Below are 64,759 nucleotides of genomic sequence, written 5' to 3' on the forward strand. Positions count from 1 at the left end.
GGTGGTCACTGCAGAGAATGCAGGTTAATTAAGATACCAGCAAGAAAAAAGTTCCTGCTTTCAAAAATCTCCACTTTGTCAATTCTTAAATCTAAAAATGTAAAAATGTTTTGGGCCCTGCTGATGTCAAAGTGGACACTTCATACAAATGAACACCAGGTGTGATTGAAATCAGGTTTCAAAAAATGGAGTCTGTGTGAGTTTAAAAAAAATGTTTTTAAATACGGAACAATGGAATGGTAAAATATTAGGCTCGTAATTCGGATGAATTCATTTTTTATTTTTGCTCATTTTACGAGGTCTAAAGACAATAACTCAAGAAAATTGTTCTCAATGAAAACTGATCTGTCGGTCCAGACTGGTCCCTGGGGCCCAAAGGAATTCTGGGAAAGACAACTAGACGGAAAAGCAGAAATAGAAGAACGTATTTTAAGAAGTAAAATAAGGAAAGAAAGAAGTGACGCTACAGTATTTGCACCAAACGTCTCCCATAAAACCTACTGACACACAAAGCCACGGCTGAGGCCGACAAACAAATGAAATAAGGCCTCAGTGACGCATTGTGCTCGCTGACATACCGGAGCTGAGCCGTAAGTCCATCAGCTGTAAAACGCTCCTTTTATTACAGAGCGGCTTGTTTTCCATGCGAGGCCACTGCTGACGTCGGAGCACTTTGAGAGCGACCCGCCCGCATTCCTGAGATGACGAGGGCTCCAGACCTGGAACCCCACCGACCCCCCCTACGAACCCCCCTACAACCCACCTACGAAACCCCCCTACGAACCCCCCTACAAACCTCCCCTACGAACCCCCCACCGACCCCCCCTACGAACCCCCCTACAAACCTCCCCTACGAACCCCCCTACGAACCCCCCTACGAACCCCCCTACGAACCCCCCCTACGAAACCCCCCTACGAACCCCCCTACGAAACCCCCCTACCAACCCCCCTACCAACCCCCCCTACCAACCCCCCTACCAACCCCACACCGACCCCCCCTACGAACCCCCCCACGAACCCCCCTACGAACCCCCCCTACGAAACCCCCCTACGAAACCCCCCTACGAACCCCCCTACCAACCCCCCCTACCAACCCCCCTACGAACCCCACACCGACCCCCCTTACGACCCCCCCTACGAACCCCCCTACGAACCCCCCCTACCAACCCCCCTACGAACCCCCCTACGAACCCCACACCGACCCCCCCTACAACCCCTCCTATGAACCCCCCTACGAACCCCCCTACCAACCCCCCTCCTCCCCTGCACTCACCAGCCTGGACAACAAGCAGAGCTCCGCGCAGACCGTCTCATTAATGCAGCAACTTCTTAGTGAAAGTTATTTTTCACTCCTGGCTGCCAGAGAATGAGCCAGTAGAGCATTTAATGTGAGTTCAGACTGACCTGTTCTGTGTGAGGGACATTTATCTGCTAACCCACCAACCGGCATCCTTCATTGAGCCCGAACAGTGAATTATACATATTGATCTATTGTGTTCATGGCTGCAGTTCTGTTTAACATTGTTTCATCGCTCCTTCATCAGACGTATTTACGTCTTACCGTCCATGTTTGTCCTTTGGGAAAAAGGACCGTTGTTTATATTTTTGTCAAGTTGCCAAATTATGGATGAAGAGCTGGTGATCGGTGACATGATGGTTCAGTTAGATCCTATTCTTTGCACGTTGACGTTGGCGTTGAAGCGCTTCTGATCCACGACCCCCCCGTTAGGAACGTGAACTTCACTGGTGCCCACTACAGGGGGTCTGTCCCTCATCGGGGGGGTTCTGGTCTCCAGTAATTGGCCACATGTGCCGCTGGCTTCACCACTGGACCCCTGGAAAATGTCACAGGTGTTGCGAAGCGTTTTACTGTCACTGCCGTCGGCGTCGGCTTCTCCGGGACTTCCCAGAAACCCGGTGGAAAGAGGTTCACCGCGACGGAATGGAAAATAAAGAACAAAGAACGAAGAAAGCTCCTTTCTGGTTGGCTGTTTGTGTGATAAACGGTCGACCTGGTCGAGGCCGCCACAAGAAGCGGATGAAACCATGACGCCACCCGGAGGATTTCATTGGGTGAAGGACGTGAAGACATTGTTGGAGGTCAGCTCCAGGTGTGAGGCTGAGATGGTTTCCATGGCAACAGCGTGAAGGATCCCGAGCCCGACTCTGACAGCTGGGACCTCGTCCCGGTGTTGCTGCAAGAATAACACATTCTTGGAAATGACTTTGCATAGCTCAGTGGTGAGTCATTAATTACCCCCCCCCCCCCCCCCCCCCAACAGGTTCCACTCCAGTGAAATAGCCCATGAGGGATTTTAATGTGTCTGTGGAAGCTTGTCCTGATGCCATCTACAGCAGCTTGAATAAAGTCACACAGCCAAGTTATTCCCTCCACACAGGGGGAGAGAATATTATAAAATGACAAAGAAAAGGGGAAGCGAACACGCGTTTGAGCAAAAAGTTGTTTCTAAATAATTCTGCACGTTGCTTCTGTTTATAAGAAGCCTTCATCTGCTCATATTTAAAGGATGGCGAGTTAGCTGTTAGCAGGTATTTAGCGGACACAACTACAAGCTCACCAAAGAACGTGCAACGAGTGTTTTTGTCGGATCAAACTTGTGTTTACCTGTAATCTGTGTTTCCACATGAGGTGAAAGTATTTTACCTCCCTGACGCCCGCGGCTTTTCCTCTTTAGTCCACGTAACTTAACAAATACATGACTAAATACGCTAAACAGAAATGCTCACACCTGTAGACACACGCTGGCTGCCTTTTGTTTTACGTGAAAAGAGATTTATTGGGAATGTTTTTGGTGTTCCAACAATGTCTCAAAATATAATTTAGCCGCACAGTTATGAAACGATCCCATGTTATCGACATGGTTTCATGAAAAGGGTCACAGATACTTTTTTTTCTTTTTCTCAATAAAACTACCAGACAATTCTTGTGAAATATATATTACTTTTATTTTCCTGGACCTCTAAAACTCTTTTAAATGAAACAATCTGAGAGGAAATATCCCGATTTGGCTCAACTGCTCAAAGCTGCACGAGGAGAGGAAACAAAGAACAAATATCAGCGCGCATCATTATTGTTGTATTAATGTGCCAAAGGACTAAAAACACAGTCTTTCACCCGAATGTGGTGTTTGCAGAGATTAAAAGAGCACGACATTAATCCCACGATGAGTGGAAGTCGACGGGCTCCCGGTCCGGTTCATAGTAGCATTGTTTCGGTGGTACTGAGCATGCGGAGAAGGGTCGCGTTATCCTGCACGGCTCGTTTTATAGTTTTGCTGTTTTCAAACCTGGAACCCATTTTCTGTGTTTTCTGGACGCGTCTTTCACCACAAACCGTTCCAAGCGCACGTTTTCTTCAAGAATTCAAGGAAACACGCAGAGAGACTAAATGTTATCAGGCGGCCTTCAGACCTCCAAGGAATTCATGCCGCGAATAAAACCTAGAAGTTTGGTAGATTATCTCACTGAACAGCGATTTAAAATCTAAAAACCGCGCAGCAGGATTTTTGGGGCGAGGCTTCATAATCACCAGCGTGCTTCCGTCTGTTGGGGGGGAGATTTGGGGTTTTTGGTACAACGGGGTCCTTTTTTTTTTGGACTCTCTGGGTTTTTGAACCGTGAGCCAGAAAACCTCTCAATCGACTGGAGACGAAAACAAAGCCTGAAGGAGAGTTAGAACATCACGTTCATCAGCTCATCAAATGCAAGACCAGAGCGGATTCCTCCTCCGTGCTCCATAAATATCAATTAGTTCTACTTTTGTGTGCAGAATTGTCTTATAAAAAGTCTCACACGTTCTTTGTGTTTCAATTGAGACCGAACTGTGAGAGACGGCATGAAGTCACCACACACATCTGTAGAGTGCTCCTCCAGGATGCCAGGAACAAGGAACTAAGGAACTAAGGAACTAAAAGCAGCGCAAAGGGCTTCAAAGAGCCGGCTTCCATCTGTGTCTCTAAGGGGAACTTCGGTCCGGTCAAGCACTGAGTAGCTTTGGCCTTCTGTCCTCCTGACCTCCCCGCGGCCTTAGTGAGGGTCGAGACGTGCAGCCCAAACAGTGTGTCCCCCCCACCGACGGGTCGGGTGACGCCCCGCTGAGCGCTGGCGCTTCAGCCGGCGAGGGCGAAGGAGCAGGCGGGCGGACGGCCGGCCCGTCACCTGCCGAGGAGCGACCGTATAAGGCAGCGGCGGGGAGGAACGTGCCGGGGGGAAAGCGGGCAGAGACCCTCTACGAGGCGACTCGGGCCCCCCTCAAAAAAAGAGAAAGAAAGCTTTTGTTTTTGAAGCGTACAGTTCGATGGACTTTACAACGACCAGCCAAGCGCCTCTTAATAAATCAAGCTTACGTAAGCACCTCAGAGTGCTGTTGGACGGCCTCGTAAACCATGCCTTTTGCTCTGGAGAAGCAAGAACATTGCTGCACGCTTCCAGGAGGTATCTGACATTTAAAACGCTGGAATTGCCAAACAGCTGGATGACAAAGGGGACGCGGCGGCTTAAATCACCTCCCAGCAGCCCCAGCTGTCACTGCGCTCCGGGAGAGTCACCAAACTTCTGTTTTTCAGGCTACTTCGAGGCCAAAAGTTCGGCGTTACACTAGAAAATATTTCTAGCTGAAATGGAAAAGCGCACCCAATCCAACCTAAGACGTCATAGATTTCCCTTATTATGTCCACATTAAATGCGGAGAGAGAGAGAGATAGAGAGAGAGGCAGGGCATCGTCTTAGCAAAGAGGAAGTGACTCAATAAGTGTCTCCTGCTTTATGGTCTGTTTGTCTCTAAATGGACCATCAGTCACTAAATGAACATCATGATGTGGTGAAGAAGACTTGAAACTAGAGACTGAGACCATAAACTCATGTTTACAACGTTTACTGAGGGAATAAATCAAGAGAGAAGTAGAGTCATTTCCTCATAGACGTCTATGGGAGCAGAGGAGTCGCCCCCTGCTGGTCACTACAGAGAAGTAGAGTCATTTCCTCATAGACGTCTATGGGAGCAGAGGAGTCGCCCCCTGCTGGTCACTACAGAGAAGTAGAGTCATTTCCTCATAGACGTCTATGGGAGCAGAGGAGTCGCCCCCTGCTGGTCACTACAGAGAAGTAGAGTCATTTCCTCATAGACGTCTATGGGAGCAGAGGAGTCGCCCCCTGCTGGTCACTACAGAGAAGTAGAGTCATTTCCTCATAGACGTCTATGGGAGCAGAGGAGTCGCCCCCTGCTGGTCACTACACAGAAGTAGAGTAATTTCCTCATAGACGTCTATGGGAGCAGAGGAGTCGCCCCCTGCTGGTCACTACAGAGAAGTAGAGTCATTTCCTCATAGACGTCTATGGGAGCAGAGGAGTCGCCCCCTGCTGGTCACTACAGAGAAGTAGAGTCATTTCCTCATAGACGTCTATGGGAGCAGAGGAGTCGCCCCCTGCTGGTCACTACACAGAATGCAGCTTTATCACATTTGACTTCACGTTTTACAACTGGAGGTTCACCTGGTTACCAGTAGCTCTGCATTATGCGACATTGCATCTTTTTTTCCAAATCACACCCAATGAATAATAGGTTGTTTTATCATTCCAAGAACCTAAAGGTGACACAGTGGAGACGTGCCAAAGTTGCGGCCCCTTGGACTCAAGCTCCTGTCTAACTCAGAAGTTGTATTCCGTTGGCAAATCTGGGCACTTAAAAAAAAGTAAAAGTTTGAAATGGAAAAACAGTGGTAAGTAAGAAAGAGCTGCAGGGAACCCAGAACAGGCTGTTTAATCACAGGAGACCGCCGCAATCATCCAATGACACAAATCTTCTGCTGAGACTAAACACTGCGACTAACTGCTCCCGTCTGCAAGAACGACTTACGTCAAAACACACAAACACACGAAAGCCTTTTTCCGGTCCAGATCCAGAGAGCCACACAGAGACCCAACGGGTCAACTACTGCGATGAAGCGCTGCGTGTTGAGTAAAACCCGGGAGTCTCGGGGGAAGGAAGCCGGCCGGGCCCCAGAGCGTAACCGGGCCAACGGGTCGGCGCCGGCGCCACCGTGCCGCTCTGCAAAGACGTGTATCCAAGTCTGATTTTGTTATGATGGCCTGCTGACATTTCGGAAAGAAGGCTGTGTTTCCTTGCCTCGGAGCAGACAGGTGGCAGAAGCAGCAAATCTGAACTGTTTTCCATGTTGGGGTAAATAAATGTTTCTACCACTTACCCTCGCTCATCGGTGAGTGAAAGCTTCTTAGAAGCTGTCCTGTCTTTCGCTGCACGCAGAGAGTAGAAGTCACGTTGTCGGCCACAAGCTCCTGTTTGGAACAAAGAGCAGTTTAGTTTGCGTGAGCGGAGATGAAGCAAAAGGACTGTGATGAATGTAGATTGTGCAGGCAAAGAAATCAGTCAACGTCTACAAACAGTACAGTCATGCCACAAGTAGCCCAGCAAAGACGTCTGTGAAAGGACCAGGATAGAAGTCGATGAGAAAATGACCTCTCTCTACCACTATTTGACCAGAGGTCCGAAGCAAACCCTCACAGAATGGGACCTCACAGATTCCTGTCCTGCCAATGATCGCAAATCCTGATGTTCTGATCGCCAATAATAAAAAAGCGAGATCATTTAAAGGAATACTGGGCTACAGCAGAGCTGACACGCTGTTTGACTGATCGGTGGTGCCGTATAAAAGCTTCACAGTAATGACCTAATTGCAGACAAAAAACAACGGAGAAATTATGTAAAATGGCACAAAGGAAAATGTCTGGAACATCATGATCAGACCGCAAGAGCACGAGGGGCTCTGCAGGGAAAGCATGACCTTATTTTCTAATTAGGTGCCTCATCCTCTGAGGGTTGTGGGGTCTTTTATGCCAACATGACATTGTATGCACAGAGCATTAAAGCGAGAGCTTTGTTGTGGCAGATGTGTAAGATCAGGAGAGAAATAGACATTTTCTCATAGACGTCTATGGGAGCAGAGGAGTTGCCCCCTGGTGGTCACCTGAGAAAATGCAGCTTTAACACATGGCGCTTTGACTCTTCCGATCCCGGAGGTTTCCCTCTGCTTGTTTCTGCTGTTGTCCTGACGTATGGACAACCCAGTGACATCACAGCGAGGCGTCAAAAACGCCACGGGCTCTCTCCGGACCCGGGGGAATCCACACTGGAAGGAAGGCTGGATGTTCCACATCTGGCTGAGACACCCGAGAGCAGATCGCTGTCCGAGCCGTAGTGGAAAGAACCGAAAGAAACTGACATAATACGGGTAAATCAGAGCTACCGGTGGACAGACATGAGCCGGGGGGGTGGGGGGGGGTTCAATCCTCTGCAGACTCCTGTCAATGCCAGAACAAAATCCATCCACCTTTTCTTTCAAATAATTACTTTTTGCATTACTGCGAGACCTCTTCCCTTCACGCAGCCTTTTTCAGTGTCTCAACTCGTGGTTTTTGCTGTGAATACAAAAGGTCTAATAAATCTGGCAAAGACGAGATTTGTGGAATATTCCGTTGAATCCAAACCCTCCATTGATTGGGAATGTATGACACTTGTGTTAGTCATGCAGTGAGTTTTATTTTTCCTGGCAGGGACGGCCGCCGCAACACTATCTCTCTCCCTCTCTCTCTCCCTCTCTCCCTCTCTCTCTCGCTGTCTCTCTCTCTCTGCTGTCTAGTTTATCCGTTAACCCCCCCCCAGGGGCCTAAGGCGCCCGACAGATAAGCCTGGAGTGTAAACAAGTCGTGAACGCATCGGCAAACACGTTTTTTGGGGCTGTGCAGTAAAAGTTTACAAGGGACCAAATGAGGGGGTTGTGATGGAGGCGGATGAATGGTGAGTTCCATCAGCCAATAATTCAAATTCAAACGCCTGTTTTTTCTCCACAGATAAAACCCTTTTTTATTATCCCTCATAATTAACGACTAGCTCGCAGCTGTTCTCTGAGATGTCTTCTCTCAACAACGAGGAACACTGAGAACACGGAGAGGAACTGGGAATGTATTATTTACAATATCTAATGCAAAAATGTGGTTCTGTTAATTCAAAAACAGTTCATTTCATCTCCGTAAAGATCCGTCTCCACCAAAGATTTGCGGTAATACAAAAAGAGGTCAGATTGTCAGATGGTGGGGATGAGTCCGCCTACAGGTGGAGTCTGAACATCTGGTGTCGTCACCAGATGTTCAGAACAACCTGGAGCTCAACGCTCTGAAGACAGTGGAGATGGTTGTGAATTTCAGGAGGTCCCACCCTCCCCCATCACCCCGTGTGACTCCCCCGTCACCATTGTGGACTGCTTCCGTTTCCTGGGCTCCATCATGACCCAGGACCTCAAGTGGGAGCTGAACATCAGCTCCATCACCAAGAAGGCTCAGCAGAGGTTGTTCTTCCTGAGGCAGCTGAAGAAATCCAACCTGCCAAAGACGATGATGGTCCACTTCTACACGGCCATCATGGAGTCCATCCTCTGCTCCTCCATCACCGTCTGGTACGCTGCAGCCACAGCCAAGGACAAGGGCAGGCTGCAGCGTGTCATCCGCTCTGCAGAGAGGCTGATCGGCTGCAATCTGCCGTCCCTGCAGGACCTGTTCGCTTCCAGCTCTCTGAAGGGGGCTAAAAAGATGGTAGCCGACCCCTCTCACCCCGGACAAAACCTGTTTGTGCCCCTTCCATCTGGCAGGAGGCTGAGGTCCATCAGGACCCCATCAGAACTTTAACTTTTAGTCCTTTATTTTTAAACTAACCCATAGCATTATATTTTGTTTTGATTCCTCGTGCACTGTTATCTTGCCGTCCATTGTCGTACTGTCTGCTGTTACGCACCAACCGCCAAGTCAGATTCCTTGTATGTCTGACATATTATGAGAGCAAAACACTCCACTAGATCTCCACTCTTTGCTGTCCTGCTCCTAAATGGTGGAAGGAGGTCTCTGAAGACATCAGGACCACAGAGAGCCTTCAGATCTTCAGACTAAAGACACACCTCTTCACACTCTACCTCCACTAAAAACATTAAACGAATTGTAGCACTTAAATTGGACTTATAATGGTTCTTATCTACAGCAAGTTGTAAATTGGCTTATTTGATGAAATTGCACTTTCTTGTTTCTTGTTCTTGTTTGTTTCCTTCTGGTTGAAATGTTCTTATTGTAAGTCGTTTTGGACAAAAGCGTCAGATAAATGAGATGCGATGTAATGTATGTTTTTATAGTAAGAGGCCATTTAGAGGCCTTGTATGGCTACTTAACAGTGTTGCTAGCGTTCTCAATATCTCGAGGTAACTTCAAATTAAGAACTACAGACAGGTTTTCAGACTGATTCAACATCGGTATTTCTTTTTTTATTATTTACATTTCATATAAAACAACAAAAGAATTTTAACAACAGGACTGCAAAGCCAGAACACCAGCGAGGATTCATAAACCACGAGCTCCAGAATATCCGGTTTGAAAACACTCAGCACAGACGAGCTGCTCCCGATGCGACGCGCTGCCAAACTACACACTTTAAATACAGTATCAGACACAAAATACACCATCTGTCTCAAAGCAGGTTGTAATCGAGTAGCCTACGGCATAAAGAATACGCAACATAGTATGAGTGTATCTACCGTGTATATATATATATATATATATACACACACACACACACAGCAGACAGTCATAAAGCCCCCCTCCCTTTATACCTCCACAATAAACTGGTCTTTTCACATTTAACAAGAATATTCAACGATGCCATGAAACAGCAACGGTCATACAAAAGTCACCAAAAAAAAAAATATATATATATATATATATATATGCCATTATGAAGAGCTACCACGTGTTTTATCTTGTATTTTCCTTTTCTTTTAAATGAAACCAGAAGGACCGGAAAACATATACAACATTGAGTGTACATTGAAAAGGCATGTCCTGTATAGTTAGTCAAGATATTAATGAAAACATTGCACGTTGAAAAAAGAAAACAGAAGAAGGGATTAACAGGTAGGGAAGGACATGCTGAACTACGCTGGATGAAGAGCCGTCAACAGGTAAGACATGCTCTCCTTTAGGCTCCTCCCCCTATTGGATGCTCCTTCAGTCACATTAAAAACTACATCATACATTCCTTTTTATATATATATATATATATATATATATATATATATGAAATTCACCATTGCAAAGAAGAAATTAAGTCTTTTAAAAACGACACTGTTCCGTTTTATTGCACAACCGTCAGTTCACAAAAATATTTTGGGCACTTTTCGCGTTTTTTCTTTTCAACAAACAGCAGCATTTCATTGTAAAAAAGTTCGTCGGACTGCGGACATAAAAAACAAGAACAACGACACAATGAAAACCGACGACGTAGGAATGCAGAATAGAAAAATTGAATTTGTTATTGATATTGTGCAGCTAGTCGAGTCGATAGGTCCGTTCACTAAGGCGAGCCTCTGAAATGCACAGACGGTTTGGGCCCCCCGAAGCGCTCGGGACCACTTCACGGTGATTATCCCTCTCTTATCTTTACTGATTGCCAAAAACGTACTGATAATATTAATAATTGGGGCACAACTTGAGAAAGTCACGCAAATGGACAAAGTTGTTAAGACAGCGCTCGCGGGGGGAGGCATCACACAGCGATATCCAACTTTACAATCAGCCCCGTGTGTGAGGTCTTACATCCTGCTGTGATGATGCTGTTTGGACTACTTTTTTTTTCGGGGGGGGTGACAGGAAGTAAACGATAAACAACTCGCCCCAGTGAGTCAGTAGCATTCAGCTCGCGGGTCATTACCACGCCGCCATTATCATCTCAGAAATACAGGTACGACAAACACAACCATGTTGACAATACCCCCCCCCCAAAAAAAAAACATTGAAAAAGATGAAATGAGTGCTTCTAAAGCTGTGCTCATTTAGCTCTTTTCTGCACAACATAATATATTCATCATTCAGAATGATTCGACTCACAGTATTTTATTCATTCACTCGTTAGCGTTAGCACGCGCCGCCCTAACAGCCTGTAAACTGGCCATCACGGATAGCAATCACAATCTGTTTGCATCACTTCCTGCCCCCCCCCCCACTAAAAAGGCTGTAAAAGCATTGATGAAATTTCAATATTCAAAAGACCCCAGAAAATGACATTTAGGAAGCGAAGCTACATTGTCGTGTCTTAGGAACACATTTGGGGACAAATGTGCAGTTGTGAGAAAATACCTTGTTTCTCCAAAATGGGATTGTTTACATTACGGTCTTTTACTGTTGTTGGCTTGGTTTTATTTTGAAAGTCAAAACGTTTTGGAGACGCGTTTTACAGCGAGGTTTGTTAAAAAGTGTAGAAAAGGCGGGAGAATGATATACGCACAAACACCTTTTACGGGAATACTCTGTCAATATAATTTCAAGTTGTAATACTTTTTTAAATGAAATGTTCTGCGTTCATATAGTTATATTTAAAAAAAAGAAAGAAATGCACATACACACACCTGACAGGTCAAACCGTCACAACACTCAACACACACGGCATTCAAAGGGCAAAACGACAGCACAAGCTACTGCAGTATAGAGAGCGTTGACATTGAACAGGTTGCTTAAAGCGACGGCACTGAAGGAACAACACAGGCTCCGCCCACACCCACCAGCGCCTCACAACCACCCAAACTACCGCGGAGGTTCATTTGTGGTTCCTTTTTTTCTTCTTCCTTTAGCTCCGTTTGCCAAAAAGACTCGGCCGGTAAAAAGTGGAGAGACTCTTCCTCTTCGTCTTCCTCTCTCCTTTACTCTCAGGCACTTTCCAAAAGTAGGGGCGAGGCTCTCGATCAGGAAAAGACAGAAAGGCCTTCAGCTCGTGCTGCATTCACGTCATGTGGGGAATAAAAGACACCAGGCAGGTTTCCTTGGGAAACGCCTTGAGGGGGGAAACATTTCCAAAAGGTGACTCAATAAGTGCGTCTGGAGAAGCTTCTTCTTCATCGTCTTCACGGTGGAAGCTCGGCCCGCTGCTCCTCCTCCTCCTCTTCCTCCTCCTCCTCCTCCTCCTCAAACACCTCCGGGGAGCTGCCCCCCACGCCGTCAGCCGCCTTGGTCTCCTCCGTCTTGAGGGAGGCGGGTGGGAGGTTCAGGGGCTCTGGCGAGAGGAAGCCGGGGGAGCTCTCGCAGTTCTGCGTGGAGGAGGAGACCTGGGAGATGACGGGCATGTGGACTGAGCAGGAGGTGGAGGAGGCGGCGGCGGCGCTGGTGGTGGAGGAGGCGGTGGTGTTGCCCGAGTAGACGGGGTGATGCTCGGGGTCTTCTAGCTCGTACTGGACCCCCAGCGCCTCCTCCTCCTCCTGCACCTGGCTCAGGTAGTCGGGCACGAGGAAATCACTGAAGGAGACGGAGACAAGAGGAGGAGGTCAACGTCCTGGCGGCCGCTACGTCACACTTCTTACTTTTACATTTTTATATATTTATGACTAGTATTATCCTATCATATACACCAACACCTTCCTAATCACTTTTGAGTCCCGCCCACCTGACACCTCGAGGCAATTAAGTGGAAAAGTCTGAGGAAATAATAAGAAACTGCTCCTGAGGGCTGACCTGATGGCAAAAACAAGCAAACCCCCCCACGGAATATCAATTAACTATTGGCCAGACACAATAAGTCTCGATACAACGTATCGTCTGGACAGAGACAGGCTAAGTCTCTATACCTAATGCTAAGCTAACCAGCGCCCCCGATGATGACAGCGAAATACAGGTACACTCCATCTCTGCATCATCTCAGAAACAATTCTACACAAAGTAAAAGTCAGAAAAACCATCCAATGAAGCTCAGGTATTCATCTGTATCCAGGTGAGATGTGAGTAAAGGATGCGGTGGTGTGTGAGGCGGTGCAGGGGGGGGGATGGGGGGTGGGGAGGGGAAAAGGGGGGGTCAGCGCCCTCGGACTCCTCACCTGCTCTGGAAGTAGTTTGCTAGCTCGGACGCCTCATGGTTCAGACTCCTCAGGTGTACAATTAAATTGCCAGAGTTGGTGAACATGGCCCCGCACGTTTTGCACTCGTAAATCCGCGGCTTGCGGATTATGTGTCGGGAGACCCTCATGTGGTGCTTATATTCGCCGAAGGACGTGAATGTGGCGCTACAAATCTGGCACCGGAAACAGCGTTTACCTTCGTGCTTCAGCCGATGCATCTTTAGGGAGTAGGCCCGTGTGAACTTTTTCCCACAGCGGTCACACTGGAAAGGCTTAATGCCTGCAGGGGGGGGGGGGGGGGGGGAGAAAAAGACAGGGAGTTCAAGTGTTACCACGGCAACTCTTACGAATTTGGTATTCATCACAAATGAATAGTTTTCTCAACATCTGAGAAGGTTCGTGGGACCAGAGGGGGGATGGACGCTGATGGGACCAGAGGGGCTCTGGACGCTGGTGGGACCAGAGGGGGGATGGACGCTGATGGGACCAGAGGGGGGATGGACGCTGATGGGACCAGAGGGGGGATGGACGCTGGTGGGACCAGAGGGGCTCTGGACGCTGGTGGGACCAGAGGGGGGATGGACGCTGATGGGACCAGAGGGGGGATGGACGCTGATGGGACCAGAGGGGGGATGGACGCTGATGGGACCAGAGGGGGGATGGACGCTGGTGGGACCAGAGGGGCTGGACTGGACCAGATGCACAATCTTTTCCTCATGGTGAGTGATTAATGTGAGGACGTTGGCTATTTTCATCTGATTAGAGAATTATTTTTATTGCTGCTGTTCATATTTATTCTTTTCTCCAAAGTCCACGTACCGGAGTGAATGAGCATGTGCTGCTTCAGGTTCTGAATGCGCGTGAATCGGACTCCGCAGGTAGGACACTGGAAGGGCCGGTCGGGCCCGTTGGTGCCGGGCCGGGCTGAGGGGTTGATGTAGAGGTGGTACGGGTACTGAATACCTTCTAACCTGTAACACAGAGGTCAAAGGTGACGTTCAGAAGGAACCTTGTAACGGCACATTTGAAATCTTTCGCATTTGACTGGACCACCAAAACATGGGCAGGCTGGAAGTGAAGGACAATCGAGCCCCGTTTCTGACCTGTCAATCAGTGTGTAGCCCCGCCCCCCCATCTGATGACAGAACCTCACCGGATGTCTGGTGTCCCACAGTAGATGTTCAGTAAGAATGACCTTCCACATCGACACACTGGATGTATGAAGTGCACGTGGTTTTTCATTGAGTGAACAGGAAGTGACCATATATGGACGTGAGGAGGACGTAGCAACGGCCTATACGTTTCTGACCTGTCAATCAGTGCGTAGCCCCGCCCTAAAGCGTCCCCTGCTTTATGGTCTATTTGTCTCTAAATCGCCCCCTGCTGGTCACTACAGAGAAGTAGAGTCATTTCCTCATAGACGTCTATGGGAGCAGAGGAGTCGCCCCCTGCTGGTCACTACAGAGAAGTAGAGTCATTTCCTCATAGACGTCTATGGGAGCAGAGGAGTCGCCCCCTGCTGGTCACTACAGAGAAGTAGAGTCATTTCCTCATAGACGTCTATGGGAGCAGAGGAGTCGCCCCCTGCTGGTCACTACAGAGAAGTAGAGTCATTTCCTCATAGACGTCTATGGGAGCAGAGGAGTCGCCCCCTGCTGGTCACTACAGAGAAGTAGAGTCATTTCCTCATAGACGTCTATGGGAGCAGAGGAGTCGCCCCCTGCTGGTCACTACAGAGAAGTAGAGTCATTTCCTCATAGACGTCTATGGGAGCAGAGGAGTCGCCCCCCCGGCTTTGAACTCCGGGTCACAACAAAGCGCCGTACCTCTCGTCATCCTCGCCGTGTCCTCCGGGGTTGGAGGTGCTCTGCAGGGAAGGAAGGCCCTCCGACACGCCCTCGTCCATGGACCCTGGGAGGGAGACGGTACTCGTTACATGTGCGAATATCTGGAGGTCTTTGATCCCACTTTCGGGGATCGATGGCGCGACATTCCAGCTCCCCGTCTGCTTCTCGTCGCTTGCACGACAGAATTGTTTAAAAAAAAGCTCTGACAACGTTTACATGCACCAAATATTCCACTTTTTATGAAAAGGCCAATAAGTCTACAAAGCTGTTTCCTCCCCAAATGGAAACAAAGTCGGACGTTCACACTGTGGGTATCTGTATACAGTATATATACACATACAGTAAATGTATACTGTTTCTAGAAAACATTTTCATAGAGATGAGCTTTTATGATAAAATAAAAAAGGGCACTGAGCTTCTGTATCGACAACACTTTCCAACAATGGTGGCAGATACAGAAAGATAAAGATCCTGTGATGTCCTGAGAGGTTTGGTCCTCAATGGGAGCTACATTCCAGAACTACAACTCCCAAAGCCGGCAAGGCAGTGCCCAGCTGAAGGCAGTGATGCTGATTGACGTGTTTGCAGAGCAGAAAAGGAGCTAGAATTAGTCAGTAGCGACTTTTTTTTAACGCGATTTACGTTTACGTTTTTGTCTTTATTTTGGGCACCCACCCCTCACCTCACAATGTGGACTCATTAGTGACCCGGTGATGTCATACGCATGTGGACTGATGTGATCTTCGTCTTCGGGAGGCAACACAAACAACCTCAACCTGGGACGAAAAACGCGCTGCTCGCTGCACCGGAGAACCCTCGCTTGCTGAGCTACGATTGGACCAGCCACAGGGGCGGGGCTAAGTGGTCGAAGCTTAAGGAGGGTTACAGCGACCTCACCTATAGAGGAGGACTGAGGACTGATGAGCAGCTCCTCCTGGACCTGCTCGCTGCCCGGCACCGTCTGCTGGTCGCTCAGCGAGCTCTGCGAGGCGCTGACCGGCTGCGACGACGCCTCCTGCACCTCCTCGTCGCTGAGCCGCTCCACCTTCACCCTCACGTCCTCCTCCCCCACCGCCGCCGCCGCCGCCGCCACCTTGGAGCTCTCGCACGTCAGGAAGTCGCTGAGCCGCCGGCCCGCCGCCGCCGCCTCGCCGGCCCCCGCGGCGCCCTGCTCCAGGCAGCGGGGGCTCTCGGGGAGCTTCGGCTTGTCCGAGTGGAACCTCCGGTCGATGCCGAAGGGGAAGGTCCAGGGGAAGGCCAGGGAGGACTCCACGGGCGGGGCCGCGCCGTCCGAGAAGGAGGGGGACGGGTTGGGGATCTGAGGGGAGGTGGTGACCATCTGCGCCGTGCATTTGAGCGGGCTCTCGGGGGACGCCATGGTGGCGAAACTTTTGCGTTTCCGCCGCGACTCGCGGCAGGTGGGGACGTTCCTCTCCATCACGCTGCAGTCGGAGGACACGGGGGACACACTGCCGTCCAGCGGCGTCAGGGCGCAGTGCGACGAGGCGCCCTCCGCCGCCGCCTCCTGCGGCTTGTCCGCTGCCATGCTGTTGATGTTATTGTTGTTGGCCCTGCTGCCGCCGCCGCCGCCCGGGCCCCACAGGATGCTGGACTTCATGAACTCAGAACACGTGCTGGCCACGGCGAACATCTGCATGTAGCTGGCGGCCGCCAGCACGTCGATGATGTTCTCCGTGCTGATGGAGAGGGTGGAGGTGTAGGCGTACTCCAGCAGGGGGGCGAAGCCGCTGACGGTGACGTGGTGAAGATCCAGCACGAACTTGTCCTCCTCCTCGGGCCGGCCCACCAGCTTGGAGCGGAAGAACTCGCTGCAGCAGGCCAGCACCACTTTGTGGGCCAGGAAGAGCTTGTCCTGGACCCGGATGGTGACGTCGCACAGGTGGCCCTGGCTGCGCAGCGCGTTGAGCTTCTCCAGCATCTCCTGGCTGTGGGAGGGGGAGCTGTGGGTGAAGGTTTTAACCCCCATGGTGGAAGCGGGTTGGGGCCTCGTACAGGAAATGCCTCCTGCAGAGAAAAAAAAACTTTTCAGTTTACAAAAAATAAGACTGCATGAGTTGTCAAATTATTTAAATGAGCATCATCTGTATTGAAGAAGACTTGGAACTAGAGACTGAGACCATAAACTCATGTTTACTGGGGGAATAAACCAAGAGAGAAGAAGAGTCATTTTCTCATAGACGTCTATGGGAGCAGAGGAGACGCCCCCTGCTGGTCACTACAGAGAAGTAGAGTCATTTCCTCATAGACGTCTATGGGAGCAGAGGAGTCGCCCCCTGCTGGTCACTACAGAGGAGTAATTTCCTCATAGACGTCTATGGGAGCAGAGGAGTCGCCCCCTGCTGGTCACTACAGAGAAGTAGAGTCATTTCCTCATAGACGTCTATGGGAGCAGAGGAGTCGCCCCCTGCTGGTCACTACAGAGAAGTAGAGTAATTTCCTCATAGACGTCTATGGGAGCAGAGGAGTCGCCCCCTGCTGGTCACTACAGAGAAGTAGAGTCATTTCCTCATAGACGTCTATGGGAGCAGAGGAGTCGCCCCCTGCTGGTCACTACAGAGAAGTAGAGTCATTTCCTCATAGACGTCTATGGGAGCAGAGGAGTCGCCCCCTGCTGGTCACTACAGAGAAGTAGAGTCATTTCCTCATAGACGTCTATGGGAGCAGAGGAGTCGCCCCCTGCTGGTCACTGCACAGAATGCAGCTTTAACACGTGACTGAAGCGTTGACTGAACTTTAAGGAACTGGAAGTTGTCTGCTTTAGTTTCACAGTAAAACAGAATGCTTTAGGGCGGGGCTACATGCAGATGGACAGGGAGCACGGAGGACAAAATGTTATGTAACAACAATCAAAGCAGATGCGCAGCGATGCGAGCCAGACATGCGTGGAGGCCAGCGCACTACAGGGCGCTCAGCAGCTGTCTGCGAGACATGTGGATCCTCAGGCATGAGATTTTCCATCAGACAAAAGCTCTGGTGAGGGGGGCTCTCGCAGGGAGACAGCGCACCCCCCCCCCACACTACTACTCCTGGGCTACGTTGGCCTGGTAACAGCAAAGTGAGAGACCTGGGCAAGTAGAAGAAGACCCGATCTGAACGGGCAAAACGGAGGGGGGGGTAGGGGGGTAAATTCCACCGCGGGGTTTCATAAAGGCTTCGATGTCTCCTGTAGTTATTGAGCTATGTCATCTTCAGAATACGGGGTGAGTGATGACGCAAACGTCGAATACTGATATTAAAACTAAACCGTCAGATTACTTCTATAAGAGAGGATACACAAAATGATTCTGCAGAATTTAGTTGAAAAAACAAACTTGTACTGCTTTGTCTTTTCACAGTCTAAATCTGGGTCAAACGCCTCGTTAAAAATGTGCTGGCTCAAAGAAGTTACACGTCCAATATTATTTTATTAGTCCCACAGCAGGGAGATCAGCAGCACAGTAGAAAGTGAAACGGTGGACGGTTAATGCCGAGTGGGGTAAAAAGGAGGAATAAAAGCCAAAAGCATGATTTAATGAAGAATGAGAATATGCATTATGGCACATGTGTGTGTAATACATTTCATCGTATTGTTTAGCTCCTCAAATGCTAAGATGTGTTGACTTTGTTGTGTTGTTTGGACAACGTGTTACTATTTGTAGTACTTGTTACTACTTGCACTATTTGTATATGATTGTACATGGATCAAGTTATTGATGGATGACTTCAAATCACGACAGAACTCACTCGTGATATTATGGGGAAGGGGGCGTGGCCTGCTACTTATACGATGTTTACATCACCTAAACAAGCGCACGCGAGCCGTAAACAGGTCCTCGGCTGTCAGTCCACGTGCACGCGGGTAGCAGGCAAGGTGGGTTTTCGTGCACGGCTTCGGGGGGCACGTGTCTGCTGTTAAAACAGGACGAACAAGTCTGAAACATCGACCACGGTTTGGCAAAGACTAGCTTGCTTGCTGGTGCGTCGAGCCAGCGAGGAGAGGACACGCACATCCGCTTTCAACTGCCAAAGTAAAAGGGCTGGGGTTGCACGACGGTAACTTAGTTATTTTAAGATCGTCGTGTTCACACAAGCATATGCTACACTTTTAGTTTTAGCTGCACTGGCGTGTAACCAGTACCATACAGAAAACAAAATGCCAATAAAAATGAGAAAGGAAATACCAATTTCAATCCACCTCTTTTATTTTGAAGGAATTTGCCTCTTTTCCGGTTCAACCCTGGACGCGTCGACGCAGCTCGTAATAAGTGTTAGCTGCTAGGCTAGCCGAAACAACACGATACCACCAGTTGGTTCCATTTCCTCTATCGACACTCTGAAAACAGCGCGGCCGTATTGCTGTACACACGGCGCGGGGAGGAGGGGAGGAGGGGACGGGCCGTGCGAAGGGGGGGCATTACCTTGTGGCGATGAGGCCCGTGAGGGCGGCAGGGCCTCGGGATGCGAACGGTTCGGCTGACACACACGCACGCGCGCGCGCGCACACACACGTACACAAAGGAGCCAGCAGCGATGGTCGGAGACAGCGGTGCGCCCCTGCCGCTTCCCCGCTCCGATCACTCACATTCCCCGCGCGTCTCGGGCAGTTTGTCCGCCAAAAAAACACCCACGGTCGAAAGAACGGCGCGTTGTATTCTCATCCCAGCGGAGGGGTTCAGCGCCAGTTTGTATCCCGCAAAAGCTTGTTTTGTATTCTTTAGTGCTCCCCGTTGTCCCCTTTTATTTTTCTGCGCTGTATTTGTATCCCCACAATGCACCGCGCATCTCTCACGGTGCCGTACAGTAAGAAGCCGGAAGTGTCACGTTGGTTTCTATATTCATCTGATTTATCTAACTAATCTAACAGCAACACGCACAACTCTGTTTATGTGCCAATTTTACCTATTGTAGTTGAATATTTTACTTTATTTTATTGGATATATTTATTACATATGTGTGTTTCTAACTTCGTTTTTCTATTCTGTTGTAATCTTTGAAATAGTAACAGAAGTTTGGTTGTAATAAGGTTGTAACTGTTCTTGTATTATTTTATAGATTCTCTTGGAAAACACACTTTATAGCTCCCTTCTACGCCACACTCTTTTTACTGATTGTATATTGTGTCCACCTTGTTTCTTGTGCACTATAAATATTTTACTCTTTAACCATTTTCATTTGAGGATCGCATGAATTATGTTCCATCTTTAAGACAAAGACTCACTTTATAGTATTTCATTTAATGCAACCATTATCTTAGATGAGGGGATTTTTTGTCTATAACACCTTTTTACTTTATCTGCATCATCCCTAGTTTTAAAAGCTCAAAGAATCACAATATCACGTCAACAACGATGTGGAAAACATGGAAGAGTTACCGTTTGTTGTTCGGGTCATTATCTTAGTGTGTTAGTACTTACCAGTCGGGACAAGAAGATCCTTGAGAAAATGAAATGGCTTGTTCAAAAATAACAGAAAAAATAGTTATTGTTGACATAAATGTGTTTATTGGACCATTTTTATAGGCAAAAATCCCAAAGACAGCAGCGTCTGGCATGTTAATTACTCATCCAAATATTACAAAAATAAATAGCTTAAGCTGTAGTTCTAACATAGCATGGTCCTTCATTGAAGGGATATAAGCCTAACGCTCCATCTATTTTGTTTCATAACAATGTAAATTAACAGGAATGAAGATACCAAATATACAAACACGATTCTGATGAAAGGTCTTTTTTTTACAAATGATGCCGTAACACAAAAGTCTGGAAATAAAATGACTTATTTTTTCATGAAGACGATAAATAGTTTGCTTTTCACTTTAACGTGGCACCATGAGTGTGTGGGCGTGTTATTAGCGTGCTGTGATGGACAGCAGGTTTCATGCCAATAAGCTCAAAACGTTAGCCGACCCAGAGAGACGTACTGCAGAGATTCTCTTTCTAGACAAACACACACACATGCACACATGCACACACACACGCGCACACACACACACACACACGCTATCGAGCATCTATACAAAGCATCACATCCAGAGTGAGGTAGATTTCCATGTTTTTTCAAATCGTAATAGTGGTTGTTAAATGTTAAATGTCAACAAGATGAATACTCGGTGGTTTTAATCCGTCTCTTTGCAGTCATGTTGTGTCTCTTTGCAGTCATATTGTGTCTCTTTGCAGTCATGTTGTGTCTTTGCAGTCATGTTGTGTCTTTGCAGTCATGTTGTGTCTCTTTGCAGTCATATTGTGTCTTTGCAGTCATATTGTCCCTTTGCGGTCATGTTGTGTGTCTTTGCAGTCATGTTGTGTGTCTTTGCAGTCATGTTTTGTCTCTTTGCAGTCATATTGTCTCTTTGCAGTCATGTTGTGTGTCTTTGCAGTCATGTTTTGTCTCTTTGCAGTCATATTGTCTCTTTGCAGTCATGTTGTGTCTCTTTTCAGTCATGTTGTGTCTATGCAGTCATGTTGTGTCTCTTTGCAGTCATATTGTGTCTTTGCAGTCATATTGTCTCTTTGCAGTCATGTTGTGTCTCTTTGCAGTCATATTGTCTCTTTGCAGTCATGTTGTCTCTTTGCAGTCATGTTGTCTCTTTGCAGTCATGTTGTCTCTTTGCAGTCATATTGTCTCTTTGCATGTTGTGTCTCCATCCCTGACACAGCCTGTGTCCGGCGTGTCCATTCAGTAATCCGTCCATAGTTGGTGCGCAGTGGGAAAGCTCGCTATTCTTGCGTTCTTCACGAGCACTCCGGGTTGAGACATTCTCCAGAGACGGGCTCTGGGACTTTGGTGGAGTCGCACTTCTCCGGTCCGACGGTCTTCCCCGTGTAGTCTATGCAGAAGACGCTGCGACGGCGCTCGCCCTGGCCACAAGTTCTCGAGCAGACGGACCACGGCCCCATCTGCCACATGGGGCACGGCAGGTCCCCGCAGGGCCGGATGTCCCCGGGCTTCAGGTCTCGGTCGCAGTGGTCAGACGGGAAGCCCGCGCCGTCCCGGCACTCCACGCTCCTCCTGGACCAGCCGGAGCCGCAGCTCTTGGAGCACTCGGACCACTCCCCCAGCTGCCAGCCGGCCACGCCCAACGGGTGGACGGCGTGCGGGGACGGCGATGAGCTCTTCCTCTCCTTGGACCTGTTGAAGGTTGCGTCCCGGGGGATGAAGAAGGTGTATTTGACCTTGGGCGGGTTGGCGTCCCCGGCGGTGGCCAGGAGCTGGATGGTGAGGACCTCCCTCAGCCCCCTGAAGCTCTGGATCCTCTCCAGCGTGGTGGAGGAGCCGCTGTACTTCAGCACGGCGCCCAGCACGGGAATGTCCTGCTCCACCGTGGACACGGAGAAGTTTCCGTTGAGGATGTAGCCGCCGCTCTCCCTCTTTATGGCCAGGTAGTTCCCATCGTGTTTGATTCCCCCGTGGCTCCGCTGCTTGATGTCAATGTTTGTGGCGCCAACGGGGATCGTGACGATGTCGCTGTACCCAAAACTGGAGGAGAAAAAAGAACAACGAAGGTGAGCGAGATGATGACAACGCTCTGTTACCTTACTTCAACTTTCCTTACCCTACTTTTTCATTGCTTCATTCTAGTGAGCTCAGCTTGCTCGAATGCTCAAAGACGTGCCCATTCAAGGCGGCGTGCTGAAACCCGTTGGTTTTCCTGTCAAGTATTTAAGTAAAAAGTGTTGCAGGAGTTCCGTCTCGTCCGACTCTCCCGTCTCCGGTTACTGGCTTTTAATAAACCGACAGGAAGCAGTTTGGAATCTTGTCATCTCACTCGAGCCAAACTTCCCAAGCTGTTGCTTTAACGCATTTTATTAACATGTGTAATATTGATTCTTGTGTTTTTTTAATATTGCACAGATTCTAGAAGAAACACTGCATCAGTTTCATTTTAAAAGTTTGACATGCAGAGATTTGCAGCAGCTCAGACACATTGTAATAAATCCACATGCCAACTTTTTTTTACTCAGACTTTATGCATTTATGTTCTCTACACTTTGAGTAACATTGGATTATATTTACATCATATGCCCATATCCTGAACCTCTGCATCATGATACCTATTTTCAGGGTACTGACAACCGCTATGCACGCTAAGCTAGGCTAATCGCCTCAGTTCTAGAAATTCTATTGGATTTCCATCTCTGTTTTGGGGCTGCAGGTTGTGGACAGTGAAGGACTTTCTCTTCCAGAGGATAAAAACACTGGACCTGAAGTGCGTGTGAGCTGCTTGTCTTGGCATCAGAGAGTCACCGAGCACAAACTGGGAAATGGAAATCACACTGATTGAATGGAACGTCTGGGGTCGTCGATTTACTAACTCCCACACTAAATACAATTAGAGTTTTTCAATATGTTCCTTTTTGCTCTGGTGGCTCCACAACCTTCCCATGGAGGAGAGGAAGCGAGGCTTTTCCGTGCTGCAATCGCCCATCAGGTTATGATCAAACTGAAGAGAGGCTCAAATATGCGTTTACAGCTGATTTAATCAGTGGCTGCAGATGGGCACGATAGCTCGCAGCGCAGTGCTGAGCACGATTAGCACAGCAAACCTCTGCAGTGCTTTTATTACACTCTGCAGCCGACGGGCACAAAATGCACAAATGCATCTTGGCTCGTGGGGGCTGATTGCGTCGCTTTTTCGCTTACGTGGCTTTGTTGTAGGAGCCCGTGATCTTCCTGCAGGTGAGCCCGCTGCCTCCGCACACCCCGCACTTGTCCACCCTCTTGTTGGAGCCGATCACCTGGTCGCAGCCGGCCTTCACACACTGGCCCTGGACGCACACCGACGTGGTGTCGGGGCCGCAGGTCGTCCCGTCGATCACCTGCAGGGACACGTTATGCAAACTCGTGTGAAGCTTCGCGATTATGTGTCATCATTAATGCAAATATAGAGCTGCAGCAATATAAAATAACAACAATATGGCTAGCACTATTAGCTTACTGTCAAACTAGCTGGCTAGCTAGCTAGCTTGAATTCTCCGCTGTGAGCATGTGTGGCGTTGTGTGTTGTGTGTCACTTTAAAGTGAGAGTAATATAATCGTAGATACAGTTAATCCTCTGCATGAAAACATGCTTGTACGGTTTAAGCTACGATAATTAGCTACTAGCAGCTTCTGTGTATTGTATTATTGAGGAAGCTGTTGTGAAATCGACGTAGAAAAATGTACTTTTATAGCAATTAAAGTGCATGTTTGTGTAAAACATTGAACAAAAAGACACATTGTTCCTTTTAAAGGGTGCTAAGTGGTGTTCTTCATCCAACTACAAACACTTTTTTTTAGAAATTCACTAGGATTGGGAAGCGTCAGATCAACATTTCGGGGAGGGGGTCAGATGAAATGAGAAACAGGGGTTCAGACGAGTTCTACCTTGGACTCGAACACCTTGAATTCACTGCTGCCTCTGGCCCTGCAGAAGAGCTTGCACCGGTCCCGGGGGGAGACGCCGGCGTACTTTGGGATCCACTGTTTGACGTTGCCGCTGAAGTCCAGGTAGCTGGGGCTGTGGTACTTCTCACACTGCTCCTCTCTGAAGCTCTTCCCTGGGTAGGTACAAGGTGGAGGGAGGTTTGGCATTCAAAAGGTCACCACTTTAAAGTCTAATCATCTAATCTCAGTAAAGTTACCAAATTAAGCTGCACTACCAGATATTATTTTAAAATGGTGCAATATGTTCAATGTGTGTACTCCAATGTTGGTATTCAAATATCTATTCTTAGACATTTTGACAATATATTTAGATGGATTAACTGAATTAATATAATTCCATTCATTAATTGAAATTAATTTATTTGTCAATTTATTAGCAGCTACTTTGATAATCGATTCCTCTTCTTGCTTGATCTTTGTTGCAAAACCATCAAATATTACCGTAGCATGGCAACTATGAGTTAACTGATCCTGTATTTGTCAGACTTTAAATTTGATTCGATTTGTTTTGTTTTTTTAAATGTTCGCACAACAGTAAAATTAGTGGAAAACTGTGAGATATTTGAATTATTTAAACCTTTTTTGACGGGCTCCATGGCTTCCAACCAGAGAACAGGAAGTGACCAAAGTGAGGTAGAAACGCTGAATCTATCTCTAATAGAGACCTGTCAATCAGCGTGGAGCCCCGCCCTAAAGCATCCTCTGCTTCATGGTCTGTTTGACTTGACGGCAAGTCATCTTCTCATAGACTTCTATGGGACCAGAAGAGTCGACTCCTGCTGGTCAGCAGAGAGAATGCAGCTTTAGCACATTTTAAATAGTCACCGTCGTTGTCGCCACAGGGATGCGTGTTGCAGGACTGGTACTGGAGCCTCTGTCCCTCGCAGTACCTCCCGCCGTTCAGAGGCACCGGGTCGGCGCACTCCCTGTCCGAGAACTCCACCCCGCCGCCGCAGGTTCTGGAGCAGCGCTGCCACGGACCCCACGAGCTCCAGCCGCCATCCACAGCCACCTGCCGTTAGAAAATAAATAACATAAAAAGCCACACGGCGAGGGAGGTGGGGGGGGGGGGTTTGGGTCGGAGCAGTCAAGAGCAGTCGGTCGGTCAGCGCTCGGTGCCAAAGGCAATCTGAGCCGCGCTGCCTGAAACCGCAGTCTGGATTTCTGGGTCAGGCCGCACAGCGCGCTCAGGGGCTAAATGCGTGTTGAAGTTCGGCACGCGACCGCTGTCTGGCTCTACCCACACATTCCTGCCACATGTGTCACTCACCGCCGCTGGAACCTGCCGGGCTGCTGCTTTGTGAGGCACGATGTGTGTGTGTGTGTGTGTGTGTGTGTGTGTGTTTGCTAGCGTGAGCGTCCTTTCCAGAAACGTTTTACGAGTTTGGAGCGGCTAACGTCACGGCTGCCAGCACGTCTGGATTCATAAACAGATGGGCGATCATTCCTCCGCGAGAAGATATCATCACGTTTAAGTAAACACAAAGAGGCGTCTAAGGAGCCGTAATCCATGCAACTACTACGCCAGAAGCCATTCACGCGTTCTACTTCTGCTCACGTCTGCGATGCTGAAAATTCTACATCTGCCCGATTCAGGAGGCATTATTTGCTTCAGTTCCGTGGCCTTGGTTTTTTTCCCTCACACAGCAGATTTGCGATGGAAGTTTTGTGTGCGTTGTTTGTGGGTAAAAGGGATCAAACTGTTGTGTCACACAATCTGACTGTGCAGATCAAGAGATGCCCGCCGACGCATTCAACTTTACGGAAACAAAGACGCGTCCTCACCGGCAGCTCGCTGGCCTCGCGGTTCGCCAGGCAGGCCCCGCGGAGGCAGGTGCCGTTGAGGCCGCAGGGCGTGCCGTCGGCCCACGGCAGGCTGCCGTTCCTGGTGGAGCACTGCGGCGTGCCGTCCTCCTGGCACCACAGCTGGCTGCAGGCGTCGCTGTCCGAGGAGTTGGGGCACTGGACGAAGTCCTCTCCGAACATCTGCTGGCACTGCTGGTCCAGGCCGTACCTGGCGCCCGGCGGCTCCCCGGGTAGTGGCATGGCGGCCTCCGGGACGTCCAGCAGGCAGTCTCCTGTTGGCGCAGAGCAGAGCGAAGCGCTGTGTGAAAGGGGGGGTCGGTCTCCGAGCAGTGGCAACAGCGGAAAGGTATTCAGGGCAATAAAAAAAGGGATATTTTAAATCTAATTAGGGGGGTTTTATCGCCAATGAGCTCTCAGTCAGGACGGCTGTTCAACGAGAATCGATTATTCTTCCCCCGATGATTCCTCACTACGTTCAATACGCTTTTGTCTGGAGTCGCCGATGACGACTGCGTTGCTTCGGAATGCAACACACATCTTTTTCTTTCTTCAAGCCAATAAGGAACATATTTCGCTGACACCAGATGTTGCTTTTGGCCGAGAAGATGGGGGAAGAACCGGAAGGAGTCCACTAGCCTCGCTCATCTGGCGAGGAGATGCACAACGTGACACGAGGGCGAGGGAGGGAGCGCGGTACAAAGATAAACCATCTCCGCAACCTCTGAAGCACGGAGGAACAACACAGCGCCCTCGCCACCTGTGGATCGGCCCCGATGACGAAAGGAGGACCTGGAGCGCCTTCCCTACCGTGTCCGTTGTCGAAGAACTCCGTGACGTAGAGGGCGCTGCAGGGAGACCACGGCGCCGACTTGTTGAGGCTGACGAACAGAGGAGCCATGAGAAAATGTCCGCCCAGGTCTCCAAACAGCCTCTCGCAGGTCTTGGAGTCGTCGTGGGGCATGCTCAACACGTGACCTGCGGGGTCGGGGGTCGGGGGGGGGGGGAGAAGGCGGAGCTGATGGAACACGCGCTTGCAGGTACAACTCGCTGCACGCGGATGGCAGAAGGGCGCAGGCCTACCGAGCTCGTGCGCGGCGGTGAAGGCCGCCTGCAGGCCGTTGTCCTCGATGACCAAGCAGCTCCTCTTGGGGTCGCACATCGTCCCCACGTCGGCCACGCCCAGCGTGTCGCAGCTCTTCTGTCCGCAGATGTCCTGCAAACACAGACAAACGCGCTGAGACCGGAAAACACCGACCGGACCATACCGAGGTAAAGACCCCCCCCCCCCCTAAAGCATACCCTATCGACCATCATTTACTAAATGAACGCCATGCTGTACTGAAGAAGAATTGTAACTCATCTGTGGCCGGATACCGTGTTCTAACCGCTGCTTGGAAACAGCCGGCAGAGTCCAACACATTATTCTGTCAAACGGGAATTCTATCGACCTCATGGGCAGCGAATGCACCACGAAGGCTTCACTCTCTGCTTGTGCCCACTAGTTTAAAGTCAAATGCCAAACGTGTTGCTCTGTGTTTCCATCATAAAAGAAAACAAATAAATATCCTCAACATGCAGCCGTCCAGAGCTGCAGATTCACACGCCACTGAATCCGTCCCGTGCGAGACAAGGACAGTGTGAGGGCCACGCATGACAAAAGGTCTTCGGGGCCACGACAGTCGGGACCAGAGCCGAGCTGACCGCTCGAAGCCTCTCGGTCGTGTCCGGGTCTGATTTGTGGCGGCACTAAAGTCAGCTCGTCCCCGAGGAGCCGTCCGTCCTCCACATCTCGGGGGGCACCTCTCGGCCCGAGCGGAAAAACAAGTAAACCGCTTCCACCGGGGCCTCGAACCAAGACCGCGTCGGCCCATGTGCTGTGCTCATCGTGTCCCTGACCCAGGGTCAGATCTACACGTGGATGGACGGGTGCCGAGCTGGTCCTGGGGTCAATGCGGTGACCGGGGCAGAATGTGAGACAATGGGAGTCGCGCGTAGCGGCGCCCACACCTGGCCAACGCACCTGGGACGCCAGAACGAGGCGATCGCAGCCTGAAGCTCCTGTCGGAGGACCCATAAAGGACAGTTTGTTTGCTTTGAGTTGACATTTCCTCCGCATGGAAAAGCTTTCGGGTATTCCAAGGTTCCCTCTCAGCGTCCTCACGAGAACACGCGTGCCCTCTGAGCCCACACACGCGTGTTCCCAAAGAAGAACTATGGATGGCATCCTCTCTCTTCTTTCAGCTGGGGCCCCACAATGTGTCACTGAACACTTGCAGCTCAGGTACCACATCGTGTACTGCGGTCGGCCCGGGTCGGACTTCCTTCTGGCCTCGGTTATTGACTCGTGGATGGAGAGAATATCCCGGCCTACCGCGGCGGACTCGACATTAAGATCAAAACCACATCAAATACAATTGATGAGATGATTTTTCTTTCAAGAAGACATTAAAACAGAATTCAATTGAAATGCCAATAGTTTTGTTCAGGCAACAATACCATGAAAAGGGTTCAGTCCTCCACCTCTTTTTATATATTATGGGTCACTTGCTTATTCCCATTGACGCATTTCATTTGATTTTAAACTGAGAATCAATAGGCTGCATTTCATGAACAAAACAATGTGCGCTGTGGTTTTATTTGTTGAAAACGGTGCTTCCTGTTGCTGCTCGACAGGAAGCTGATGAGAGAGGTCCGGTTTCACGTTGTCTGTCTTTCTGCAACACGAATCGATTAGAAAGTTGGCCCCTTTTTCCCCCCATTGGTTTTATAAAAAACATCATCAAAGCAAATGTGGGGTTTCATTTCTGAGCCACTGCTGTTTTAAAATCAAACACCAAGAACATTTACCGATATATAAGGTCCAGATTTTCTACTACATCAGTCTTGGCTGTATATGCGAGGAAGGTGGTAACCCTCTTCTCAAGGTGGCATCTGACTCTTCTCAGATGCTCTGACTATGTGGTGTTCACAAAAATAACTGTCAATCCTCACTAATCTCTGGCGGAGGGTCTTCTTTGTTTCACCCGAGCAAACTCTGGGAGAGCTGCCAAATGACAAACGACAAACTAAGAGCACCGTGTGTGCAGGAGAAGACGTGGCCGGGGGGGGGGGGGAGGGGGGCGCGCTCACCTCTCGGGTGAAGAGCACGGCCGTGTCGTAGTGCTCCGGGTGCCTCTGGCTCGTCGGGTTGAAGAGCTGCTGCCAGGAGCAGAAGTTCCTCAGAGCGACGCCCCCGTTGCTGGAGAGCTCCGGGCCGACCTCCTCGTCCTCCACCACCAGCATCTTCACCACCACCACGCTGACCGAGTTCTTTATGCTGGGGTGCTTGTAAAGCTGGGCGGCCATCGACATCAGGGTCAGAATGTAGTGCTGTGGGGGGGCAATAAGTAACAAACAATTTAGTTCCTTAAGAACACTGAGAATCGCACCAATACTGAGCTTTGGGCTACAAGTTGTACATCCAAGTTATTGCAAATACACATGTTGCGCTTTTGGCCTTTCTTGTTACTTATTGACACCAAATATCCGCTATGCCAACATGTGCTGGGAGAGACGGAGCTGAACGCATGACACTAAAATAAGTTCATTTTTGATTTAGCTACTAAATCACAATGAATGTCTTCTTTTCTAAGGCGTCATTTCCCCAAAGACGTTTTTCCAAGAGCCACACATGTTGTTTTTCTCTGCCTGGGGGGGGATGTTTGATAAGCCGATCTCCTTTGTGATAAACATGTGAAAACAACCCCTACTTGTCCCTCTAACCTTTACATATTCACTCCACTGGCGAGGAGCTTTTCAAGTCCAAACAGACTGCAGAGAATGACTGATCTCAGGAATGAGGGATGATTGAAACAACGGATGTTATGTGAGATGAAATGCAGGAAATGGCCCATGAACCGGATCAACAGTGAGGCGTAAACAAGGCGCGCGGCCGCCATTGACGGCCGGTGGATCTTCTCCGTTGCTCGGCAGCCAAATCGTGACCAAAGAGCTCAGGAATGCGTTTCTGCATTGCTTGCATTTCTGTTGCCTGACTTCCCACTCAGCCTGTGGAAAACAGGGAGCCCGCCGGCTTCCTCCCGAGCCTCCTCTTTGCCAAACGTGTTTCATGCAGCGGCGCAGAGAAGACAGATCGCGGTCGTTATGTGTGAAGGAGAAAGGGACCCGAAGGGGGAAAGAGACGCCGTCTGTTTATGTCTGAGCAACTACGGGTTGTTTAGGTTCCCATTAACAGTGCGCGCAGGAAAGAGTGCGTTCGTCGTGTCTGACCTTTACTTCATCTCCATAGAAGTGGGCCATGGTTGAATCAACCACCACCAGGGTCTCGATGAACCGAGGCGCAGAAATGAAGCGTCTCCGGCGAGGTGCCCTCCGTGCGTCACCGTGGCCCCGCGTAAAACTTCCCCCTTTGGGCTTCTCATCCTCCGCCGCCGCCGCCGCCTCCTGATCACACGGGAGGGGAACGCCGAGGCTGCGGGCGAACGTCCTCCTCCGGACGACGTGCAGCTGCTCTGCGGAATCGGGCCCCGGGACCCCGCGAAGTTTGGGCTCAATGAAATACTCGTTCCCCTCCGTCACGAAGGAGCCCAAGACGCCGGAGCACAAACTGACAGCCACCACCGAGCTCTGGTCGTCATCCACTGTCCCCGAGTAGAAGCAACGCCTGAGCCGTCCCTCGCCCTCCTCCGTGCGGAGATCCGCCGCGGGACGCGCGCCCGGAGCGCCGCGTAAAACCCGTTGCACCGTGAAGGAGGGCGCGATGAATCCGGTGTCCGGGATCAGGTTCAGGGTCAGCTCCTTGCCGAATGCGCGGAGGGTAAAACTCGGCCGTTCTTCGCTTCGTTTCCAAAAGCGGCCACTGGTCCTGTGGTTCATCCGAACAGGTACAACGTCCTCAGACTCAAACGGAGCGCGGGGCGCCGCGCGCATTACGCACAGCAGCGCCAAGGCGACGCGCACGGCGGAACGCATCTTCTCCTCTGGAACGTTTTTTTATTACAACGTGTGTCCTTTATCTCTGGTATGTAGTGCGTCTCCTCCAATAAGATCTCTCCAAAGGAAAAGTGATTTGTTTGGACCCCCCCCGCCGCCCTCCTGACCCCCTTTCAGCCAGTCTTGGTCAAAGTGTGTCTGGTATTTAACGCCAGTCCGTCTCGGTGGTCCTTCCTGGTTCCCTTGTTGTACCTCTCAGCAGCGGCGGTCCGGACACATCGGGGGTATTTTTACTTTCTGCTCTTCTCTGGACACGAGGGGGTTTATTTTTGATCTCCTCCGCTGCTGGAAATTCTCCTCCCACTCGCACTTCACTCGGGATGAAAGGGGTCCAATGAGAACGGGCCGACCCCCCCCCCCTCCCTTCTGAAATAGCTCGACAACCGCGCTGCTATTATTAACCCGGCGGGCGTGGGACGTCTACGCGACGCCCAGCTGGAGGTCTGCTGCTCGCGGCTGTCGGTGAGTGGCGGGTCCCCGCGGAGCCCCCCCCCACCCCCCCCCACACAGCGCGAGGCGGACTCTTATGGACGGAGGAAGGAAGGAACGTGAGCACCGACCGCCGCATTGGACACTGAACGAGGATTTAACGCGTTATTAGAGGCAAGAGGAGAATACGAGCCTCGAAGTTGCGCTGCTGTTGTTTTTTTACGCCACATTCGCCGCAGAGAAGCATTCTCTGAACAATAAGGGAAATGTGTCTTCAATGGGAAGAATATTAGTGAACTAGTGAAATAATGAGAAGCAACGGATACAATAAACTTGTGATTTATTTGATTTAAAATGAAACGCTGAAACAAACAAACTAGCATTGTTTTGTTTTTGCGTGGACACATGACGCTCAGAGACACAGACACCACGTGATCGGGCCCCCGCACGGCGCAGTTACTCGCGTCCGCCGCCGGGTGGCGTCAGAGGACCGCGCACGCCTTCGTGCGCCCGGGCGCGCGCTGACGCTCCGGTAAACTTCTCGCGCAAACAGGTGTCGCTCTCTGCCCGAGTTCCGCTTCGCTCGTGTCTTTAAACTGTTTTCTTGTACAAGCGCTGGAAGGAAAAAGGAGCCACGTGTCTTTCCAGCTCGGCTTTATTTATTCTCTCTACTCAATTGTGCAATAAATGTTTCTGTAACAGTAAATAAAAGCAGCGCGTGTTTAGTTTTACACTCGGACGCAGGTGCCTTTCATCTAAACCAAGAAACCAAATGTAGCCAGGTGGTTTTGTCTTTGTCTCTCTCTGTCTGTCCCCCCCCCCCCCCCCCTCCCCACCACCACCACCCCGCCTCCCCCCTCGCTCTGTAAACCGGTGGTCAGAGGGGAAGCGGTGCGCGATGGGAGGGCAGCTCGGATGCCTGAGGATACGCGCGCGGAACGCTCCGTGCCATTGCGCGCGACATCCCCACTGCGCGCGGAGCTCGGCGCGCGGGAGCAGCGATGGCCGCGCTCATCACTTGCCTGTTTGTTTTTGCGGAGTTCCTTCTGCACCTTAAAGTCACGCACTGCGAGGAAGTGGATTCCTGCATCCCGGCTCGCGTGGGTCATCACGCGTTCCGCTTCAGCGCATTCGAGCGGGTGCTCCACCTCCGCCTCGCGCCGGACTCCAGCTTCCTCGCGCTGCCAGGCGCCGCGGACCTGCGGGAGTGCTTCTTCTCCGGTACTGTGAACGCGGATCCGGACACCTTCGCCGCGCTCAGTCTGTGTGAGGGTCTCCGGGGGGGTTTCTCCTACGACGGCATGGAGTATTTCATTCGCCCCACCGACACCGGAGACGCTGAACATCGGAACTCGTTCAACAGGACGCACGTCATCCACCGCTGGACACGCGCTGCGCACTCCGGCGCGAACCACACCAGCAGGTGCGCCGTCACACCTGACGCAAACTTCAACGGGTCCTTTGAGAACCGCGAGCACCTTGATGGCTTGGCTGCAACTGTGGTAAAAAACCTGGGCAGGTCGAAGAGGTTCGCCTCCATCCCCAGGTTTGTGGAGGTGCTGGTGGTGGCGGATGAATCTATGGCTGCGTTCCACGGGGGCGACCTGAAGCATTACCTCATGACCCTGATGGCTGTGGCGGCCAGGCTTTACAAGCACCCCAGCATCCTCAACTCCATAAACGTGGTGGTGGTGGACTTCATGGTGATAAACGAGGCTGACAAGGGGCCAAAGATCTCCAGCAACGCGGCACTGACGCTGCGCAACTTCTGCTCCTGGCAGAAGAAGCTGAACAAACACAACGACAAGCACCCCGAGTACTGGGACACCGCCATACTGTTCACCAAGCAGGTAAGAGGGTCGCACCCCACAGGTGGGGAGAGCGGACAAGAAAAGGCTGCAGTGCTAAACAGCTTGTGCAGGATTGTGTTATGAGACAATGCCCCCCCCCCCCCCCCCCCCCCTGTCCCCCCCCCGTCCCCTCAAAGCGCCGAGCATAAGGCAACCTCCAGCTCTACTGAGAGAAGCCAGAGCTTCAGGCTGCATTCTCTCTGGTCACCACCAGGGGGCGACTCCTCTGGTCCCATAGAAGTCTATGAGAAAAGGACTCCACCTCTCTTGATTCAGGGCGGGGCTACGCTCTGATTGACAGGTTTCAAGACAGCCGCCCCGACCAATATAGCAACTACATCCACTTGTTATATAACAACTATGGTTAGCATGCTAACATTTAGCTCAGGGCAGTTGTAATATGATCAGCTGATCAGTGTTTGCCAAAAAAGGCCAAAAAGTGTCCATAAAACCAATGGGCGTCGTCATGACGACAAACTCCACCTCATATACGCTCCTTTGGTGTCATGTTCTAAAGCTCCGGGTACCCCAGCGTCTCAAACTATGTCATGTGGTTCGAGTGAGACCGCCAATACAAATGTGTGAACGCCCGACTCGGAGGCCTCAAAACGCGGCTCAAACCGGTGGGTGACGTCGTGACCCCGCCCCCTTCTGAAGTGGGGTCAAACTTTTGCGAGGCTGTAAAACGCGTCTGTCGTCGTTAGATTGACTTTGAAACGAGAGAAAACAACTCTGTGTGTGTTCTGCTGTGCATCCATCGGCCCGTGTGCTGCTGTTGCCTCCTTCCTCCTCCAATGAGTCATTGGAAAAGAACAGCTGAGCCAGGTCCCCCTGTTTGGTCGTTAATAGCTGCTTTCCATTAGCTCGGGTTTGGTTCTCGCTCCTGGACTGCAGAGAAACATGCAAAATCACTTCAGGGTCAAAACCTGCCTTTGAAAAAAAGAAAAATATCCCTTATTTACACTGAGGGCAGTTAAATGCAAGAAGTCATGGTTGTCCTTGTAGGGCTCAACGGGTGCAGCTGGCGAGATGGAAAAAGTCTTGTAGAAAAGGTGGTGTGGAATCCACATGGCTGGCAGAAGGTGCCTCGTCACAACACGGGGTGAACAAGTTCCCTCGTGTGTGACTTTTCGCTCATTGGGGAGGAACACAAGGACACTCAGGCTGAGTCACTTTTACGTAGGAGGCCATTTTCTTTCTTCCTTCCTAAGGAGTCACAGCTATTCCTGGATTGTTACAACTAGAATCGATGAAATCAATAAAAATCGATTATTAAAAGTGTTGGGAACGAATTTCATCATCGATTCGTTGTGTTGCGCGATTACTACGTCACCCAGTGAGCCGAGCCGCCGTGGAGTCACGTGACGCAGGCAGAGACGTCCGTTCGACTAGTCGGCCGATGTGCGCGAGCTTTTCACATTGAATAAACTGACAAAGTACGTCCACGGCAATATATAACGTAACATGGCACGGGATGGTAACAAGCTAGCGTTAGCACGCTAATAACAGCAGTCAAGCCGTTAGCAAGACTAAGACACGTTTTCATTTACCATTGACATCTGTTGTTTTGTATATATATATATATATATATATATATATATATATATATATATGGAAGTCATTTATTTATTTATCAGAGACTGTTTCAGAGTATCACCAAAGTTCATTTAATGGATCCTGAGGGACACATTAAGATCTGGGCCAAATATAATGTAAATCTATCCTCCAGTTGTCTGGATAGCTCACAAAAAACAAAAAAACAAAAAAATGGGCCGTAAGTACTTTAATGTCTGCGAATCACAAGTGTAAATAGTTTCAGATTGCTGTTGTTTCTGGTTTAAAATGAGGGGATCTGACATTGCAACCCTGGTCCGACTCAGCCAGGTGGGATTCACCCTGTCCCTCCAAACGCCGCTTCTTCTCTCTTTAACTAAACGCAAGAGGAAACGTGAGGTGGGCTATCGGCCCCGACCCTCCATGTGTTTTAACAACAGAGCAGCAATAAACAAACCACGGCGCCATGAGCTTTGCATCAGTTGTCTTTGCTCGAAGCTCAAAACCCATCCAGGCAAAAACACGCTTCTCTGCGCCCTGGTTGGTTGAGATGGAGATGAAAGTGTAAACCAGCTGTTGCGTCCTGCAGGATCTCTGCGGGGCCACGACCTGCGACACGCTCGGGATGGCCGACGTCGGCACCATGTGCGACCCGAAGAGGAGCTGCTCCGTCATCGAGGACGACGGCCTGCCCTCCGCCTTCACCGCGGCGCACGAACTCGGTGAGCGATGCTGTGATTTCACTGTCACGCCGGTCGGTCGGATGATCCCAAATGCAATCTGTTGGTTTTGGTGAAGTGTTGCACTCTACACACCATATAGCCTGTAAGCTGCATCCAACCTGAGCCACAATGTCAGACATTCTGCTTCAACCGACTACCAATCACAGGGCCGGGGGGGGGGGGGGGATTTGTCTTGTCTGGTTCTTATGAAATAGCTAAGATGAGCAAATATGGATTTAGAAAAAACTAGCTGTGTCATGGTGAGTGTGAAGTTGTTTGGACTCGTCTATTTTTCTAATTTGGGCTGTTTGCAGCTTTTTGCAGATTTACCCCCCAAATAAGTAAAAACAGCTGAAAGTGAACACTAATAATCCTACTTTGTCAATGAAACCCAAACTTGTGGGTGGTTTTAAACCTCAATGCCAAAATTTGACAAACTGTCTAGTTAAGCTAAATCCTTTTTATTATAAAAGATGTCTTTCAAATTATAATCAGTGTTTGAGGCATTAAAAGAAACCAGATGCACGAGTAACTCCGAGGCCTCCCGAGAGGATCTCAAATACGATAGGTCATGTTTGAAAACACCGTTTCTTTCTTCTTTTGGAAAGTACTTCATGTTCATATTTAAGGAGGAGAACGATTTCCTTGGGAACTAAATTCCCCCGTCGCTTTAGAACATGGACGCGTTCCCATTCATCACCGCATTCCTGTCTGCTATGACATCAGCCTCAATCACTCCGACTCTCTCTGCCTCGGACTCGCGTGAATTTTGCTTCGCTTTCTTCATCTCAGACCTGAACCTAATCCTCGGATTACCTAAGCCTACCTGCTGGTTTAATGGTTTAAACGTCTGTTTCCTACTTTAAAAGACGCCTTGACCCTGACAAACCCCCCCATTGTCCCTCAGGCCACGTCTTCAACATGCCCCACGACAATGTGAAGGCATGTGAGGAGGTATTTGGGAAGCTGAAGGACAACCACATGATGTCTCCCACGCTGATTCAAATCGACAGGAGCCGGCCCTGGTCCGCGTGCAGCGCCGCCATCATTACCCAGTTCCTGGACAGGGGTCATGGTCAGTAAACACTTCCTGTCCACGTCTCTGGACTCCCCACATCTGTCCAGGCTTCACGCTCTCAGCCTGGTTGTAATCTAATTGTGCTCACACACACTATACAGAACTTATATCATATCAAAACGAATCTGTATGAAACAAACACAACGAGCCTCTCGTCGGTCGGAACGACAGGGATCCAACGCAGAGTGCGCCCCCCCAGTGGACTTTAGGAATAGCAGATACTTTTATTCATACTGTTCTATAAAGATTTGGGGATTTGAGGCCAGAAACACAACGCAATGACGCACAACGTGGTTGATGACCCCAAGGCTTAATAAATAAACCCGTTTGTTTTTTACCCCTTCTTGCGCGCGTCGAAGATTTTTGAAGAGAGAACGGATCCGATTGAAGAGCTTTTGTGGGAAGAAATGCGTAAATATGAGCGCTTGTACAAGCCGTCATTGGCGGGCTATGAGGACGCCGGATGGCCTCTGATTCATGGAGGGAGATCTCCACAAACGAGGGGAACAAAGTCGTGGAGGAAAATACGGGACAAATGTGTCCTTGATGAAGAGCAGCAGTGTGGATGCACGGGGCAATAAAGTCTATGATACATAAATAAAGCAACCAGCGACTTCCACACACAAAGACGTGACTCTCCAGGTCGTCTTCAACAAAACACGTGACTCCACCTGTTGTTCTGGAGGTGAATCGCTCTGCAACACACGCATGACTTTTAGAACCATTTCGCTGCAGTTACTGAAGCAAGCCGGTTCCTTTACACAAGTACCCCCCAACGTTTGACAATGGATCCCAACGTTTGCTTGGTGGGTTTCAACGCTTATGTTAAGTCCACCATTACACCAGTTATCTTCTCTAAATTAGACCTGTTGAAGAAAAATATCTTTTCCCTAACGGAACTAAGAGATTTTGATCCAAAAGCACTTTTAAAACCAAGCTCAAATTGCCTTACATTAATTCTGTATCAAAACATATTTGATGTAATATCGGAGTATATTTTGTTGTATTTTCATGCTGTGATATTCAGATAAAAAGTACTTATAGTTTCTATTTAATTTCACTTCCCATTATCCGCATTCAATACAACATTCCAAAGTGTATTGATATATTACTCTGCTTTCTCTCCTCAGGGAGTCTGTTTCTGTCTTTAATGTGTAACTGTCGACCAGCTTACTTACTAACGAGCAAATGAGCATTTAGTAAGTTTAACACTGGTGTCTTTTCTGTACGAGTCATCTCCTTAATCTAAACATTATTTGGTGCCTGTTCTATTTAATACTTTTGGAGCTAGTGTTGCTAGCTAGAGAAGAGAAGAGGTGGTTTATCTTCGGTTTAAAATCCGTTAAAAATATCTAGCTGTGTACGCAAGTGTAGGGAATATTCTGCTAGCCAAAGGAAATGTATCACAAACTTTGTCTCTTTAGGAGATTGTCTGCTGGACCAGCCTCAGAAGCAGCTGTCCTTCTCAGACCACATGCCCGGTTCCAGCTACAGTCTACACCGCCAGTGCGAGCTGGCCTTCGGCCCCGGCTCCAAGCCCTGCCCGTACATGCAGCCCTGCACCAAGCTGTGGTGCACCGGAAAGGCCCGCGGCCAGCTGGTGTGCCAAACCCGACACTTCCCCTGGGCAGACGGCACCAGCTGTGGCCACGGGAAGGTCTGCTACCGAGGAGCCTGCACGGACAAGAACAACACCGTGCACGTCAAGGTGAGAGTGTGCAGAAGTTCTGTCCTCCTGGTGGTTTCTCCGGTGTCTCATCACAGATTGGTGTACCTGCTGGGCCTGTGTGTCTCTTGTCCCAGGTGGATGGCCGGTGGGGGAAGTGGGGAGCATTCGGAAGTTGTTCCCGGAGTTGTGGTGGAGGAGTTCAGCTGGCCAGTAGGCAGTGTGACAACCCCGTTCCTCAGAATGGAGGAAGATACTGCTACGGCCTTCGCATCAAGTATTGCTCCTGTAACCTCAACACTTGCCCTAAAACAGGTAGGCTGGTGTCGGCTTGAGTATGTTCACTCAGTAATACTGTGACCATTTAGCAAACATGTTACCTAGAAACGGTGATTGTTCAAGAAGTTGAAACAACCAAAGACAAGAGAGCAGAAGTGAACCGAATGGATTCAACTTTGTGTTGAGGCCGTACTTTATCGACCAATAATGTAACAGTTCGGGGGTGTTGTCAGGCCAGACGCGCACAACCTGGTCGAGTCGTCAATCTAAAGGGAGGCTGTTTTTTACATCTCCAGGTAAGAGCTTCCGCGAGGAGCAGTGTGAAGCGTTCAATGGTTTGAGCCTGAACACCAACAGACTGGGCTCCACTGTGGCTTGGGTTCCTAAATACTCGGGCATCTCCCCGAAGGACAAATGTAAGCTTATCTGCCGCGCCAACGGGACCGGGTACTTCTACGTCCTGGCTCCAAAGGTACGTAACGGGTTTAACACGTTCACTGTTTCTCAGAGTGACCACAACATACTAATGTGTAGTTTCAGTAATGAACTCTCCAAGGGTACTTTGCAAGTACAACTAATGCTTCGTCTACTGCGGTTTTGAAGCATTGAGTCTGGCATATTGGCCGCCCCCATTTGTTTGTTTTTATCGAATCTGTACTGAGAAGGACGTAGAGACGTCATATGCCGCTCTGGTAGAGAACTGTCAATTAGCGTGTTAAAGCATCCCCTGCTTTATGGTCTGTTTCACTGTAAATGGACTACAATGTATCATGCTATATTGAAGAAGAGAGATTGAGATAGAGATAAACACAGCATAAACATGTTTAAAATGTTTACTGAGGGAATAAATCAAGAGAGAAGTAATTTTCTCACAGATCACAGGAGCCGCCCCCTGGTGGGCGCAACAGAGAATGCAACTCTAATGGTACGTTGAACGCATTGCCAGCCTTTTGCGCAACAGGTTTACATACAAAGTCTATGCACAGACGCAATGGCGCTGGAGCGACGTGATTTCGGGCGAAGCCGCGTCAAACACCCAAACGCAGCAAACGCGAAAGTTGAAATATTCAATTTTTGGCAACAAAATGCTGTGACAGTGCAGCGCGACAGCCTATCAGCGCCGAAATGCTCCCCATCGCCCTGCAGACAGCGGTATCCAGAGTAGGATGTAGACACATCCTCGTACCTTTATTGCGACCGGTCGGGAAAGAACAAACAGCATACAACCATATGTGCATTTTTACAGCATCCCATCGCTGCACTGAATATAGTAAGCTAAAGTGTAGGGTAATTGTACTGTTAAACGATACACTGATACTAAATATAAAGTAATATAAAAAGCGTTTGCTCAATGAGAACGTGTGTGTGGCTCTTAAAAGAGCCGTTTGGTTTTGCTTGAGCATCCGGTGTCAGTTCCCTCGGCATGGAAGTACGATGTGAAGTCCGGTGCCCGATCCGAGCCAACGAGCTAGCAAACGGGCTAACGGTTAGCAGCACGGTTAGCAGCGGTTAGAAGCGGCGGTGATCCAGACGCAGTTCCTGTAGAAGTCGGTGAAATTCACCGAGCTGTCTGCGCCTACGGACGCTTTAGTACAAAAACACAACTCCGTTTGGTCCGACGTGAGTAGAACTTTCACAACAAGTAGAGCGTCGCGGATGATGCGAGGAAAAAACAATGGCGGAAAGTTGATCGGTTTCAGGGTGATAAGCCACGCCCCCTCTCAGTCGCTTTGGGCGGGAATACGCAAACTGATTACAAATGTACAACGAGAGTCCTGCGGCGCGTTGAGAGCGTTTGAGGCGTTCGGTGTGAACGTAGCTAACGTAGCTAACGTAGACGTGAAGCCTCGGCTTCACTTTCCAGAACCGAAGCTGTTTATCAACTGTTGTAATCGGTAATGCAAACCGAAGTTGTCACTGAACACCTCATTGTGGGTCAGAAGCTCATGGGAGGTGTAGATGAACCATTTGTGGAGGCCCTGTGTGGTCACAGAGGTTTGTGGGATTTGTTCCTTGTGAGAGCTGATGTGTGGTGAGAAACATGCAGCGACAGTCACCTCTCAGCTGTGGCTTGTCAGCAACTATTTATGCAACCAGAGAGGAAACAAGCTTGTGGCAGCAATGTTGGCCAGAATCTCGTTTACACTGAAGGACACTGAGCTCTCCCTGTGGTGACACCTTTCACTTTGTATTTATGTAGCTTTTCGGTTCATCATGTTTGTTTAGTAAGAAGAACACTAACGTGTATATAGTGTTGTGTCCTCACTCTTTCATTCCCTGTTGTTATTTCTGGTCTGGTTTACATGTTATCTACCTTAAGATGTAATATGTGGAAACCCTGCAGGTTGTGGATGGAACGCTCTGCTCTCCTGACACCTCGGCCGTATGCGTTCAAGGGAAATGCATCAAGGCGGGCTGCGATGGCAAGCTGGACTCCAGCAGGAAGTTTGACAAGTGCGGTGTCTGCGGCGGAGACAATCAGGGCTGTAAGAAGGTCTCGGGAATGTTCACCAAACCTGTGTAAGTAGCACACAGGGTTACTGAAAGACAACTGAAAAATGTACCCTTCACCCTTCTAACTTCTTGTCCACACTTTTCTTGTAGTCATGGCTACAACTTCGTAGCGACGCTGCCCGTCGGGGCTTCCAACATCGACGTCCGTCAGCGCGGCTACCGGGGGATGGTCAGCGACGAGAACTACTTGGCGGTCAAGAACCGCCACGGCAAGTACCTGCTGAACGGCAACTACGTGGTGTCGGCCGTGGAGCGCGACCTGCTGGTTAAAGGCGCCCTGCTGCGTTACAGCGGCACCTCCTCCGCGGTGGAGATCCTCCAGTCCACCCGGCCGCTGCAGGAGGCTCTGACCGTGGAGGTGCTGTCTCTGGGGAAGATGACTCCTCCCAGGGTACGATACTCCTTCTACATCGCCAAGGACAGCAAGGAGGACAAGACCCTGCGCAAGGAGGATAAGAGCCACGCGGCGCACAACAGCGTCCTGGCGGACAGCAACCAGGTCGAGGCCGAGGAGCTGATGGCGGCCAAGAGGCCGGTCAGCCACTGGGTGACGGGCAGTTGGGACCCCTGCACTGTCACCTGCGGGAGCGGTCTGCAGAAGAGGCCGGTGCACTGCCAGAGCACCGAGGGGCGTCCGGCGGCGGACTGTAGCGCCGCCGACAGGCCCTCGTCGGCAAGGGCATGCGGCGATCCGTGTCCCGCGTGGGACGCCGGCGGATGGTCCCAGTGCTCCAAGTCCTGCGGGAGGGGCTTCAAAAGGCGGCCGGTGCGCTGCATGACGGAGAACGGCCCGAGTCTACCCAGGGACCACTGCTCCGGGAGGAGGAAGCCTCAGGAGCTGGACCTCTGCAATCTGAAGCCATGTTAGAGCAGAACAGACACAAGCCCGGACCCTATTACTGTCACATGGACGATCTGATGGCAGCGCTCGTGCCGATGATCATCCCCCTGCCACGTTGGGGTGGGAGGTTTCCTCCCCCGCTGCCCCCTCCCCCCCGCTACATCGATGGAAAGCCAACCGAGACAAAGGGGTCTCCCTCTGATGTTTGAACGGCTGAAAGTCGTCTTCTTGTAAACTGTCCAACAATCTGCCTCGGGGGTTTCTACTCCGTCGGCCCACCTCCCCCAGAACGGATGTCTGCGCATGTACAGTCAGTCACGCAGGGGGAGGACGCCGTGACGTCGGCACACTGGCGTTTACTGCTACCGTGGCGTGGGATGAACTGAGAGTTCAAAGGGGGGAGGGGGAGCGAGGTATGACCTCACATCCTGCCATGGACATTTCCTCCAATGAAGAACTACTCACGATGTGAAACGCAGTCCTGCTGGTGTAGAATAATCAAAGAACCAATCTCTCATTGGTCCGTTGGGTCTCTGTAACGTAACCACGGTAACGTCTCCGCCGGCGGCGAGCCGTTTGCTGGCTTGTTGAGACTCGTGTGATGAATCAAACGAACCTGTTTGACTATAGAGGCAAAAACAAAGAGGACAAGTCATGATTTAAAAAACATCCTGTTCCTCTACGTTCTGGGATGGATCAATATCGATATGGATACGTATATATTTGAAAGATAATCCATGAGAAAACTTAAGTATTTCTGTATGTTTACATTCGTTTTCAAATTTAGAAACCTGTAATTGTGCGTTTTTTTGTCACAATGGAGACAAATCTGGTGTAGATTTAGCTAACGCTGGTTAACTGAAATAATGTAGGAGTGACATTTGAGTATCATTTCATCGTTTCAGAAGTAAACTTTCCAAATGCTTTTATGAATGACATCAGCTAAACGTGGAACCAAGCGGTAACCTAGCAATGCAATTTAGTTTTACAGGTATAAAATAATGTTATGGAGTTTCTTTTTTTATATTTCATTCATCATTCATCAGTGAGAGACAAGAGTCTTAAGAGAATCCTTCAAATCTTCACAATTAAAAAAACATGTTTAGGGACAAATAGACAACGGCACAGAGATCATTAAAAATAATACAAATAAGATACATTTCTTTTATTTTCAGCATTGGGGATGTGTAGTAAAATGAGGCTGTACAAAAATAGGAAGAATAAATGAAATTCATTTAATCAAAGTAATAATCTACAGAGGAATCGATTGTTCCTCAGTCAGCCTTCCATGTAAAGGAATTCTTTACTCTCAAGAGTATAAATATTCTAGATATTCAGGGAATGTAGCTTGGTTTGTTCTGTGTAAAAACCAAAGAGTTACAAACTTTAAGGAAGCTTAACTTTAGTTGACTTGTTTCTGAAAGATGAAACCAAAAAGGGAGACATTCAAATGTGATGTTTTTCTGGTTTCCTGATCCCCTTCTGATTATTATTAAACGTGAACACAATGAATGAATGAATGAACGAATAAGCAGTTCAAAGACAGAAAGGAAAAACAAAGCGCAGTCATAAATACCAAAAGTAAGTCTGCGTAGAGTTGAACGAGGCATCACCATAATGGAGGCTTCATATTGGAAAATCACTTTTAATCATTAAAAGAAGTAAATGTTTGTGGCGTTTCCTGCGACCTCACAGGCGTTAAGCTGCAGACACTTTTATCCACATCGTTCATTTACAGGTTATTCTGTAGTCATCTTTCTTTAGCTGTTTGAGGATGAAACTCATTTGAGGGGAAATCAACACGGACTCGCTCTCAAAGACCTGAACGCAAAATGGGTTGTTTTCATCCCATGAATTACTGTTGCTGCACATAGTTAATCAGAACATCAGCAGTCTGTCGGCTCATTTGACATGTTTACCAAATTCACTGCAAGAAAATAATTCCACATCTACTGAGATCCAAACCTTCAGACACTTCCAATTTCACGCTTGGAGGCACCGACATTTCAGAATAGTATAAAACTATTTGTGTTGAGTATCTGGTCCTTTTTAGGAGGAAAATACTCTCCGCTTCAGAGGAACTATTCATTGTTTCTTCTTCTCTTTTTCATATAATGCACAGTTGATGTCTTTTCATATCAGTTGTGTTTTGAATTGTATACTATGTATGCATTTATCTAGCTGTTTAAAATAAAGTATATGTATATAAAGTATATATATACATAGCAATATACTGAATCATTATCCAGGTTTTCTATTCAAATATTTTGAGACAACAGAGGAAATCATATCATACATTTTCTCTTCAGGCTCTTTCTTCTGCACCACGGTTTGGTTTCTTCTCGCAGTGTTCATCACACGAGAGGAGACCTTCAGCTCACACCGAACATCATTCTTCCTGTTTGGTCTTCTGCTGACTCAAGCTGCACCGAGCAAACACGTGGTTAAGAATCTGACTCCAAAAAATGACGTCAAATGTTTTGTGTGTTAAAGCTGCATTCTGTGCAGTGACCAGCAGGGGGCGACTCCTCTGCTCCCATAGACGTCTATGAGGAAATGACTCTACTTCTCTGTAGTGACCAGCAGGGGGCGACTCCTCTGCTCCCATAGACGTCTATGAGGAAATGACTCTACTTCTCTGTAGTGACCAGCAGGGGGCGACTCCTCTGCTCCCATAGACGTCTATGAGGAAATGACTCTACTTCTCTGTAGTGACCAGCAGGGGGCGACTCCTCTGCTCCCATAGACGTCTATGAGGAAATGACTCTACTTCTCTGTAGTGACCAGCAGGGGGCGACTCCTCTGCTCCCATAGACGTCTATGAGGAAATGACTCTACTTCTCTGTAGTGACCAGCAGGGGGCGACTCCTCTGCTCCCATAGACGTCTATGAGGAAATGACTCTACTTCTCTGTAGTGACCAGCAGGGGGCGACTCCTCTGCTCCCATAGACGTCTATGAGGAAATGACTCTACTTCTCTGTAGTGACCAGCAGGGGGCGACTCCTCTGCTCCCATAGACGTCTATGAGGAAATGACTCTACTTCTCTCTTGATTTATTCCCTCAGTAAACGTTGTAAACGTGAGTTTATGGTCTCAGTCTCTAGTTTCAAGTCTTCTTCAACACATTAAATATGGTCACTTCCTGTTTGCTGGTGATGGCAACAGACAAAACAATAAACTCAACCGCATCCAGAAACCAGCGAGCGACTTCATTGTGACTACTTACACGATTTAAGAACAAGATGGCCGAATCACCGAACTCGAGGCTTTAAAACTGCTGTTGGATGTTGGAGAAACATATTTATGTTTATTGCCAACAATCATCATTAAAAGACAAAACCAACTTCCAAAAACCAACCAGCCCTCAGTACCAAAAATAAATGTCTGCCCTTCATCTGGGCAACTTAAGTTGTTTTATTCCTGAGCATGTGAGCTTGTAGAAGAGCAAAGTGGACATGGAGGATTGTGAGTCTGTTTGCACGTAGTCCACCACATCGCACCACATCTGGTGGACCAGATGTGTGGCAGTTTGCTAGAAGCACAAACACTGTTAGCTGTGGTCCAAAGGCCTCCTTTTGCAGCCGCACTGGGGTCACTACCCAGAACACAGCCGTCCGCCCCGCTGAAAGTGACGGAGAGGAGAAACCTTCGTCAGCATCGATTGAACGTGGCGTTTAGGAGGAGCAGACGGTTCCTAATGGAAACGGCAGTGAGTCGTTGTTTGACCTGGTTCTGTTTGTCCAGCAGGAACCTGCTGAGATGTGTTGAGGGATGAGCTGGCAGGACGAGTCTCTCCTACGAACTCAGCATCATCCCCAAAAACGTGACTGCTGATCAAATGTGCATCTTGACGTCGTTTGTATCGCGGAGAAGGAGTGACGCACATTTGGAGGCTGAAGCCGGGACATTACAACCACGGCGTGTCTCTTCTGGCCTTCAGCTCTGATCAACCGGAGGATCGGCTGTGTGTGTTCATGCAATCAGCCGCTCTGAAGCGCTCTTACCGTGTAATAACCAGACTTCTTTCCCATGTCATGGCCTCAGAGACACACAAATACCTGTTTTTGATCCATGTGTGTGTAATCGGCCGATTCCAGTCCACAGCCTGAGCAAAAGACCCAAACACAAGACGGCAGTTTTAAATGGTAAATAAATAGAATATGACACATCTCAGTTTCGGCCTCTCGGCTTGTTATGTTTGCCAGACGTCTTGTTATTCCTGTAAACTCTGCTTTAAGCGTTACAGACGGCGCTGCGGCGAGCTGGTAATGGCGGGCGTGTCCGGGTGGAATCTGTCGAGTTGGGATTCTCGCCCACGAGGAGCGACTCTGGAAATCCAATCAAGCGTCTCGGCCGCTTACGGTTCCGTTCCACCGGCCTCCGACTCCCACCTCCTCTAAAGAACCGCACAGGAGCTCAGTGTCTTCCTGTGTGCCTCCTTCCTACTTAAGAACCACAACCCTTTTCCTGTGAATAACGTTTTATTGATTTGGGTCCATAAAGACGTTGTCTTCATTTAAATCAAACCATGGTTTTCGTTGTGTCCTCTTCCGTTTCCCCGTTTGAGTTCGTCTCACTAACTTCTCCTCCACACCGAGTCATATTCGCCCAGAACAATGGAAATAGTCTCGGGGATTATTGTCCTTCAGGGAACATGTTTTATAATCTCAGAGCTTTTAACATCTCCATCAGGAGGAAAACACATTCTCTGAGATCATAAAGTCTTTCTATCGAAAAAGTGAAATATTGTCTTTTTCAGATATAAAGTGATAAAAAAGGTGTTGTTGGTCTCCACTTATTGTTATTTACACAAACAAACAAAAGGACGAAATGCGAGCAAACACCGACATGAAATACAAACGCTGAGGTTTTGAGGCCGTTAAATGCCGTATTGGCGCCTCTCCCAAATACTTCCTGCTTTCCTCGGTGTCGCCTTGATGCCGACCTCCTCGCTCCTCACAAAGGTTCCGGGCGCCGATTTGTCTCCACGGGGTCCGTCCCCCCCGGCACTCAAACGTCACAAATACCATTCTAGGCCAAACGCTCAGCTGAGAGGAGCCGGAGGATCAGGGTTCCTCCTGCGGCTCCTCTGGCCTGAAGCTGCTCCGTCGCCGACGTCCTGCGGCAGCGGTTCTTTTCACGCTCGCTGCTTTTAGGGGCCCGATCGCGATAACGAAGCAAGTCACGCGCGTTAAGTGCTGATGAGGTCGAGACGAACCTGCTCAGACTCGGGGTTCCGTCCCAGGAACGTTTGCTCAGTGGAGTAAATCAGTCCGTGTAAGACGCGGAAAGAAGAAAACGGCTTTTAGCATTTAAAAAGAGCGTCAACAAGAAGCAGCATGAATCCGTCGGCCGGCAAAGACACGCAGGTTGTGTTAGTAGTTGACTCTAAACAGCCTCTGAACCCTGAATAAGATAAAGATAAAGCCGCCACACATAACTGTGATTTGGGGGGGGAGGGGGGGGGGTTCTAGGTACTAGGGGTGACTCACAAACCGAGGAACCGCCAGTAAAGCGGCCTGTCATTTGATGCGTTACGACCTCCACAGAAGAGGTCACCTTCTCTTTATATTTGGTAGTTTTCTTTCTCCCCGATGAAGTGAAACCCCGGTGGAGCTCCGTGGCCCGTCCTTACCCATCGTTACCCACAAGCCCCCTCTGACACGTGTCAATGGGGTCCAAGGGACTTGAATCAATAAACTCAGAGGGCGGAGTGAACAGCGATGACGTAATCCGCCAGAATCTATTGGTGGTGTCGTTCCCCCGAACCGACTCCGTAGGGAAGAATTGCTGATCTTGGACTGGAAACGAGATCCAGTAAATACTCTGACACGTTGATGTGATTTCAGCGGCGTGTGGTTTGGATTACGTGGTTTTACAGTTATTCTTTCATATTCTGTCTCATTTCATCATTATTGAACGTGATGCCGACCGCACGCTGCTCAATGACTCATTTCACCCACATCACACACACAGATTTGTGACGGGTCCCCACATTGTAATCAGATCCGTGTCCCCACATTGTAATCAGATCCGTGTCCCCACATTGTAATCAGATCCGTGTCCCCACATTGTAATCAGATCCCTGTCCCCACATTGTAATCAGATCCCTGTCCCCACATTGTAATCAGATCCATGTCCCCACATTGTAATCAGATCCCTGTCCCCACATTGTAATCAGATCCGTGTCCCCACATTGTAATCAGATCCATGTCCCCACATTGTAATCAGATCCCTGTCCCCACATTGTAATCAGATCCATGTCCCCACATTGTAATCAGATCCCTGTCCCCACATTGTAATCAGATCCATGTCCCCACATTGTAATCAGATCCCTGTCCCCACATTGTAATCAGATCCCTGTCCCCACATTGTAATCAGATCCCTGTCCCCACATTGTAATCAGATCCATGTCCCCACATTGTAATCAGATCCGTGTCCCCACATTGTAATCAGATCCCTGTCCCCACATTGTAATCAGATCCATGTCCCCACATTGTAATCAGATCCCTGTCCCCACATTGTAATCAGATCCGTGTCCCCACATTGTAATCAGATCCCTGTCCCCACATTGTAATCAGATCCCTGTCCCCACATTGTAATCAGATCCCTGTCCCCACATTGTAATCAGATCCATGTCCCCACATTGTAATCAGATCCGTGTCCCCACATTGTAATCAGATCCCTGTCCCCACATTGTCAAACCTGAAGGTTATTAAATACATGTAGAAAAAACAATACAACATTAAAATGGGTAAATAGAATATAAAGTATAAAAGTAAAGGTGGCTCATATTTGTACCCGAGTAGTGTCGCACACACACACACACGCACACACACACACACACGCACACACACTCTTTGAACATTTAAGCCAGTCTTATAGACCCCCCCCCCCCCCCCTGTGATCTTCCCTCATAATAAACTTCACTTCTTCCTCCTCTCTGCTCCCCACACAAAAAAGGAAAGAATGAACTTAACGAGGACTATATTGGGTTGTTTCCAGCGCCTCATAGATTTAAGTCGCCATGGAGACGTTGCAAAATAAGGGCCGGGCTTAGTTGACTCTCCTAAAGTTACAGCAATCATCTCGGCGGTGATGAAAAGCAGCTCAAAGAAGAAAAGCCACCAGCTCTTTGCAGTTTCACAGTTTCTTGTCTGTGTTTAAACTCTAAACATGTTGGTCCTTTAGCGGCTGCTCTCCATGTAACAAAGGTCGGTAGCCGAGGTCACGATGCTGAGCGAGACCTTCAGGGTCCTAGAGGGACCACATTCTGCCCCACCGGCACCTTCAGAGAGGAAGAACGGCATGATCTTCATCACAACACGCTGCGTTTGCGTCACAAAGTTTACACCAGAGCGGCTCGGCCCCCCGCTGGGGGGCAGGGGGGGGCAGGGGGGGCCGGGGGCTGTCTCGGGCAGTCAGCCGGCAATCTGGAGGACGTTTCCGGACACACTGGGACAAATTCTGACAGAAATAAAGGAACGTAAGCTCCATAATGTCTGCCTGCTCAGAAAGTGAGCTAGAACTAGCGTTGTGCTCACATCACTTACTGTATAGAAGTAGAGCACGAAGGCGTAGCGAGACCTGTCAATCAGCGTGTAGCCCCGCCCTAAAGCGCCCCCTACTTTATGGTTGGTTTGACTCTAAATGGATCATAATTTACTAAATGAACATCATGATGTATTGGAGAAGACTTGAAACTAGAGACTGAGACCATAAACTCATGTTTACAATGTTTACTGAGGGAATAAATCAAGAGAGAAGTAGAGTCATTTCCTCATAGACGTCTATGGGAGCAGAGGAGTCGCCCCCTGCTGGTCACTACAGAGAAGTAGAGTCATTTCCTCATAGACGTCTATGGGAGCAGAGGAGTCGCCCCCTGCTGGTCACTACAGAGAAGTAGAGTCATTTCCTCATAGACGTCTATGGGAGCAGAGGAGTCGCCCCCTGCTGGTCACTACAGAGAAGTAGAGTCATTTCCTCATAGACGTCTATGGGAGCAGAGGAGTCGCCCCCTGCTGGTCACTACAGAGAAGTAGAGTCATTTCCTCATAGACGTCTATGGGAGCAGAGGAGTCGCCCCCTGCTGGTCACTACAGAGAAGTAGAGTCATTTCCTCGTAGACGTCTATGGGAGCAGAGGAGTCGCCCCCTGCTGGTCACTACAGAGAAGTAGAGTCATTTCCTCATAGACGTCTATGGGAGCAGAGGAGTCGCCCCCTGCTGGTCACTACAGAGAAGTAGAGTAATGTTCCACATTGAAGTGGAGCCGACTTCCAAAAGGAGTAAATCCCCAAACACTTCCATGTGGAAATGCCCAACTTTAAACGACAAAAAAAACGGTCAACAGCTTAGTAAAAATCGGGGGGGTTTCCATCTAATTTTTTGCTTTGCCCGATGTTTTGCACGACTTGCTGGTTTTGAGGCCTCTGTCTAAATCACAGGGTTGACTTGCATTACGCGATGCTTTCCTTTCACCTGCATGCGTACTCAGTCATGCTGTTATCATAAATGGCAGTTTGTGTGTATGTGTGTGTGTGTGTGTGTGTGAGTGCGTGTGTGTGTGTGTGTCAGGGTCATTGTACCAACGCGGTGGAGTGATGAAAACATGCGATGAAGCTTTTCTTCGTGGCGGCTCGTCTGTTTTCAGAGTGACAGCAGCGATCAGACAGTGAAGCTCTAATGCGACTCGATGTCTTTACTGTCGAGGTATCAGGTGTCGCATCGGGGAGCTGGAGAGTGATGTAACCGCCGCAGCTACAGACCATTAATCACTGACGTCTTCAAAGGGGCCTCGTGGCAAAACCCCGGATCCGGAGCCAAAGCACACACAGCGAGCCCCCCGCCCCCCCGATCCCTGCTCAGGTTTTTATGACGTTTTGAACAAATGTAACGCTTCTGTCAACCAAGAGAGCATATTTATGTTAACAGTTGACAATAACAATACCAACTCTTATCTGAGTGTTTGTGGTTTTGAATAATTCTCTTCACACTTGGTGGAATCAGCTGCCTCGTGTTACGTAATAAAGGAGATCGCCTCCAGCCGGAGGGCGTCTCAAACGTCGACGCTGCTTTTCTTCTTGCCAAGTGGCGCGAGTGATGGAGTCAGGAAGTCTTCCCCGTGTTTTGGGGGAAAGGTCTGAGATGGAGGAGACGCCACTGTAGATTCTGTCACACGTCGGTCCTCGGAGAAGGAGGATTTCCCGAAAGGACAATGTCCCTGAAGCTGCCCTCTGACTGTATGTTGTCTCTCTTCTTTTGGAACTGAGCATCAACCTTTACAAAAACGCAGAAAGCAGCTGCTAAATCATTAGCGTTGCATTGAAGAAGAACCGCCGAAAGAACGAAAGTACAGCGAGGAGACAAAGTTTGTTCTTAAGGACACAGAATCCAACTCCTTCCACCAAAGAACAAATGACTTGAGAACATAGTCGGCTCCTTTAAGTAAGAAGCTTGCGTTTTTGAAAGCATTGCGGTACTTGCTCACATGTAATGTTGACCTGCAGGTTTGTCTACTTCTTCCCCCAAAATGATGATGAAGTTAAAGAAAGCGACTACATCACACGTGTTGTGGCAGCATCTACACGCCAAAGTGTAAAACATTTTTTTCAGGTCAGAAAATCCTTACATACATACAACATTTGTGAGGCATAAAATGTGTTTGGAAGTCGTCATAATGAGCGAGCGGCACGTGGCTCCGGGCGCTGGAACCAATAACCGGGTCTTTCATGTCGGGTCACCTTGTTGGAAAAGCTCTCAGCTCTTGGGAAATGGTATTTTCTGCCGAGCATCTGGAGCCACTCCAGTTCTATCAACAACTATCCGCTCCGAGTTGAGCGATCCGAAGTTGACTGGTGTGTCAAATAGGAACATGCTATTCGGTGGGATTCTCCATGCAACCATGAGCCCACTGAGGCAAAAAGATCAGCGCCTAATACGTCCGTTTGGTGTATTCCAGTCATTTGCTCAAGGAGTCGGGGATTTGTGGTCGGGGGTTGTGGCGAGCCACAAAAGACAACCCTTCTGAAGCATCAACGAACGCTGGATCAAACAGTCCCGGCTGCCGAGGGGACGGCTGGAGGTCCAAATGGTGGCGACCGATCCGGTAAACCACAACCAAGCTCGGGTTTCGTCACACAGCGCCGAAGCCGCAGCCGCAGAGGCATTTTAAATGGTTCTTGTTACGTTCGGCAGACGAGTCAGACTCCTTCCAGGCCGAGAGAAGAGGCGTTCAATCATGACGTCATCTGTTTAGATCAGCTGGTTGCTTCCACCCAATGAGCCAAGAATTGTGTGGCTCTATTTCATGACACAAAATAAGGCCAATGGAACGACAATGGGAGTCGTGTCATGGTGGATCCACACGCACGTCGCTAAGCAACAGCCTATTCACAATCGATTCACGGGGATGAGAACTTGGATGCTCTCAGGCAGCTGGGAGCCACAAGGACCTGGACTCAAAAGCAGACTCGATGGAGGGAGTCAGGTTCAGAAAACAATGTCTTTGCTTCAAGCGGGGGTTCGGTACACAGCAAATCAGACAGGCAGAGACTCCCGGGTGGACAGAAACGGGTCACTCTGGGGTAAATCGCTGGTAAGAGCATGGACGTTAAGAGACAGAACTGGCACAGAACACGCAGTAGACACAGACTAAATACACAGGTGAGCGAGACAATGAGGGCGGGGCTTGCATCACACAGGAAGTGAGGCGTCTGAATCGAGAGGCCAGGTGAATGACAGTAGACACAACAGATGTTGGCCTCAACGCTACCCACACGGTCCGGGCGTTTCCAAGCCGGCGTGTTCCACCTGTTTTTGAACAAACTCAGTTTGAGGTCAGTTCAGCAGAACCTGCAGGTCAATTCTCCATCAAGATGTTTCCCAGTATCTTTAGCTGTGGACTGGTCACCACCAAGGATGAGGTCCCCTCACTTCTTCCATCCCTCAGCTGCCTCTTCTCTGGACCCGGATTGGGCGGAGGGCCCCTCCAACGCTGTTTCCTCAATGTTTTAATGTCCCCACGGAGCCCTGGAGCACCGGATCACCCGACCGGTCTGACCTCAGCCACTCCGACAGGACAGCTGGATGAAACAGGATCGATAATCTCCTCCTCAGTCACACAGAGACGCTGTGACCAATGCTTTAGGGGGTCGACTAAGGCAATTTGCGAAGAAAAGAACATTTACTTATGATTCTGATGTCTTTTCTCCACGATGAGAGATAGAGGATACGGTATTAAGTGAGGGTATTTTCTTTTTTTATGCCTCACGTCATCACTTTCTCTGGGAAGCTGATCGTCTCTGAGGATCCAGCACAGGACTCGTGGTCCTGGCGTTGGACCCCTGTCTTCGGATCCCAGCAGCGGCCCGTCTCCGGAGGCCTCGTCCTCCACGATCATCAACATCCCACTCGGAGGAGGGTCACCGAGGCCAGAGCACAGCCCGTGTCCTCGGTTGACACGTCAATCCTGTCGTCACACAACGCAGTCCTCCTCATTCTCCGCTAATGAAGAGGTAATCGAAGCCAGGGACGGATTTCTCAGCTTCTCCAGAGACCGAGGGTTATGGAAGTCAACAATCGGCCCTGAACCCTTAAAGATGACGTAGTGTGAAAAATGCTTGTTTGGGGATTTTCGGAACCGGAGACCCCCAAGTTGTGGGGAAAAAAACCCTCTCTCTTTTTCTTCTGCTCCATTCAGCAGAAAACGTATTTGAAGTGGGTAAAGATGTTCTGAGGCTCACCTGACGTCTTCACCTCCAGAGAGAGGGACACTGCACCCACGGCCCATTGTTCAACCACAAACTGCATTTTGTGAAGGACCCTCGATTGTGGGAAGACTTACACCCTCTGCTTCGATCTTAATGAAAACCAGGAGGCTTTCAAGTTCTCCTCCAGCCTCCCGTCCGTTTAGCCAAACCCTTGTGAGGAACATGTTGGACTGCTGGCTGCGCGTGGACCTCAAAGCAGAGATGTTACGTTTGAGGGACGTTTTCCTGGATGGAGAATTACTGACGTAATGCCTTTACGGAAATGAAACACTGTCATCTACAAGGCGACTGATGTGAAAGCCTCACTCCTCCTCTGCAGTTACCTTCCCCTCCCACCCGTTTCCCTCCCCAGGCCGGAGTGCACCCACGGCCATCACACCCTCACGCCGCGGTCAGAAGTCAGAACCAGAAGTCAGACATTGTCAATGTACAAAGTCTTGACATGTTAACAAAATGACTGAAGTTAGGTTTACTGAAAGGTTGTGAAATACTTTAGCAGAAGATGGTTGTTCCGGTTTGGTGTCATTTAAGACGTTACGTGATAAATGAATCAGCGCTGGCGACTCGTTTCCGTCGGGGAACAGACACCATCTGGATCGATAGCTGATGAACCGTATATCGTGATTTAGGGTATGTATACCATGTGCTCATGTATATAACCCCCCCACACTCACTCTTGCTACCTCTCTTGTTATTGTTCTGTACAATTGGATTTGGTTTCCTCATCTGCCTCTACGTCGTGAGGAGGCTGACGTTTCCCCCGGGTATCCGTGCAGAGGAGGCAGTGGGCGACGAGCTTCTCTCCATCATTGTCCTCTGCGTCCTAACGGTGCCAGCTATGTGTTTAATAAAATGTTTAAAAGCTTAGAAACCTTGTCTGACATTGTGCTCCCTTTGCCAAAGCTGCAAAACAATTGAAATAAAAGAGAATGGCATGAAAGGTTTGAGCGGCCTTTCATCCAAAGCACCTCACAGACCTCTGGAGTGAGTTTCTCTGCAGCACAAATGAAACACCCTCTGTGAAGTGAAAATAGGTGGTCCAAAATAGAGGCGATGCCCGAGGAGCCGGTGACAAGCGTTGAGTGTTTGGTTACACATTTCATACCAGGTGACCGGTCTGAGACAAGAAGAGGATTAAACCCCCCCCCCCCCCCCACTCAGGACGCAGAGCAGACCTCAACCAGTGTTTGTTCTGCATGAGGTAAAGCCAGAGAAATGCCTGTGCCAGTGCCATGTTACACATCTGGTGCAGCCGGCGTGTATGATGTCATCCAGCATTCACCCAGTCAAGTGTAACTCAATAAAGAGAACTGGGCTCCATGGAGACAATGCAGGGAAACAATGTTCGTCCGCAGAGGACGTCTACTTTATTAACATCATCCAGAGACAAAAGATGTTTGGTCAAAAGATTCTCAGCTTTCAACCGACACTTTGTTCTGATGGAAGAGGGCGACAAGTTGGATGAAATGCAGTTCCGTTGAATTATTGTGTTCACAGCAGAGGAAATGTTTTTCCAGCGGCTGAAGTTTGAATAGAGGCACATTTCTCCATTTGGCCGTTGTGTTCAGAACAGACGTTTCGGTTTTCCAGACCCGTCTCTGATCCGGACTCCAGCGCGCGAAACTGAGAAGAGGACGAAAAAGTACGAGGCACCTGTGCTCCTTCCGGTGGTGTACTTCTGATTAGACATCTCGAGAAGTATGCAGGCGATCCATCAGAGGCTGTCGGGCCTCCCTGCAGCTAACACATTCTACACATGGAACATGAGAATGATAAATGAGACTGTGAGGCCGTCGAACAGCCCTCTCAGCTCTTTGCTTTTGGTACGGAGACGCATGCATTTACCCTCCTAGGGTTGGTTTTCAATGTACCGGCGTATCAATCAAGGCTCTTTAAGTGCATAATATCCTGTTCAAATAAAACTTTTGGCAACACGACAACTTTAGGAAAAAAAGTGTGTTGGATGTTGACTTTCTGGGGCGGCTTCAAGTCAGAAGATGTGCGGTTTGGTCCAATGAAGATTTGTTCTTGGCCGTGACACTTGACACCCCAGACTGCTCCCTAAGTGGAGCACAATTGAGTTAGTTAGTACAGTCCATTTACCATTTACTACTTACCGTTTAACAAATTCAAATCACCATAGATTGTACACAAGAAGTATTATGATGTCACCCATTGGTTTTTGGATCGCGGTTTCTCAAATTTTTAGTATTTTGCTGTTGACATCTTGGATTAAGGGCATTGCCGTGTTGTTTTTTTGCCACGCAATGAACACAAGTTGCAAGTATCAATGTAGGGTGTCTACGTCACTCTGCATAATCGGGATGCGGAGTGACGTAGACGGCCTACATTGATCCTGAAGCCCTGTCAATTACTCGGAGCCGATGCCCTGAAGACTCTTGGCCTCACTCTGCAGATCAAAAGGTCTCCAGCTGCTGGCGACCTTTACTTTACTCAGATGACTCGCAACTCAGGTATCTTCCGAATGTCCCGTGTTTGTCTGACCCGTCAATCAACCTCTCCGCCCATTTAAGTCTTCCCCCTGTTCTTTACAATCAAAGCGCGAGTTAGCATGAGCCACACAGCGGCAGTGGCCACGTTTAAGGGAAATACAGCAGATAAACTGCCCCCGAGTGGCCTTCGTGGAGGTATTTCCACATCACAGTCAATGAAGGTGATGGATTAGAGGCTTGGAGCTGTCAATGAAGGCCGTCTGATGGATGTCCAACTCGGTAATGTTGTTAAAGTTGGGTTTTCAGTCTGGAAACGCAAATAGTTGGGGCCATCGTAACACTTGTTCTAGGGTCAATATTGATCTGCGAGGGGTTCCTTTAGTGGTGCCACTAGTCGATGAACGGTAATGGATTGCCACTAACCAGAGATTAGACATTACAGTATTGATTTTTAGAAAATAAATAAGTGCTCTTAACACTGATCTGAGAAAACAAGTCTACAGAGTGGAACCAATCAGGTCGGTCGTTTCATGAACCTTCTCCACCGTATGATCACATTGATGCTGCAGAGTCCCCTGTGCAGTTTGGATGCTTTTCCCATTGCATTATGGGAAAAGATGACCTGACACGCATTTACTTTAAGCCTAATGAGGCTGAAGACAGTGACCCATTGTCAATTGATTTATTTATATCCCTGAACGCCTCAAAGGGCTTTGCAACCTGTACAATAAAGAACTCCCCAATCCTTAAAACCTTGATACCTTTCACAGTGGACTGAGAGGACCACCGCGTCTCTCTGCCCTCCCTCCGGAACCTCTGAGGAGATCCTGAGGGATCCTTCCCACCCATCTCACACTGTCGGACCCCGGCCGTCTTTGGAGGCTAAAGCGTGACGTCCAAAGCAAAACAAACAAATTTGGATAAACAGAGTCAATTCATATCCTTTTTATTGCCACTAAACACATGTACATGTCCGTACCCAGACTATCTTTTTGACTAAGGCAATTAGTAATTTTGTTTTTCGTCTTCATAGTTCGATACTTACTACTTTCTATTGCATCTCAGTTGTATTTTACTATGGATTAAAAGACAAAACTGCATGAGTTTGAGTTTGAAATATGAAACAGAACTCTATAAAAGATCGTCACTTCCCAAAGTATATTCACCCAAATATACAAGTGATCATTACTCCCCTGTAGGAGCACAAGAACCAGTGAAAAGAACCAAACATTAAAACATCAGGGACGCCAGTAACTTACTGTTTTTTTGTTGTTTTTATGGTATGTTACTGTATATTTAGTACAGTGTGTTACTGTAGGATAACTGTTTTTGTGTAGTGATATTATGGTATTTGCCCGAATGCTCCCGGACCTGGAGCGGCACATTTTGAAGTGGAGGATACGAGAACAAGCTGTGTGTCGATAAAAGGTCTTTCATGTTGAGTAACACATACGTGCCTCTTTAAGTCAAACATGGTACCTTGCCTGTGTAGATCTACACACACACACACACACACACACACACTCACACACACACACACGCACACACACACACACACACACACACACACACACACACACACACACACTCACACACACACACACGCACACACACACACACACACACACACACACACACACCTGCTTCCGCGACGCGGATCTACTTTTTACAGAGTGGGTGAGAATTGACCCTTCATGTGTGTTAAATTAAGTCAATCCATTATTTGACTCCTTGTAAATCTTTAATAATTAAGTGTCTGAGTGTAAGTTCCTCGAGAGGGAACCCAGACTAGAACGAGGTCTTTGTGCCCTGTGTGTGTGTGTGTGTGTGTGTGTGTGTGTGTGTGTGTGATTCCTCAACATGCATGGTGCATAGTTCCTCGTGACCACATGCCCGTGTTGGCATGAATGACGGCACCCGGCTGAGATCACCCACAGGAGGCCTGAGCGTTAGCGGCGAGCTCGCGGCGCACTGAGCCAGTTTACAACCAACACGCCGTCCGGGGCTCAGCGACCTGAAGGCCGCTTCCTTCACACGTCACAGCGGCTCCTCTCGTGTTAATGAAAGTGTGCTTTTATAAGGTCTGTTGGATTCATATGTCATATGATTAGCTTCTATTTGCTGGGGGGCGCATCAGGTTTTTATCTATTTGTGGATTTCACATTACGTGGGTTTTATTTCCATCTTTCCTCAGTGTGAAACGAAATATTGGGGCACATTTATGATCCTGCAAAGAAAACGTTTCATTTAAACAAATGTCCTCAATAAATCATCTTGTGAAAAAAACGAAATACACAAGACTATATTCACACTGTTAACAATTGTGGACGAGATCTAGTAGACGTTGGTGTGTAATGCGTGCGTTGTGATAGTGTGAGTGGTTTTCATTTAAGATAACGGGCGGGAGGGGACGCTATCGGCGGCGGTCAGCAGGCTGTGGAAACAATGGCGTCCCCGCCGGCGTCCCCGTCGGCCTCCGGGCGGGAGACGAGCCCGCCCGATCTGGAAAGACATTAAGCCGAGGTCCAAGCCGTGTCTCATCGTCCATCGCCCCCCGTCCCCCCGTCCCCCCGTCCCGTTTCCGCCTCGCAAAAGAAGCTTCGAGCTCGGAGCTTCCATCAAGATGTCTTCATCGGCATTCCGGCGCTCGCCGCGACCCTCATGTGGCAACCAGACCGCCTTCATCCCGAGTTCACTCTGTTTTGATTATTATTTTTTAAAACTCCCTGAGCCAAAGCAACGTGCTAATAAACATCTCAATGTTGTCCTCAAGATTTCTGCTTTTGTATCATTTGGAAATGATTATTTCAACGCAGTTTGTGGCTTGAAAATGCTCCTATTTTTGTAACGTGGACTTGAGGGGAAACCTTCTCAGTTGCTCATTCTTCTTCTGTTCCAACCGAAGAACCTGCAGGAGACTCACGGGCTTCGGGCCGATGGCCGCCGGTCTGTCCCGTCTGACATCACGGTGGCGTGTCGGCTGTTCTGCCTGCTGGGACTCTGTGGCTGATGGAAGCAGAGACGCTGGCACGGACCCCCCACAACAACAACAACAACAACAACAGCAGCAGCATTCCTCTCCAGGCCGAAGAAACGAGGCAACGTGCTGGTGTACAAAACATGCGCACGCACACTCGCACACGCACGTTTTCTACAAATTCACACACGCAAACATGCAGGAATGGAAGCCGCCCATAAGCGTTTCTGCGTCTGTCAGGCATTAGCGGGACGCGGGTGATGATCTCATGAGGTAAATGTGTGTGTGACCCAGCAAATGGGATTTAAACGTTCATTTCCTGAGATTTGTTTTGTTATTTTTAAACGGAATTACCATCTTTTACATGAGCCAGTATTTCAGCATCTTCCGTGCATTGACACATTGTTCCTTGAACCTAAAACCACACGTTACTCTGCAAGTGAAACATCAGGCGAACCGTTTCATCAAGCTTCATTTACACGTTTTGCAGAAATAGCCTGATACAATCTGCAGGCAGCGATGAGTCATTGGCGTCGTACCGTATGACGTGTCACGTGTAAAACATATTATTACATAACCAGGATGTATGTGTTCCCCCGGTGTACTCTGGCACTTCTGAATAACTTATAATAACATTTATCTCAGTTTATTGAAGCTGTCGCTCGGCTGAAGAACGTTGTGTTATTTTCCGCTTGTTTTGTAACGGATCTTTTGAATCTGACTTTTTACTGTTTTTTTTCCGAGAACATCAGGAAACATTTCAATGAGCCAGAGATATTTTTCTTTTGCAGATGTTAAAAAGTCATATTTTACCCACTGCCGAGGTTTACTTATCTGGAAGCACAGTTTTGAGTGTTTTATTCTTCATTTGGGCCTTTTCCAGGTAAACAATATTAAAGAATCATTTAACGGTTCATATACGTCAATTTACGGTCATCAAACGTTTGGTCTTTTGATACATACTTTGTTGCAGAAGATGTCGCTTTGCATTAGAATAATTACAGATGTACAGATGTGGTTAGTTTACCTTGAAGGGGTCACGAGGGCGGATTAAAGGTCAGCGGGGTCGGAGTCATTCAGAGCCTGAAGCCTGGATGGATTCAGTTGTTTTTAATTAGTTTACAATGTTTTTACCGTTGTAGCCCTCTTTGGTCTCCTCCATCTGCTGCGAGAAGAACTTGAGCCTTCAGGTGTCTTTAGCCTCGGATTCCTAAAGTCTCCAAAAGAAATGGAAAGTGTGCGTTTGTGTTTGTGTGTCCGTGTGTGTGTGTGTGTGTGTGAGAGGGGAGGGTTGGAGGGGGGGGGGGCAGGGGCAGGGGGGGACAAAGGGACAACTATTATATATTTTGATGTTGTTGTTGAAATGTCTCGAAAACTTCATTGGTGCATTAAAACCGTTATATTCACGGAGCGGAATGGGTGCAGGAAATGACGTCACCGTACTGGGAGGCGGTAACTTCTCCTGCTGCCTTCAGACGTCCTTCATGTGAAAACAACGAGAAACACAAACTCCTCAATCTTTCCTTTTTAAATGAACACAAGCAAAACAACACCACGTAAGCACCAACAAGTCAACAAGACGAAGTGAGCAAATACATGTTTAGCACCGATGCCTTAATGGTGCGGAGTGGGTGCGGTCTGCTGGTTTGTGCTGGTGAAGCTGAGCGGATCTCAGTGGCAGTGGAATGTGTATTGGGGGGCTGGGGGGGGGTCGGCCCGCTGACAGGAGCTGTCTAGCTGAGGAGACGTGTACATGCACTCACCTGCCCACTTCCTCACGGCTTCAGAGGGAACATTCTGCAGCCCGCTGATGTCACAACGAAGGAAAACATTCTTTCAAGGTTGTATGGTTTCTGGAAAAACACATTTCACCAGCAATGATGTAATTTGCCCCCTCTGACCTCATCAGGACCTCCTCTGGCCTCCTGAGGCCTTCTGATACCACCTCTGACCTTCTTAGACCAGATCTGTGACCACCTGTTGCCCCCTCAGAACTCCTCACACCTTCTCTGAGACCGTGTTTGACCTCCTGTGACCACCTCATCACTTCTCAGACCTCCTCAGACCTCCTCTGTTCTCCTCAGACCTCCTCTGACCTCTTCTGTTCTCCTCAGACCTCCGGAGACCTCCTCTGACCTCTTCTGAGACCTCCTCAGACCTTGTTAGACCTCTGCAGACCTTGTTAGACCTAATCAGACTTCCCCCTGCAGAGATCCTCCTCTTGGGAGAGAGGAAGTGAGCTGCCATGAACCTTCTGCAGCTGAAGCCTCCTCTCGTTTGTATATTTTGGTTGCGGCCCCTCTGACGGCCATCCAGGTGACCCCTGTTGGAGAGGAGAACTTTGCCCGGCCCTCATGGTGGGTTCATATCTGCAATAAGCCAAATGATCGATACATCGGGGACATCGGGGACACTGAAGATGAAGTTAGCTCATGTTCTCTCTTCATTTGTTTTTCTTTTCCTCAGGCTCACTTCCCCCCATCTAGTGCGTCTGTTGTTTTTAACCAGAAGAGAACCTTCTGAGTCCACCTTGGCTCATGACTCATGTCCTCAGGTCACCTGATCCCCTGCGAGACATCGTACAGATGTTTTTCAGAGATGCTAACGGGACCCCTGGGGGCACTGCTGCGTTTGTCACGCGTGTCACGTGCTCTACGGCACATGACTCATCCAAACAGAACGTGGTATTAACCCAAAGACGTCATGAAGCTGCGTCGTCCCTTAATGTCCTCAGATGAGCCTCTTTCATGTCACCAGAAGAAGGGGGGGGGGGGTGGGGCTGTCACATCCAGGTCTGCACACATAATAACCACACGTGGTGTTTCTTTAGGTGCACCGTGTTATTGCTTTAAGGGTGATGATGTCATCGCCTAATGGGGATGTCATAGCACATTAGCCTCTCTCGCCATCAGCTGTGGGGACAGACACACAGATGGGAGACCACATGGGCCTGAATGAGAAACATTAAAAATACATCATACACTTTCATACTCTTCATTCACTGTGAAACAGCTAATTATCCAAATATTCACGGTGGAAATGAGCCTCAGTGTGAAGTATCCACACTGCGATCAGCTGACCAAATAATCAATATCTCACAGGGAGCTATAAAATATCTTCATAAAATATCATGTTCACTTCTCCAAACAGAAAAAGCGGATGACGTGTCATCATGATGTTGCTCATTGGTTTGTAGACCTGTCAATCAGCGTGTTGCCCCGCCCCTAAAGCGCCCCCTGCTTTATGGCCTGTTTGACTCTAAATGGACCATAATTCACTAAATGAGCATCATGTTGTGTTGAAGACTTGAAACTAGAGACTGAGACCATAAACTCATGTTTACAATGTTTACTGAGGGAATAAATCAAGAGAGAAGTAGAGTCATTTCCTCATAGACGTCTATGGGAGCAGAGGAGTCGCCCCCTGCTGGTCACTACAGAGAAGTAGAGTCATTTCCTCATAGACGTCTATGGGAGCAGAGGAGTCGCCCCCTGCTGGTCACTACAGAGAAGTAGAGTCATTTCCTCATAGACGTCTATGGGAGCAGAGGAGTCGCCCCCTGCTGGTCACTACAGAGAAGTAGAGTCATTTCCTCGTAGACGTCTATGGGAGCAGAGGAGTCGCCCCCTGCTGACGGCACCTCCGCCCGAACGCAGCCGGCAGCAAAAGGACGGCACCCGGCAACGGGCCTTGCACTGCCTGATGAGACTCGTACCAGGTACCAGCACACATCATGGAGGACGCAAACGGCACACGGCTTCATCCTTTTCAGCTCGGCATTAATGTGTCGATAAGGAGGTCAATGCACAGTAATAAACACAAGCCTTTCTGAGCGAGACTCTGGCCTCTAAGCTCATACATGTAACTTCTGGATAAATGGACCATCAGTCACTAAATGAACATCATGATGTGTTGAAGACGACTTTAAACTAGAGACTGAGACCATAAACTCACGTTTACAACGTTTACTGAGGGAATAAATCCACAGAGAAGTAGAGTCATTTCCTCATAGACGTCTATGGGAGCAGAGGAGTCGCCCCCTGCTGGTCACTACAGAGAAGTAGAGTCATTTCCTCATAGACGTCTATGGGAGCAGAGGAGTCGCCCCCTGCTGGTCACTACAGAGAAGTAGAGTCATTTCCTCATAGACGTCTATGGGAGCAGAGGAGTCGCCCCCTGCTGGTCACTACAGAGAAGTAGAGTCATTTCCTCATAGACGTCTATGGGAGCAGAGGAGTCGCCCCCTGCTGGTCACTACAGAGAAGTAGAGTCATTTCCTCATAGACGTCTATGGGAGCAGAGGAGTCGCCCCCTGCTGGTCACTACAGAGAAGTAGAGTCATTTCCTCATAGACGTCTATGGGAGCAGAGGCGTCGCCCCCTGCTGGTCACTACACAGAATGCAGCTTTAACTCGTGAAGCTTTGGATCACCATTAAAGAGCCAGAGGTTTCCTCCTGGTTACGGCTAGTTTGCTCTTTGGTCGTGTTCATGTAATAAGCCCCCCCCCCACCCCCCCTCCAACCCAACACCCACAACACAACAAAGGCTCGACTGTTCCTGAGAAAACACTGCAGCAAACACGACGGCAACAGGTTGTTTCCTCCCACTCTAAAGCCACTAGCCTCTGGGGGTGGGGGTGGGGGGGCGGCGGGGCTGGAAACAGGGCAGGTTGTTCCTGGACGCTGTCCACGCTCTCCAGGAAGCTGTGAAAACCTGCAGCCGCCTCACACATCTGGCAGCATCAGCTGCCACGTCACCGCCCGATGAGGTCACAGCCGCTGTCACCAGGAGCCCCCCCCTGCGCTGTCAATCACAGGCCAGGTGCACAGTGTAGGTGTGTGTGTGTGGGGGGGGGGGGGGGGGTCATGTAACGCATAAATATGAAGAATATTTAGCTAGTATGAAAAAACATTTGGGCATATTCTAATGGACACCAATAAGCTTTCAATCAATTCTTCATTTATCGTCTTCCTCAAAATAAAAGTCCTGCTATTCTCTGTAAACAGAGAAGAAAGACAACATGTCTTTACATTACATTACAGGTCATTTAGCAGACGCTTTTATCCAAAGCGACTTACATTACATTTTAAACCCATGGCTTTTTCACATTTTTGCCCGGGGAGCAATTAGGGGTTAGGTGTCTTGCTCAGGGACACTTCGACATGGAACATGGGGCAGCCTGGAATCGAACCAACAACCTTGTGCTTCACAGCACACCTTCTCTAACCCCTGCGCCACGACGACCCTTTTCTTTAGTGTCGAATAAGACAAATATGATACCAATAGTAAAACAGAAAAGATATCTTGCTAATTGGTGAAGAATGAGTTTTATATACTTAACTATTTACATATCTAACTCTCTACTTCCATCCTCTGGTCTGTGTTGAAGTCTCAGCTTCTATGATTTATGGTCCCGTGAATGATTCAGTGATGATGTCATAGTTTCACTGAAGTCCTCAGCATTTAATGTTTGTTACAGAATCTAGGAACGGCTTGTCAGGGGTAACATTTGAAATAAATGGTGTGTTCAAGGACCTTTCGGAAAGATTAAAGTTACATATCAGTTGTTACCGATTCTGGCTGTGACCGCCGGTTTAGTTTTG

General features: G+C 49.0%; 3 protein-coding genes across 6 annotated transcripts; 1 reads left to right on the forward strand and 2 right to left on the reverse strand.

The window, feature by feature from the left end:
* Positions 1–9,307: 9,307 nt before the first annotated feature.
* Positions 9,308–19,578, reverse strand: zbtb44 (zinc finger and BTB domain containing 44). Of its 3 annotated transcripts, none has more exons than XM_078106544.1 (6): positions 19,219–19,578; positions 15,698–16,825; positions 14,780–14,864; positions 13,773–13,924; positions 13,150–13,233; positions 9,308–12,357 (listed from the first exon to the last, which is right to left on the reverse strand). In XM_078106544.1, the coding sequence occupies exons 2-6, from the start codon at positions 16,785–16,787 to the stop codon at positions 12,332–12,334; spliced, it is 1,437 nt and encodes a 478-aa protein (XP_077962670.1). In that variant the 5' UTR covers positions 16,788–16,825; positions 19,219–19,578; the 3' UTR covers positions 9,308–12,331. The 3 variants fall into 3 exon arrangements, with proteins under 3 accessions (XP_077962670.1, XP_077962659.1, XP_077962665.1); XM_078106533.1 differs by having other exon boundaries at positions 12,933–13,233; XM_078106539.1 differs by lacking the exon at positions 19,219–19,578 and adding an exon at positions 18,601–18,738 and having other exon boundaries at positions 12,933–13,233.
* A 700-nt stretch (positions 19,579–20,278) lies between these two features.
* LOC120814796 (A disintegrin and metalloproteinase with thrombospondin motifs 8) lies at positions 20,279–31,000 on the reverse strand. Its single transcript, XM_078106523.1, has 9 exons — positions 30,299–31,000; positions 29,159–29,398; positions 27,110–27,242; positions 26,837–27,004; positions 26,009–26,301; positions 25,049–25,235; positions 24,164–24,336; positions 23,441–23,616; positions 20,279–22,276 (listed from the first exon to the last, which is right to left on the reverse strand). The coding sequence occupies exons 1-9, from the start codon at positions 30,998–31,000 to the stop codon at positions 21,532–21,534; spliced, it is 2,817 nt and encodes a 938-aa protein (XP_077962649.1). The 3' UTR covers positions 20,279–21,531.
* On the forward strand, positions 30,918–44,192 carry LOC120814798 (A disintegrin and metalloproteinase with thrombospondin motifs 15-like). Of its 2 annotated transcripts, none has more exons than XM_040169869.2 (9): positions 30,918–31,049; positions 32,332–33,300; positions 35,444–35,576; positions 36,484–36,651; positions 38,079–38,362; positions 38,458–38,635; positions 38,896–39,071; positions 40,944–41,119; positions 41,204–44,192. In XM_040169869.2, exons 2-9 carry the CDS (start codon positions 32,452–32,454, stop codon positions 41,979–41,981), a joined length of 2,742 nt encoding a protein of 913 aa, XP_040025803.2. In that variant the 5' UTR covers positions 30,918–31,049; positions 32,332–32,451; the 3' UTR covers positions 41,982–44,192. The 2 variants fall into 2 exon arrangements, with proteins under 2 accessions (XP_040025803.2, XP_077962651.1); XM_078106525.1 differs by lacking the exon at positions 30,918–31,049 and adding an exon at positions 31,415–31,483.
* Positions 44,193–64,759: the final 20,567 nt, after the last annotated feature.

The sequence above is a fragment of the Gasterosteus aculeatus genome, chromosome 1, assembly GCF_964276395.1.
Source record: "Gasterosteus aculeatus chromosome 1, fGasAcu3.hap1.1, whole genome shotgun sequence".
Classification (NCBI taxonomy): domain Eukaryota; kingdom Metazoa; phylum Chordata; class Actinopteri; order Perciformes; family Gasterosteidae; genus Gasterosteus; species Gasterosteus aculeatus.

Coding starts and splice junctions, on each gene's coding strand:
- zbtb44 (XM_078106533.1), bottom strand. CDS start 16,787: ATGGGGGTTAAAACCTTCACCCACAGCTCCCCCTCCCACAGCCAGGAG. Junction 14,865..15,697: donor TCCTCAGTCCTCCTCTATAG/GTGAGGTCGCTG, acceptor TCTCCCTCCCAG/GGTCCATGGACGAGGGCGTG. Junction 13,234..13,772: donor GCACATGCTCATTCACTCCG/GTACGTGGACTT, acceptor CCCCCCCTGCAG/GCATTAAGCCTTTCCAGTGT.
- LOC120814798 (XM_040169869.2), top strand. CDS start 32,452: ATGGCCGCGCTCATCACTTGCCTGTTTGTTTTTGCGGAGTTCCTTCTG. Junction 38,363..38,457: donor ACAACACCGTGCACGTCAAG/GTGAGAGTGTGC, acceptor CTCTTGTCCCAG/GTGGATGGCCGGTGGGGGAA. Junction 41,120..41,203: donor GGAATGTTCACCAAACCTGT/GTAAGTAGCACA, acceptor CTTTTCTTGTAG/TCATGGCTACAACTTCGTAG.
- LOC120814796 (XM_078106523.1), bottom strand. CDS start 31,000: ATGCGTTCCGCCGTGCGCGTCGCCTTGGCGCTGCTGTGCGTAATGCGC. Junction 23,617..24,163: donor TCAAGGTGTTCGAGTCCAAG/GTAGAACTCGTC, acceptor GTGTCCCTGCAG/GTGATCGACGGGACGACCTG. Junction 22,277..23,440: donor GGCTCCTACAACAAAGCCAC/GTAAGCGAAAAA, acceptor TTTCTCCTCCAG/TTTTGGGTACAGCGACATCG.